Source organism: Tenrec ecaudatus, chromosome 18 (assembly GCF_050624435.1).
Source record: "Tenrec ecaudatus isolate mTenEca1 chromosome 18, mTenEca1.hap1, whole genome shotgun sequence".
Taxonomy (NCBI): domain Eukaryota; kingdom Metazoa; phylum Chordata; class Mammalia; order Afrosoricida; family Tenrecidae; genus Tenrec; species Tenrec ecaudatus.
In genome coordinates, this window is record NC_134547.1 from 15,209,699 (window position 1) to 15,274,541 (window position 64,843).

The 64,843-nt window shown below is 51.6% G+C and overlaps 2 protein-coding genes across 2 annotated transcripts; both read left to right on the forward strand.

The window, feature by feature from the left end:
- The first annotated feature begins 8,725 nt into the window (after positions 1-8,725).
- LYPD5 (LY6/PLAUR domain containing 5) lies at positions 8,726-13,550 on the forward strand. The gene is made up of 5 exons (XM_075537624.1): positions 8,726-8,783; positions 11,882-12,010; positions 12,635-12,811; positions 12,930-13,076; positions 13,297-13,550. The coding sequence occupies exons 1-5, from the start codon at positions 8,726-8,728 to the stop codon at positions 13,548-13,550; spliced, it is 765 nt and encodes a 254-aa protein (XP_075393739.1).
- An 18,418-nt stretch (positions 13,551-31,968) lies between these two features.
- KCNN4 (potassium calcium-activated channel subfamily N member 4) lies at positions 31,969-50,863 on the forward strand. The gene is made up of 9 exons (XM_075536354.1): positions 31,969-32,278; positions 35,717-35,812; positions 37,297-37,709; positions 40,175-40,310; positions 43,070-43,180; positions 43,281-43,399; positions 44,199-44,268; positions 49,721-49,888; positions 50,311-50,863. The coding sequence occupies exons 1-8, from the start codon at positions 32,120-32,122 to the stop codon at positions 49,883-49,885; spliced, it is 1,269 nt and encodes a 422-aa protein (XP_075392469.1). The 5' UTR covers positions 31,969-32,119; the 3' UTR covers positions 49,886-49,888; positions 50,311-50,863.
- Positions 50,864-64,843: the final 13,980 nt, after the last annotated feature.

Genomic DNA, 64,843 nt, shown 5'->3' on the forward strand with positions numbered 1-64,843 from the left:
CAGATGATTATATAACACTACACACTCCTTTACTCTACCAAGCATGATGTCCTTTCCCAAGGACTGGTCTCTCTTGACAAACATGTTCAAAGTATGTGAGATGAAGTCTCTCCAGCCTCGCTTCTAAGGATCATTCTGGCTGTACTTCTCCCAAGACAGTTCTGTTTGTTATTTCGGCAGTCCATGGTACATTCAATATTCTTCACCAGCATTTTAATTCAAATGTATCTATTCTTCTTTGGTCTTCCTATTCAATGGCCAACTTTTACAGCCATATGAGGCAATTGGAAATACCATGGCTTGGTTCAGTACACCTTAGTCCTCAAAGTACCAGCCTTTCTCTTCAGCACCATAAAGAGGCCTTGTGCAGCGGATTTACCCTCTGAAATGCATCATTTGATTGCTGGACTGCTGCTTCCATGAGCACGGGTTGTGGATCCAAGCGAGACGAAATCCTTGACAACTTCAATCTGTTCTTTGTTAATCATGTTACCTACGGGTCCAGTGGTGAGAATTTTGGTCTTCTCTACACTGAGTTGTCATCCACACTGAAGGCTGCAATCCTTGATCTTCATCAGCAAGTGCTTCCAGCCCTCCTCACTATCAGCAATCAAGGTTGTATCTTCATCCAATTATAGTATGTATGTCTGATTCAGGGCTCATTTGAATAAGGTAAGGACTCTTTGGGCCACAAAGCCTGACATCAGGAGAATCGTTAACTTTAGATGAGAGGATTTCCAGATCAGACCTATTTATTTATCTATTTATTTCTTTATCTATCTATTTATTTATTTATGTTGGGGGTGGTTTAGGCCTATTTCTTTCTCTTTTTTTGTTCTTTGTTTTTTATTTTTCATTCTTTTTTTTAAATTTTAACAATTTATTAGGGGCTCATACAATTCTTATCACAGTTCATACATATACATACATCAATTGTATAAAGCACATCTGTATAGTCCCTGCCCTAATCATTTTTTTCTCCTCTTTTCTTTTTTTACATTTTATTAGGGACCCATACAACTCTTATCACCATCCATACATATACATACATCAATTGTATAAAGCACATCCATACATTCCCTGCCCCAATCATTCTCAAAGCATTTGCTCTCCACTTAAGCCCTTGCATCAGGTCCTCTTTTTTTTTTCCCTCCCTCCCCTTTCCCCCCTCTCTCATGTGCCCTTGGTAATTTATACCTCGTTATTTTGTCATATCTTGCCCTATCCGGAGTCTCCCTTCCCCCCTTCTCTGCTGTCCCTCTCCCAGGGAAGAGGTCACATGTGGATCCTTGTAATCAGTTCCCCCCTTCCAACCCACTCACCCTCCACTCTCCCAGCATCGCCCCTCACACCCTTGGTCCTGAAGGTATCATCCACCCTGGATTCCCTGTACCTCCAGCCCTCATATGTACCAGTGTACAGCCTCTGCCCTATCCAGTCCTACAAGGTAGAATTCAGATCATGGTAGTTGGGGGGAGGAAGCATCCAGGATCTGGGGGAAAGCTGTGTTCTTCATCGGTACTACCTCGCACCCTAATTAACCCATCTCCTCTCCTAAACCCCTCTATGAGGGGATCTCCATTGGCCGACACTTGGGCCTTGGGTCTCCACTCTGCACTTCCCCCTTCATTTAATATGGTATATATATATACATATACATATACATATACACATATATACACACACTTATATCGTTGTTGGTTTTTTTGCATGATGCCTTATACCTGGTCCCTTGGTACCTCGTGATCGCACTGGCCGGTGTGCTTCTTCCATGTGGGCTTTTTTGCTTCTGAGCTAGATGGCCGCTTGTTCACCTTCAAGCCTTTAAGACCCCAGACACTATCTCTTTTGATAGCCGGGCACCATCAGCTTTCTTCACCACATTTGCTTATGCACCCATTTGTCTTCAGCGATCCTATCATGGAGGTGTGCAGTCAATGATATGATTTTTTTGTTCTTTGATGCCTGATAACTGATCCCTTTGGGACCACTCGATCACACAGGCTGGTGTGTTCTTCCATGTGGACTTTGTTGCTTCTGAGCTAGATGGCTGCTTGTTTATCTTCAAGCCTTTAAGACCCCAGTCACTATCTCTTTTGATAGCCGGGCACCATCAGCTTTCTTCACCACATTTACTTGTTCACCCACTTTGGCTCCAGCCATTGTGTCGGGAGAGTGAGCATCATAGAGTTCCAATTTAATAAAAGAAGGTATTCATGCATTGAGGGAGTGTTTGAGTAGAGGCCCAAGGTCCTTCCAGGTTTAGGCCTATTTCTATAGGCAAACACTTTGAGGGATTTTGTTCAGTAGAGAAGGGTCTATGATGATTTTTCTAAGGGGCTGGCCACCCTGACAGAATCCCTCATGGTGCTGTGGGTTAAGCGCTGGGCTGCTATTCAATGGGTCAGGGGTTTGAGCCCACTGGCTCCTTCATGGGAGAATGATGAGGTTGTCTGCCCCTGTGCAGATGGGCAGTCTCAGAACCCCTGAGGATCAGTTCTACTGTGTCCTACAGGATGGTCCAATAGGTGACATAACCCAGAGACAGACTGTACACACATATGGAAAAATGGATGAAAGCAATACTTTGGAGACCCAGGTGTCATTCATCTCCTAGAGCTGCCATCACAAAGTCCCAGGACCCAGGTGGTCTGAAAGGACAGGCATCAACCTTCTCATCATTCTGGAGGCTAGAAGTCTGAAATCAGGGTGTCAGCTGCGCCCCAGTGTCACTTTGAAAATTGCCAACTTTTAAGTAGTGCTAGGAGCTCTGGTGGTAAAGTGGCTTAGGCACAGGGCTGCCCATCACAAGATTGGCCTTTCAAAGCCACCAATAGCTCTGTGGGAGGAAGATGAGGCTTTCCAAGCAGAAAGAAAATATTTTTTTAATGATGATGGCAGCATATATACAAAAGTGCTTGACTCAATGGATGGATGGATGGATGGATGGATGGATGGATGGATGGATGGATCGATCGATCGATCGATTATGATAAGAGCTGTAAGAGCCCCCAAGAAAATTATTTTAAATGTACCGGGAGGGTAGAGGAGGGTGGGTTGGAAAGGGGGAACCTATTACAAGGATCTACATATAACCGTCTCCCTGGGGGATGGACAACAGAAAAGTGGGTCAGGGGAGACCTTGGACAGTGTAAGACATGACAAAATAATACTTTATAAATGATGAAGGGTTCATGAGGGAGGAGGGAGTGGGGAGGGAGAGGGGAAAATGAGGAGCTGATACCAGGGCGAGCAAATGTTTTGAGAATGAGGGAAATGAATGTACAACTATGCTTTACCCAACTGATGTATGCATGGATTGTAGTAAGCGTTGTATGAGCCCCTAATAAAATTATTAAAAAATTAAAATTTTTAAAAGATGAGGTTATCTACTCCGGTAAAGAGTGACAGCCTCAGAAGCCAACAGGGGCAGTTCTACCCTGTCCTATGGGGTCACTCTGAGTCAGAATCCACTGGATGGCAGTGAGCAAGTTCGTCTCATTAAATAGAATTTATATAGAGAATATTTTTAGAAAAATGGTGCAAGAACCAAATTCAAAATGTCTAATACTCTTACAGAGCCCTGGTGTCATAGCATAGCTAGATCATAGTGTCAGTGATTTAACATCTAGACAAAGATGTCACCAAGCCCCATGATGTGATCTGTGTCATCAGCCAATTCCTGGTAAGGAGATTAGGGTGGAATGTAAGACTCTTCCCCAGGCTGTTGCAAGGGGCCCGGGAGAGCCTGTCATGGCACTTCTAATTCACCAGTCACCAACAGAGAGCAGGTTGTTCTAAAACAACCTAAGAAAAACATATTCTGTTTGTTAGACAGTCCATCGCATCTGCTCAAATCAGTAGTAGCATTACTTTAAACTCCCATATCTGTGGCATTTTTCCCCTCTCATCCTTCTCCCTCCCTCCCTCCCTCCCTCCCTCCCTCCCTCCCTCCCTCCATAATTTCCTGCACCTCCCATCTCCCTGCCCCGCCTCTCATTCCTGGCCTCCTAGTAGTCTCCTGAGTCTTATCCTTTAATGTGAAAATGGCACCATCGTTACATAGAAAACAAAAAGTGCCAGTCCACAGAGAGAACAACATGGCTGGCCCCACTATGAGAAATGATGCCACTCAGTGACTAAGGGCGATACAGGGGACAGGACCGGAGACACAGTGTGGGAATTGCACCTGACCTGATCCCACCACACTGAGGCAAAGCACTGGGGGAGTGCAGCAGAACAGCAAGGGAATGGAGTGGCAAGGTCCCCAGGGAATGCTGAAAGTGGACTTTGGGGCCAGGACATGGTGCCTCAACAGACTGGACTGAAAAACGCTCCTAAGGGCCAGCAAATGATCCCTGAACTAACTATAAGCTTTTCTTTTGTGAAAAAAAAAAAGAAAGAAAACAAAAAAGTGATTTCCTTTATCTTCATAATATTAACGTTAGTCAATCTTTTTTTAAAAAAATCATTTTATTGGGGGCTCGTACAACTCTTATCACAATCCATCCATCCATCCATTGTGTCAAGCACGGTTGTACATTTATTGCCATCATCCTTTTCAAAATATTTTTTTCTACTTGAGCCCTTGGTGTTGGCTCCTCGGTTTTGCCCTCCCCCCTCCCCCCTCCCTCTATCATGAACCCTGGATAATTTATAAATGATTATTATTTTTTCATGTCTTACACTGACCAATATCTCCCTTCACCCACTTTCTATTGTCCATCCCCCAGGGAGGGGGTTATATGTAGATCACTGTGATCAGTTCCCCCTTTCTCTCCCCACCTTCCTCTTACCCTCCTGGTATCGCTACTCTCAATATTGGCCCTGAGGGGTTTATCTGTCCTGGATTCCCTGTGTTGTGAGCTCTTATCTGTACCCGTGTACATGCTCTGGTCCAGCCAGATTTGTAAGGTAGAATTGGGGTCAGTTAGTTACTCTTTTTTCAAAACAATAATTAAATCATTTTATTGGGGGCTCACACAACTCATCACAATCCACACATACATCCATTGTGTCAAGCACATTTGTACATTTGTTGCCCTCATCATTCTCAAGACATTTGCTTTCTACTTGAGCCCTTGGTATCAGCTCATTTTTATCCCTCCCTCCCCACTCCCCACCTCCCCCATGAACCCTTGATCATTTATAAATTATTAATCTTTTAACGAAGTTTGCCAAGCATCGTGCTCTCTAGCTTGATTCCTATCTTGCGGTTTTTGGCAAGCATCCTCCTTGTTTTTTATTGATGCAGAACATTCATGGTATGACTGGAGCAGCGATCGTTTATCCACGCCTCTCTGAGAGGGGTCTGTGTGGTTCCGTGGTTTTGCTGTGATGGAAGTGGCTGCAATAGACATAGTTGTGCCTATGTCTGTTTGTGTTGTGCTCTTGATTTCTTTAGGGTATATGAGACCTAGCAGAGAGATTCCTCTATCATGAGGTACTTGTATTTGAATTTGTTTAAGGCAGCGCCATGCTGATTTCCAAAATGGTTGGACAATTCTACAGTCCCCCCAGCAATGGATAAAAGATCTTGGCTCAGGGCTCGAGTAGAAAGAAAAATATTTTGAAAAGGGTGATGGCAACTTATGTACAAAAGTGCTTGACACAGTGGATGGATGATGGCTTGTAATAAGAGCTATAAGAGCCCCCAATAAAATGATTTTTTAAGTTCCTGGCTCTCCACATCCTCTCCAGCATTTATGATCTTCTGGGTTTTGTTCATGTAATTTTGCTAAGGTTGTCGGTGTGAAGGGATATCTCGTTGTTTTAATTTGTATTTCTTCTGTTGAGTCTGTCTATCATTGAGGAAGTCAACTGTCCCATCTTTCTCCCAGGGAGCGGCTGGTGGGTTAGAGATGCAGAGACCTTGTGGGTGTCCAAAGCTTAACCCACAGCACCACTAGGGTGCCTTCAAGGGGTTTGGCTACTGAAGTTTCATTTCTAAAGAGTAATTATTTATAAAGGAAAAAGAATCTCTGAGTTCATGGGAAGCTGTTAGCACAGACTACGTGTCCTGTGTCCCTGTGGGTTGGGGTCCCTGGCTGGTCCCCACTGGTGGTGCTGAGGTTGCCATCAGAAAGGTGAGTGGTTCAGATCCACTATGGGTGCCTTGAGATTTAGTTTGCTAAAAGTTACATCAGAGAGCTAATTTAGGGACAGGGGGTTGCCCCTCACATGCCTGCAAAGGCCTCCTTAAGGAGGTTGGGAAGGAAGTCAGGCAACCATTAGACACCTATGAAGACCACAAACTGAGCATGCTCCTACTCAAGCCCCTGAGCCAGGTGGGAGGTACACTTGGGTGAGCCAAACTAGGCCCAGGTGCATGACATCACACAGGTGGGCCTAACTCTGCCAATGGGGTCAACCAATCCCATCAAACTCGCCTTCCCCCAGCCCGGGGGTGGGCTAGAATACAGGCAGGGAGCACGCTCTGGGACATTCTCCCTCCCCCTCACGGGCACACATACACCCCCTCCAGGCCTAATTGGGGACCCACAGCCTCTTGGCTCACATGCTCTCAGCCTCTAGGGTTCTTGGGCTTCTGGACTCCCGGGATTCCCCACCCCCTCCCAAGATCCAAACGTTTGAGTGCTCTTTTCCACCTGGTTGATTGGGCCCCTTTGAGACTGTAAAACCTGAAGCTTGTCCTGTCCTTCATTGAAAACCAAAAGCCCAAACGGGCTTCAGCATGAATGCTTTCATCACGTGGAAGCCAAGAACCGAGGTATTAGGGCCTCCAGAAACCTAACCGTTACCCAGATTGTAACAACCTCCTCCCCTATAGTCAATTCCTTGTAAATCTGTTAGTTGTTCAAGGCCTGAGTCTGTTGAAAAATCTATTAATTATTCAGGATGCTCTAATTGAGGAACGGGGAAGCAGGGTCATTGAGATAAGCATGCGCACTGAAACCTTAGGGGTTACCAGTCTGACAGCCCCCCTGGAGTAATGAAGATTGATTTCTGGTAATCCCTTGGGGAAAGGTAGACCGTTTTCTGTGCCCCTGTTATCTTTTGTCCCTGTGCTTCATGGTCCTCTGATGATCCTCATAAAACTTGTTAACGATCCCGCCCTCCCCCAACCTACGGTGAAGTTTGGGATTTATAACTTGTTAGATTTTCACTAGAGGGTTGAAACAGCTCAGGCACAGAAACCTGGATGTTCCTTCCGCAAGCACTTGCAAGAACAAACTTAGAATTTCTCAGCTCCCCACCCCCTCCCTGTCGCATTTCTTGGCTATCCCAGGACCCCTTGCGACTGACAATAGGACAGTTAGCTCTACTCTACCCTGGAGGGTCGCCTTGAGTTGGAATTGATTTGGATTTGTTTTGGGGGGTTTGGTGGGGCCGTCCACCACATCCCCTCCTCTACTGAGGAGCCTCCAACCTGATATCTGACAGCCTCCAAAGCTAGAACCTAAAGATCAAACACACATTCACACACACTCACACTCATGCACACACACTCGCGCACACACACTCTCGCGCACACACACACTCATACTCACACATTCATACTTACACACTCACACTCTCTCACACACACTCGTGCACACACCCTCACATACACTCACACTCTCTCACACATACTCGTGCACACATTCACACTCTCACACTCGTGCGCACACTCACGCACACTCATACACACTCGCGCGCACACTCACTCTCGCACACCCATACTCACACATTCATACTCACACTTTCTCACACACACTTGCACACACACTCACACTCACATACACGAGCATACTCACACACACACACATGCCGATGCCCACTCACTTCTCACCTGTGTCTCCCACTCACACAGCCTCTTAGAATCGGTTATAGACACACTGACACGCTCCTCTTCAACACACACTCGACCTCAGTCCCTGAAACAATACAACCCACTGAACACCCCCAAGGGCCTCATCTTCCATGGAATGGTGGGATGGGTGCAGGGAGCTTCCGAAAACCCAGACTCCTACCTGGCCACATTCCACTTTCAGGAAATGACTTTTTTTTTTGCTCCACCTCACACGCTGGCCCTCCTCAGGGCTGGGGACAACAGAGAGAAGCCGGAAACGTAATTTGGATATAAAACAGGTTCTAGGAAGTGAGGCCTGATGGGAGGAGCAGCAACTGGCAAGATGAGAGAGAATGAGGCACTGCCTGGATGAGTTCCAGGCCATGAGGTGTGTCCACGATGGCAGTGGGCTTTCTAGCCACAGGGCCAGCAGTTCAAGACCGCAGTTCTACCCTGTCCTATAGGGTCGCTGTGAGTTGGCATTGCCTCAATGGCAGTGGGTTTGTTTTTTGTTTTTGATGAGCGTGGAAGATTCCATTCTCATGCTGGGAAAGAATGTAGTGTAGTGTGTGTGTGTGTGTGTGTGTGTGTGCAATGCAGAGTCAGAAGAGTCATCAGGGAACTGTGGGTGCTCACGCTTGCCCTGGGAAAAGGTGTCAAGACAGGAATACCCTAAAGCAAGGATTCCCAGCCTCCCTAGGGCGACAGGAATATGTATTATTCGTGCTGCCCCACCACCCCCATCCCCTGAGACTCATCCTAGCCCTAGCACAATTACCAGGGAGGAGACTTAAGCAACCGAGGGTGGGGGTGGAGGAATCCTGGCCAGGCAAGGTAGCCAGGATGCCAGGGGCGTGGTAGGCAGAAGGCAGCCTGGCAAGAAGGCCCGGTAGGAGCTGTCCGAGGTTCCTCTGCTTGGCCCTGTCTCAGAAGATGGGGATGCCCAGACCCATCCTGCTCTGCCTCTTAGGGGCCACGCTCTGCCTGACAGGTACCCGCATTTCTATATGTATGGAAAAGAGGGCATGGGGGGTCTTTGCTCCTGCATCTGGAGGAAGAGAAGGCTGGGAGTGTGGACTCCTGGGTTTGAGGGAGGAGGAGACTGGAGGCCTGGACTCCTGGGTCTGAGGAAGATGGGGACTGGGGCCTGAACTTCTGGGTCCGAGGGAGGGAGTGTGCTAGGGGCTGGATTCCGGGGTCTGAAGGAGGAGGGAGCTGGGAGTTCTGAGTCTAAGGGAGGATGAGGCTGAAGCCTGAGCTCCTGGGTCTGAAGGAGGAGGGAATTGGGGGGCTAGGCTGGATTCCGGGGTCTGAAGGAGGGGGGAGCTGGGAGTTCTGAGTCTGAGGGAGGATGGGGCTGGAGCCTGGGCTCCTGGGTCTGAAGGAGGAGGGGACTGGGGGGGGGGGGGGCTAGACTCCTGAGACTGGTGTCATTAGTTCTCATCCATTCCTCTGTCGCCCCCCACCATGGATCATCCTCTCTTGTGTTCCTCTCCCCGACTCAGCCCGTCTCATCCTTCTTGCCCTCCAAGGGTCTTTTGGGAGCCACAGGGATTTATCCAGAACTGTCACAAACCTTGGCCTCACCTTCAGGCACACACACCAGCCCCTGTCTCTGAGCTGGGACATGGGGGCATCCTTGGGCCAGAAATGAAGTGGCTAAAGATTTGGGGCAGGAGAGAGGTGGGGAGGAGGCCGGGCCTGCACACAAGCCAACCGGCATTTAATCTGGTGTGTACGTTCTTCTTGCACATCTCCAAAGAGATTTGGCTCAGGGATCCAGATTGCCCTTTTCCCAAATGAGATTACAACCAGCCATGGAGGTTAGAATTGACAGCTCCCGGTTGTGGGGGGAGAGAGGGTGAATGCAATGCGTTCAATACGTCATAGGTTGTGTCCTCCACACCACACAAGGGCGCTCGACTTCTGCACGTGCGTCAGCGCGTCCTGGGGACGGCCGTGCTTGTGGCTTGCTCTCTCTGCTCGGTGGTTCAGTGTCTGAGTCAGGTCATTTCTGAGCCTCGCTGCCGTCGGATGAGAAACCCGCGAGTAATGTTGCACACTTGTGTTACTCGGTGACCTTGACTTCGGTCTTTGTTTTCAGGCACTTCAGTGCGTCCTTGGCTCTGTCTTGAATCTGTCATCGTCCTTGCTGTTAGGCGCCGTCCAGTGGGTTTTCGACTCGAAGGGACCCCGTGTCCAACAGAAATGAAACACCGTCTAGTCGTGCGCCGTCCTGACCATGGTGGCAACGGCTGAATCATTGTGGCCCCTGTGTCCATCCACCTCGTTGAGGGTCTTTCCTGACACCCTACTGGGCCAAACATCCCAATCTTCTCCAGGACCTGGTCCCTCCTGATACCACATCCAAAGTAGAGGACACAGTCTTGCCATCCTTGCTTCTAAGGAGCGTTCTGGCTGTACTTCCGTGTTTGACTTTAAATAATAATAATTATATGTATATGAATTCCAATAATATTTTACTGTGTTTTCAAGTGAAAGTTTACACGGTACTCTAGGTTCCCAGTTCAGCAATCCCACACAAATGGCTCAGTGGCACCAGTTACATTCTTCATAACGCGTCCATGATCTGCTGCTTTGCGTGTTCAGTTTCCATTCATCTCGCCCCCTTCTTACACGCTCATCTTTGTCTGAAAGTCCTTGTTGACCATCTGGGCTCGTGGAGCCCATGAGTCAGAGGCTCGCAGCACCTACAGGTCATGGTCCTTATGTTTTAAGCCATTTGCTTAAAGCTGTCAATCCACCTCAGGGGTTCGTTTCAGTTCAAGGTTGGAAGACTATCTCAGGGGAGTCCTCCGGGTCTCCACCAGTCCAGTACTCTGGGCCTTTTGTTGTTTGTTTTGTGTTTTAGGAATTGGAGGCTCTGCCCCACATTTTTCTGCCATTCTCTCAGGGTCCGTCCACACTATAAACGCTAGGTTTTTGCAGGTCTCCTTTTTGTGCATCTCTAATTTTACATAATTGTGTGTCTCTCTAATGGAGCCCTGTGGCGTAGTGGTTACAGGTCGGGCTGCTAACCGCAAAGACAGCGGTTTGAAACCACCAGCCGCTCCTACTGTGTCCTGTAAGGTCCCTGTGAGTCCACCGCGAGTTGATGGCAGGGAATGAATGCTTCTCTTGCTCTTTGTGTCTCTGTGATTCGTGAGCCTCTGTTCAAATCTTGCTTTCTCTATCTCTGGGTATGACTTTATGTTTCTTGTGTCTGTCTGTGTTGTTACAGTTTCCATATGTGTGTGTGTGTGTGTGTGTGTGTGTGTGTGTGAGAGAGAGAGAGAGAGAGAGAGAGAGAGAGAGAGAGAGAGAGAGAGAGAGAGAGAGAGAGAGATTTTGCTCCACAGAGGCATAAAATCAAACAGAACCACCTCACTGTCATCATGATAGTGTGCCTTGATTTGGGGGGCTTGTCTAGGTGTGTAGTTGTTTCACGTGTGGATATAGAAATCTGCACAGAGGTTCACACCCTTTAGAACATTGGTTGCCTAATTTGCACAAATCTGTGTCAATTTTGTGTCCACCTGGGCGTGCTTTGTACAGCATCTCTAGGTCTGATTGTACATGTGCATTTGTAGGTTCAAGATTGAAGAGCGTTCTGTGTGTTGAAGTATTTGTTTCCAGGGATGATGATCTTTGAGTCCTGTCAATCCACATATCCACGTGGGTTTTTCACAGGCTACATTTATCATGAGTTTGGCTGGGCAAAGGATGGGTAGGGCCCTGGGCTTGAGTCACTTCCTCCTTTAGCTAAATCTTGGAGGACTCCCAGGAAGAGGGTGGAGATCTGGAACAACCTGGTGAGAATAAACTGGATTGTCAGGTGCAGCGCCTTGCGATGAAGTCAGAACCAGCCGTGGCCAACCAACACCTGGCCTTTCAAGGCAATCAGGCCTGGACCCCTTCAGAGCTCACTCATTCCCTCCCATCGAGTCAAGGGGGACTCACAGACTCATAGCGGCCCCATAGGACAGGATAGAACTGCCTATGTGAGCTTCTGAGACTTGCAGGGGGCGGCTCGAAGTTCCCGGGATGTGCTCCTTCCCGGCCATGCTAACCCATCATGTTCTTCCTCAGAGTCCCAGGCCTTGCAATGCTTCAACTTTGAACACACCTACTATGGGCCCTTTGATCTCAGTGGAAAGGCGCTCCCCACCGCTTCCTGTCCCAGCCACTGCTTTGAAGCTGTCAGCTCAGTCAGTACAGGTGAGCAAGGGGAGGGCAGGGGTGTTGCATGATAGGGGGAAGAGAGAAGGGCTCAGGGAGGAATCGTAGAAGACAATGATGAGAAGGATGAAGGCAGAGCTACGGAAGCTGAAAGGAGTGGAAAGCAAGTGGGTTGGGCTCAGCTGCTGACCTAAAGGCTGGCGGTTCGAACCCACCCGGCGGGCTCTGCAGAGACAAAACAAAACACAGCTACCTCACTGCCATCGAGGCGATATCCACTCCAAACAACCCTATAGGACAGGGTAGACCTGTCCCTTTGCATTTCCAAGACTGTAACTCCTTATGGGAGTAGAAAGCCTCATCGTTCCTGTACGGAGGGATATTGGTTTTGAACTCCTGACTTCCCGGTTAGCAGTCCAATGAGTTACCACTACATCACGAGGGTTCTAGGAAACAACAGTGGAAAAGAAGAGGCCGGTGGAGGGACCAGGAAAGGGAGGCTGGAGGAGGTGGAGGAGATGAGACAAAAGAGGGAGAGGAGGTGAGAGAAGAGGAGGAGGAGCAGGGGAGGGAGGGGCAGAGGTGAGAGGAAAGAGGGAGGGGGGAGGATGCAAATAGAGGCAACATCTGAGACGCCATTCCCCCACCCCACCCCCGCCCTAGGATATCGCTCCTCAGTGACGCTGGTTAAAAAGGGCTGCTGGTCGGGCGCACCGTCCGGCCAGATGGAGGTGAACCATAACTCGCTGCCACCGGACTTCTCCGTGGTGCGCGGCTGCTCCTCCGACCTGTGTAACGTCGACATCCTGAGCCACGACAGCCTCCCCAACCTGAGCCCAGGTAGGCCGCGGGGCGGGGCCATGGCGGGGCGGGGCGATGCGAGGTGGGCGGGGTCAGCTCGGGAAGGGGCGGGGCCTCCAAGGCCGGCGTCTTGAGGATGCTCTTGCGCTCTCGCCAGCCCCCAACCCCCCATTGCTCAGCGGCACCGAGTGCTACGCCTGCGTGGGGACCTCGCCGGAGGATTGCACCGCCAACAAGTCCCGGCGGGTCCAGTGTCACCTGGATGAGAGCGTGTGCTTCAGGGGCAATGGCCGAATGACCATCGGTGAGAGGCGGGGAGGGCCTCGGCTTGGAGGGTCACAACAGGAGACAGGGGTGGGGGTGGGGTGGGGGGGTAGGGGGGGAGGGAGCTGAGCTGGTCTGAGGGAGGAGACAAGGCCCTGCTCAAGTCTGAGGATGGTGCCCTGGCTCAGGGGGGTTTGGGGGGGGGGGCGATGACACACCTGCTGGGTTCCTTCCCCTCTGACCTCCCCGCCTTCTTCCAGCCAATACATCAGTCCCGGTGTACATCAGAACGTGCCACCGGCCCTCCTGCACCATCGCGGGCACCACCAGCCCCTGGACGGACATCGACCTCCAGGGCACCTGCTGCCAGGGCAACCTCTGCAATGGGGACTCCGTGATAGAGTCCTTAGAGGCTGCGGCCGCCTCTCCGCGGGCGCCCCCCTCTGTGGCCCAGCTTCTTCTGGCATCCCTGCTGGTGGGCGCGCTGGGAGGCTCCCTTGGACTCTCCTCCTAGGCGTTCACCCAGGAGGCTGGGGAAGGTTGGGGAGGCTGGTGGGGGGGGGATTCCCCGGGGGGGTGTTTCCCCCCTTCTTCTCCTAACCCCACTCCCTGTAACACGGTTCTTTTGAAAATGATGTCAAAACAAGCTCCTGTCTCTCTGGCGTGGCCCTCCACCTCTCTCTGCGCCTCCTGCTTCCCTCCCGCAGCGCTGGGAGTGGGGCGTCCGAACCCTGGTCAGCAGGCTTGGGAGAGCAAGTGGACATGGACACGGGAGGCCTAGGTTAAGAAGGGCCTGGCCCACAGGAAGGACAATTGTGGTAATAGCTGTTACTTACTCGTCCTGAGCACGCATCAAGTAGGCCCACAAGCTACACACACACACACACACACACACACACACACACACACACACACACACACGATCATGTCAGTCTTCCTCAGCAACCGCTCCAAGAGGCTACAGCCACGATGCCTTTACTTTTTACTTTGCTTTCGTGTCATGGAGAGTTAGGAGTTAGACTGCCAGAGTTCGAATCCCAGTTCTACCACTTAGCCTAGGAGGGACCTTGGGGAAGTCACTCAACTTCTCTGCACCTTAATTTTCCTACCCGGAGGGTAGATGATTCCCCAGGAGGCTCAAATAGTTAAGCGCTCCACTTCAAACCCCAAAGTTGGTGGTTTGACTCTACCTAGAGGTGCCTCAGAAGAAAGGCCTGGTGCTCTACTTCCAAAAAGGTAGGGGGAAAAACACTGCCATCAAGTCTAGAGTGACTCAAGGTAACCCTGGAGTAAGGTGACCAGATGTCCTGCTTTTGACGGGAAAGTCCCGATTTTTAACCATTTTTCCCCCATCCCGCAGCATTTTTTAAAAGTCCTGATTTTTTGAAAGAATGCACGACAAGCTAGGGTATGCGGTTTTCGGCTGCCATGTGGTTATTTCGCCAGGATATGAGTTTTATCAATGGTGTCCCGCTGGTGTCCGCTCTACCAATGCTAAAATCGGGTCACTTTACCCTAGAGGAAAAAGTTGAACTGCTCCTGGGGGCTCCCAAGTCTGTCAAGCTCCAGGGGAGCAGAGAGTCTCATCTTCCTTCTGCAGAGCGGCTGGTGGATTTGAACTGACAGCTAACACACACACAGGGTTGCCCTGAGTCAGAATCGGCTTGATGGCAGCTGGCTAGGGTTGAGATGATCATTAACCAAAAAAAAAATGTTTAAGTTCTAGAGAGGGTTTCCTACCAGATGCAATGATTATGTGGTGGGCAGCCAACAGGGGCTGTGTGAGAGAAAGAAGAGGCTTCCCATTCCTGTCAAGAGTGCCAGCCTTGGAAGGCCACAGGGGCCGTTGAACAGCATCCTGTGAGCTTGACCTTTCTTGGAGCGTTTCCTAGGCTATCCGTCTGTATGGGAGCAACAGCCTCATCTTTCTCCCACAGAGAGGCTGGTGGGTTTGAACCACCGTTCCTCTGATGAGCAGCCCAGCTTTCTCGAAGAGGGCTGGGGTGAGGATTTGAAGAGTTGAAGGTGTGGCATCAAGGGGCCGCTGTCACCACCTCCACGTGACACATGAGCAAGGTGAGGCTCAAGGGGAGTCGAACAGTCCTGAAAGGGGAAGTGAGGATTAAGGAAAAAAAGAGAGACAGAAAATATTGGGAGCACAACAGTCTGATGGACTGAAGCACCTGAGTTTATTCTGCACATCCATGCAGAAACAACCTAGGGTTAATTATCTCATTGTTAAGCAAGCACATTTGATACATATAGCAACTCCATCTTCTGCCAAGCCAGACATCCTTGAGAAAATTAAACCACCTGTTTTTCCCAGACCTTGCATACTTTCTTGTCCTTGACAGTCTGTTCAAAGCGTAAAGTCACAGAAGAAATCAGCAAACCACTTCTCAGTTGTTTCAAGGCTGAGTCTTTATGGCCTTCAACACAGCCCCACCTCCCAAACATGTGGACGGGGATTCATTCCACAGGAGAACACGGGAGGTAAAGCTGAGCTAGGCAAAACCGTCCAGACTGGAGATTAGAGAGGACTTCCTAGAAGTAAACTCGGAGAAAAATCCAGCATTTCCTGGCCTCTCCCTAGCAACAGCTCCAAGAGGGAGCAACCACGATGCCTGTACCTTTACTTTACCTTAGTGCCATCAAGAGTGAGGAGCTAGACTGCCGAGGTTCGAATCCCAGTTCTACCACATAGCCTGGGGACGTTCCTCAACTGCTCTGAACTTCTGCACTGCAGAGTTACATGCTCTGCTGTCACACGCGTTAGTGGTTTGACGTCACCTAGAGGTGCATCAGAAGAAAGGCCTGGTGATCTACTTCCAAAAAGTGGACAAATAAAACATTGCTATCAGGTTGATGGGACTCAAAGTGCCCCTAAAGAAATAAGAGTAAAACTCTTGTAGGGTGCATAGACCTAATCAGAGAGAAGCAGGAGGAAGGGCCTTCTCCGTAGAGGAGACATCCTGGACCATTGTGTGTGTAAGACACCTCTCTGATCTCTCTTCTCATGATTGGACCTAACTGAGCCAAAGGACATTCTGTTTTCTTTGGATTATCCACGTTTTAATCAAATGGGCTTACACGTGCCTGCCTTTCCTATCCCTTCACAGGCATCTTTCCATAATCCTGACCTGCGTTCCTCCGTTGGGATGTTTCCTTGACCCCCATGACTCCTTCAACAACTTATTCGGTCTCCTAATGGCAATGCTTTGATGGAAGGCAATAGAGAAAAAGGATGGGTTCTGTTGACCAAATTTTGGTTTCCAAACACCAAGACCAATCCCCCTAGGAATAGTCCCTCTGTAGAAGAATAAGGGCAAAGAAGAAGTGAGCGAAAGGGCATTAGGAGCTGGAGAGCAAGAAAGGGGAGGAAGAAGAGCAACAAGGAAGATGAGTAACAGCAAAGAGTCCATGGTTCTGTCATCAGTCGCAACGCCATTGGGGAAGCATGGATGTTTCTTCTCCCATTGTTCAACCTGTCTTCCCTTTGCCCTCCTCTGGCTGATGCTTTTCCCCAAGGCCAACCAACCCACCTTTTTCCCGAAGGGATCTGAATTCTGAGGGGTCCTGTCTTTGTTGTTGATGATGATGATGAGATGCTTTTGGTACAGATGCGGACGTTGTAAGAAGAATCCAGAGAAGGCCTTGATTTGCAGACGTCACCTTCCATGGCCCCACTTCATAACACTAGCCCCCAATCCCCTTGGCAGTTGAGATGATTAACCCCAGCAAACAGAGTGATCCTCTTCTTTGGCCCTTGGAAAGTGGCCAGGTGGCAGTCTCCACACCCATCTCCATGGACCCACGACCATGTCTTTTGATAGAAGCAACCTTCTTTTGGGAATCAAGTCTTCCAAACCAGCAGATGTCCATGGTGTGGGGATGGAAAGCAGAGAATGTAAGTGGGTGTTAGGTATGAGTATGGTCGTGAGAAGAAATCTCTCATCGCTTAGTACCCAAGCCCATGGATTCAGGCAATGAGGGAAGACATCAGTGCAGAGTGGTCATGGATGCCAACCATCTACTGCATCCTGTAAGACAGACATCCTTTTTAGGATGTAGAGTACCAACTGGCCCCCAGATGGAGTCATGCCAGTGTTTTACCCAGTGACCTGCTCCTAGGTGGTGGAGTGTGAGGTAAGGCCAATGGAAACCACTGGTACGGCCTCATTGCGATGGATTCACCATGTCATGGGCTCTCTGGCTGGATGCGGTGCTATGTGGAAAGCATGGGCCGGAAGGAGACACTTTGTAACCCTAAGGAAGGACTTCAGTGTGTGATAAGAGGACTGAGCAGAGCGTGTATATATACGGAGTATCGCTTCAAGCATATGAGTCTTAGATATGAAGCTGTCAGGTGCTAGGGAAGCAGTGATCAATTGGCCAAACTTGGGCTTGTGCATATCAATAGGGTGTCGTGGTGGGACTACTCACTACTAGGTCAGTTTAACGCTCATCGAGATAAAGATGAGGCTGTCTGCTCCCATAAAGACTGTCAGCCTGGAAACAGTTCTAGTCTCTCCTGCCTGGTTCTTATGACACAGAATCAACCAGACAACAATGGATAAATAAAATATTCACTCACTCATTGAAGACTCTCTTCCATTCCCGGCCTGGGCACTGAGCTCTGAGATCATGGAGGTGAGTCCTAGCCCCAGAGGGCTCCCTCCAAATCTGATGGAAGAGACAGGTGCACCCTCAGAGAAGCACAGGTCGAGGGGAGACAGGCAGAGACAGGAAGAGCCAGAAGTGGAGTAGGCAGCCATTGGAGCTGGTTCTATTTAGGGGAGCTTCCTGGTGGACCAAGAAGGGACAGGCATTCCAGGCAGAGATGCCGATGCAAAAGGAATATCAGCTATTTTTGACTTGTTCACCACCTATTTTTGACTTGTTCTTCTGAGTCATTCTGGAGACCCCTTTCTGAGGGTTTCCATTTAGGAGGGACACAAGGGAGTCCAGATGGCCACCCCTGGCAGTAACAGGAAACTATGGGACACAAGGGAGTCCAGATGGCCATCCCTGGCAGTAACAGGAAACTATGGGCTAGAGAAGCATGCCCAAGAGGTGGCGGAGAGACCTCTGATTGAGGGTGTGGTGCCAGGGGAACCTTCCAAGAGGATGTAGTTTGTGTCAGGTCATGGAGGATGCGGATGAGATAACCATCTTCCAGGCAGTGGGGACAGCTCATGCCAAGACCTTTAGGAAACATTTATTAAATGGCAAGGAGACATGGAATCCACATTTTCAGAAAGCAGGAAATGAAAAAAAGCAACCTATAATTAAATGACACAGTGTCTGGGATTTGCATAAAATAATACAGGCAGTAAGGAAATGGGTGTCGGCACAGATGAGACATCGTTGACCGTAGGTTGGTGCTTGGTCAGTTTAAATGATGGGTCCACAGAGGTTTATTATACTCTTCACGTCTCCAGGTGTGAAGTTTTCCATAGCTTTAGCTAGATAGGATGTTGTTGTTGAGTGTCATCCAGTCGGCCCTGTGAACCTTGCCTGGCCCTGCCCCGTCCTCACACACATCGAGGTGTTCGATTTCTGGACGGCGACTTCCACTGACATTGATTGTGGATCCAAGTAAACGAAACCCTTGACAACGTCTATCTGTTCTCCGTGTATGGTGAGGTTGCTCACCTGGGCTGGTTTCCGCAGAGAACCCTAACCTGCAGTATTTCAACTCGAAGTTTGGATCCGCCTTCAAGACTTTCTGCTTGTGGGTTTTCTAACTCCAGGGCTGTGAACATGTCACCATAACACTTAGCCACCCTTTGCAGTCTTCTCAGCAGCTCTTTTACTTTATCTTCCCCCCAGGCCTCACACACACACACCACCACCACCGCCACCGCCACCGCCACCACCACCACCACCGCCGCCGCCGCCGCCAGCCTTCACTTTAGCTACTCCATGTTCAAGAGCAGATTTCAGAGCCTCTTCTGCCATCCATGTATGTGTTTTCTTTCTTTCCTGTCTTTATCATGGCCTTATGCTTTCTTGACATATGGCATGGTAAGTGTTGAGGGTAAGAGGGGTTCCCTAACACTCGAACGGGTTCTCGGGAGCAGACTTGGCGATGGTGGAAAATATTAAAGACAGACAGACAGACAGCGGGGCGCAGGGGGCTTCTCATCCCATGACGGGACTGAGCAAGAATGTTGTTTTCCAATGGGTATGTATAGTGGGACTTCGAGACATGCACATCACACAGCCAACGTATACATAGTCAATGGGAAAGATCATAAGCCGGTAACTTAATAAGCAAACAATGACATCAGCCACCATCTTGACCTAGTGCTAGTTGACCTCACCCCACCCCACCCCTTGAGCCCTCCCCAGGGGGTTGCTACATTTTATGGTGGGTTGGCTATACAGCCTGATTGCTCTTATCTACACATAACCCGTAGCAATTGTGAAGTAGCCAGACACAGGAATGATTCATCTTATATGGTAGCTCCTTTATGACAGTTTCTTTATGGGGAGGTTATTAGAGAGACTGTGTCCAGTCATGAGAATGAATATTAATTTTTTTATCTCATACCCATGAGGGTCTTCCCCCAACCTCAGCCCCGCTCCCAAAGTTGGCTTTCCAGACCCATGCTTATGAGCACGGATAATTTAGCCGCATGACATTCTCATCCTGTCCCTCAGTTTACCACAGATCAGGCTTTTAAAAAGTGGGCGGGAAAGCTCCATTATCTTTTAATTCGGTTTTCCAAAAAAAAGTTTAAGCCCCTTCATATTCCGATATTATCCCACAACTCATCTGATCTTTAGTCGACAGTGTTCAATGTATCAAATCTATTCTTGAGATGGTCTCTAAATCCGGGTGAGATATACACCAGGTTCTATTTCAGCTCTTGTGGACTTGTTTGAAATGTTTTCAACTTCTGAGGGGGAAAAAAATGAGGACCTGATGCCAGGGGCTTAGGTGGAGAGCAAATGTTTTGAGAAAGATGAGGGCAATGAATGTACAAATGTGCTTGACACAATGGATGCATGGATGGATCGTGATCAGAGTTGTATGCACCCCTAATAAAATGATTTTTTTAATTTTTTAATTGAAAAACGTTTAAAAAATTTTTTTCCACTTCAACTTGTTGTTAAGTCCCATTGAGTCAATTCTGATTCATGGAGTCTCTACGTACAACGGTAGGAAGCACTGCCAATCTTGCTCCATATTCACCATTGTTCTTCCCTTGAGCCCATGGCTGCACCCACTGTGTCCATCCATCTTGTCTCCCTCCTTTCGCTGCCCCTCTACTTTACCAAGCATGATGTCCTTCTCCAAGGACCAGTCGTTACTGATAATGTGTCCAAAGTCTGTGAGAAGAAGCCTCCCCATCCTCTCCTCCCCCTGGTGCATTTTGGCTGTACTTCTTCCAAGACAGACATTTGTTCTTCTGACAGTCTGTGGTACAGTTTTTGTCAACACATCATTCAAATGCATCATTTCAACTTGCATCTGAGCAATTGATGGCTTGCTCCACAGTTAGTCACTGACTTTGTTCTGACGGATGATGTTGTTTCTCCTCTGTATCTTTCCTCAGATGTACTTGATTTGATTTCTGTATATTACATCTGGTAAGGTCCATGTGTCTAGTCCCCACTTCTGTTGTTCAAAGAGGATATTTACAATGACAAAGTTATTGATCTTGCAAGGTTCCGTCATGCATTGTTTCTGTCGCCAAGGTCACAGTCTCTCACCGGGATTCACATTCCAACCACCAGTAATTATCGATGCGGTTTGATCGTATGTTTGGTCCATTTCAGACTGCAGAAGTTGGTCAACATCTTCATTGTCTTCATGTTTTTTTATAAGTTCCAATGATCGTTACATTAACTGGTCTTCTTTGTAGGCACATGGATACTATGCTATCACAGACAGTGTTGTATTTAGAATAGATTTCCAAATGTTCCTTTTTCATTATATGTGTAAGGCCATTCTTCAATTTGTCATTCCTGGTGTAGACCTGGCATGTCGTAGACCTGGTGTCGTTGACCATTTTGTCTGATTCAAAATGTTCAAAGACAATCCATTGCAGTTCACGAATGCCTGTGAGACTGAGTTACATGTTTCACTTAATTTTTTGGTGACTTCCCATTGTTCCCAGATTTGTGCATTGTACACTCCACCTTCCAACTATCAACGGATGTTTGCAGCCGCCTCTTCTCCATTTCATTTGTGGCACGTCAGCAAGTGACGGTGCCTTCAGGGTTACTCCATCAACACCGTCATGAAGGGCAACTCTGCTTTGAGGAGCCAGCTCTTCCCTACTCGTATCTTCTAGCTGGAGGAGTTCCTCTTTCAATATTCCATCAGACAAAGTTCTATTATAACTTGTAAGGTTTTCACTAGCCAGGTTTTTGGGGTTTTTTTTAAAGGCTTTCAGCTCCTCCTTCCTAGTCTGCCTTGGTCTGACAGATGTACTGAAGCCTGTCCACCATGGGCCCCCCTATTTGTTTTTGAAATATGAGTTTTATAGCTTCTAGCAACATGCGAGCCAGTTCAGCGTGAGGGGTGGGAATAGGCAGAGCAAACACCCATTGAGCGCACAGGGACCCAGGAGCCTCCTTGCTTGGGGCCTCGCGTGTCTGTGATTTCTCTGATCCAGTTGATCCCGTGTCTGCATCTAACACAGGAAGTCACACCCTCTTCCCCATTCCCTTCTCAAGATCCCTCATCATCGGTTCTTCCTAGCTTAAGGAAAGTGGGGGCCCAGGTCAGCACCAAGGACAGGTCCATCACATTCTGTCTGGAAAACCAACAACAGCCATTCCTGGGGTCCAGTTAAAAAAAATAGACTACAAGTCATCGCTATGGAGTATATTCCGAGTCACAGAGATCCTGTACAGGACAGAGTGAAGCTACCCCATTGGGCTCCCAAGGCTGTCATTTTACAGAAGCAGACAGCCTCACCAGAGAAAGACGCGGCAGTTAGCGGGTTTGAACCGCTGATCTTGCAGTTAGCAGCTGAATGCTTTACCACCTGGCCAGTAGGGAAGCAAAAGTGGAAATGAGGGCATGCCATCGTTCCCATTTCCAGGACAAGATGTAAGCGTCCACTAAGAGCCAATCCATGTAACTGAACAAGGTCATTTCTTCAACACCGATTCACTGAGCATCTCCTGTGTGCTAAGAATGTTCTGAACAGAGAAAGGGGGAACCATTGCCAGCCACCTTGGGAATCGTCCATGTTGATCTTTTCTTTCATCCCTGTCGGGTTAATTAGATTCTGCTTTCTTCCTGTTTGCGGTCCTCCATGTGATCTCACAACTCACCTGGCCTTCAGTCATTAGTGTTCAATGCGTCAGACCTATTCTTGAGACGGTCTCTAAATTCAGGTGGGGGGTACTCAAGACAGTATTTGGCTCCTGTGCTTGTTTTTTCTTTTTCTTCAGCTTCAACTTGAACTTGCATCGGAGCAATTGATGGCTTGTTCCTAAGTCTGCCCCTGACCTTGCTCTGATGGATGACATTTAGCTTACCATTCTCTCTTTCCACAGATACCATCTATTTGAGCTTTGTGTATTCCCTCCACTGAGGTTCACGTGTCTAGCTTCCATTTATATGTTATTTTATATATGTATGTATATAAATATATATATATATAATTGCAATGCAGAAGTTGTTGGTCTTGAAAATTCTGTCATGCAAAGGCTGACATCATTTCTATCACAAGGCCATCTTTTCTGACTATGGATTCTTCTTCTTTAGGTTATGAGTTGGGCTGCTAACCTCAAGGTCAGCAGTTCTAAACCACCAGTCACTGTATGGGAAAAAGCTGAGGCCATCTGCTCCCGTAAAGATTTACAGACTCAGAAATCCACGGGGGCAGTTCTACCTGGCCCAACGGGGTCATTATGAGTCAGAATCAACCCGATGGCAGCGAGTTGATATGCTTCCTCTTTGTTTCCAACTTTCACCTTCCAGCCAGTAGTAACCATCCATGCATCTCGGCTGTGTGTTTGGACCTACTCCAGGCTGCAGGAGTTGGCAAACTTCTTTGCTTTCTTCATCTGTGGCAGTGGCAGTTAGTGCATGCGTTTGAATAATGGTTAGATTCGGCCCTGGTCTTCTTTGTGTGTGGACTAAAAAGACTTGAACAGAAGGTTGCACAGGGCAGATCAAGAAGACCGAGTGAAGGACCTGTGATGACGTGAATTACTTGGCCTGGGTTTCACTAGACATGGTTGTTGTGACACCCACCACGTGACTGGGCTGTAGTTGCGGTTGGGTGGTGCCACTGAGTCCGTCCCAGCTCGTCGTGACTCATAGGCCAACAGAAATAAACACTGCCTGGCCCTACGCCATCCAGGCAATGGTGTTTATGTTTGAGCTCTTTAATGCAGCTCCGGTCAGCACCATGAGGTGTCAGAAGTTCAAAAACAAGCAACCAATGAGAAGCTGATGCCAAGGGCTTAAGTGGAGAGCAAATGTTTTGAGAATGATGAGGGCAACGAATGTACAAACGTGCTTGACACAATGGAAGTATGTATGGATTGCGATAAGAGTTGTATGAGCCCCCAATAAAATGATTTTTAAAAAAACAACAAGCAACCAAATCGATGTGAAGGAGTATGGATGTAGTGGAGATGCAAAACCCACTAAGAAAATTGAATGGCCTCTCTCAGAAGGGCCACATGGGATGAAGGATAAATTCAGGGTGCGGTATGGCACTGATGAACCACATAATTATCCTCTAGTTCTTTAATATTTCCTCCCTCGACTGTTATGATTTTTGTTTTACCTCATAGATCATATAAGCTTTGTGTTTGTTCATTTGTATATTTACGATGGTTCTGTACAGGAAAGTCAAGATAGATAACCCTTGAGAAATAGTAACAAGAGCAATGGGTCCCTGAGGGTACAGGAAGAGGGGTAGAGGGAAGAGGGGAGAGTGGGGAGCTGATGGCACTGATAACTGTATAACCCCACTCTATGGGATCAGACAACAGAATTGTATGTGAATGCATACATTGGATTATGTAAGATATGAGGGGAAAATCCCCACTATTATAGAAAATAAATAAATAAGTGATCCTGGAGGGGGGATAGTGGGGGAAGAAGGGGATAAAGGGGAGCTGTTATCAAGGAGTTCAAGAAGAAAGAAAATGTTTTGAAACTGATTGTAGTAGCAATTGTACAATACTGCTTGATGTGATTGAACTATGGTATGTTAGGATATCTGTAAGTGCTCCCAATAAATGACTAAAAAAAAAAAAACCCAAAAGTTAATGTATTGTTTAGCTGGGAGAATTGCCCCACTTACCTATAAAATTTAATTTAGACATTTAGGGACTTGACAACTTTGGTGTGTAATATTCCTTGAGATTATTATAGTGTTATATCTGAAGCTTTTTAAAATTAAGGTTAATCATTCTAATTCAGTTTTTCTAACATTCTGTTTAATTTGACGTTGGCTTTGTATTACTTCTGTAACTAATTGCCATCAGATCTTTTACTTTTAAAAATGGTATTATGAGTTAACAAATGTGAATTATGAGTGGTCATGTTAAAAAAAACAAAACAGCTACGGGGTCAATCCATCTCGTCGAAGGCAGTCTTCCTCTTCTTGGTTGCCCTGACACTTTCCCAAGCATGATGGAGTAGGACCATGCAAATGTGAGGTGCCAGTGGCCCACTAAGGAGATTGGCTTGCCTGCTCATCGTGAATGTAAATAAGGTACATGGCACCCTGGTGGGTGCAGGACTGTACAACTAAGATGGCTAGAACCCTGATAAGGGTCCGTTGTGTCATTTGACTAAGCATCAATGAGCCATTCCAGAGACCGAAAAGGAGGTTCTCACCACTGTCGAGAAAGAAGAACCAGGGGTGAGGCACAACCTTCGGATCCAAGGTCTCTGCACTGAACGGCCTGGATCCAAGAGATGGAGGATGGTGACACCAGGGTCAGTTGGTGATGGCAGGAAGCCACAGCAGAGAAACAGAGAGAGCAGAACCAAGAGTATGAGGCAGAGCAGTAGGCTTCCCTGTCCCCCAAGCTAGAAAGCTGAGTGCCTTCAGGCAGGACTCTTACTTGCAGAGTGGGTTGCCTCTGCGAAATGAATTGGAAGGGGAGAGGGCAGTCTGGCTTGCTGGCCCACTGAAGTAGTTAGTTTATTGTGCCAACCTGGCCAATAAACATATGTGGGGTTAATTGAAGGGCGGAAGGATAAATGGTTCAGTGAGCCTTGCCTTTTGAGTTCTCAGGTCTCTTGCTTTCTGATGGTTGAACCAGGGTGCTGCTGCCTTAGCCAGTTCCTGCTTTAGCTGGCAAGGCTCACTTCCTGCAAGACATCCCTGAGGAGAAGCCACATGGACCTACCCTGATGCATCATTGCGTGTGTTTTGTGAGATGGAGGAGGACTTTGTAGATTGGTGTTGGACATATGAGTTAATGTTAGACTTATGGGCTTGGGCAGCACTGGGTTGGGATGCTTTCTTGATGCGCAATTAACCTTTATATAAACCACGAGTTTCTGTGGATTGGTTTCTCTAAAATACCCAGACTAACACACCCACAGAGTTAAGAGCTGAGATTCTGCAGGCCCAGACTTATGGGTAGAGTGAGATATTTTCAGCCACTTGTTACTAGTGCCCAAAGAGCTTTGTGACCCTTGCCCATGCAAGGTAGAGGCCAAAGGGAAAAGGGGCTGAGAGGCTGGATGCTTACGTGTGCCTGCAGGCACCGCTGAGAAGAATGCCTTTGTGGAAGAACTGTATCCCAAGCATTTCTGATCCTGAATTGTAACAGAGTCCTTTCTCACTTGCTCTGGATGCGTCATCAAGAGAAACCAATCGCTGGAAGAAAACATATGCTTAAGAGTTGTATGAGTAAAAAAAAAAAAGAGTTGTATGAGTCCCTAATAAAATGTAAAAGAAGAAAAGAGAAAAAAATGATTAGGGCAAAGACTGTACAGATGTGCTTTATACAATTGATGTATGTATATGTATGAACTGTGAAAAGAATTGTATCAGCCCCAATAAATTGTTAAAATAAATTTTTAAAAAAAAGAAAACATATGCTTGGTAAAGTAGGGAGGAGAGGCAACACAGGTGAAAGAGCCCCTTGGGGAGATGGATTGGCACAAAAGCTACCTTCCCTGATGCACGCACAGATCCTGGTGATTGAGGATGATGCCAGTCAGTGCAACATTTCTTTCTGTTGTACAGAAGGGCCATGAGATGATGTGACCTTCACAGAAGCAGGTCGTTTGTCATTTATTTATCATATACCATCTTGGGAGAAAAATTAGGCCTATAGGTTCACTATGATTTGGCATTGACATGATGCCGGTGATTTGGGTTTGGTATTTAATGTAATATCATCATAACAAGATATAAAAAATATAAAAATCATATAACAGTGGTCCTCAACCTTCCTAATGCCGCGACCCTTTCATACAGTTCCTTGTGTTGTGGTGACTCCCCCCTCCAATCATAACATTATTTTCGTTGCTACTTCATCAGTGTCAGTTTGCTACTGTGATGAATCGAGCGATCCCTGTGAAAGGGTCGTTCGACACCCCCCCAAAGGGGTCACGACCCACATGTTGAGAACCACCGCAATATCATATCAAATCAGAATTGAACCTATAGGGCAGGGTAATACTGCCCCTGTGAGTTTCCCGAGACTGTAAACCTTATGGGCGCGGAAGGCCTCAGCTCTCTCTCTTCCACTAAGTGACTGGTGATTGCCAGCTGCTGACCCTGACTTTAGCAAGCAGCCCCGTGTGAAACTCACTACCCATCATGGCTCAGTGCAATAATGCATTCTTTCTTTAATTGGTGAAGAACACGGATACAACAGATGAAGAGAACTTTTGAAAAATAAGGAAAATGGGGGCCAGAGAAGAGGAGACAAGAAGGTGACCTGACTGAGGGGTGAACAATGCTAACGGAATGTGAGATCGCCCTAGCCAATTGCTTGCAGTTCCTAAAAATACCGTTAGGTGGCAGTATCCCGACGCCGGCCTAAAGCCTCCCAAGGTCTTGCGGAACAGCGGGAGGTTTGCCTGCACAGGCTTCTGACTTTCAGGATATCTTGCGCCGGGCACAGCCTCACTTCCCCACCCCGCGGAAGCCCTAGGCGATGAGTGACCTTTCCGCCTGAGACACCCCCTTTTCGCCACCCTGCCCAGTTTAAACAAGCCTTTGTACTTGACCCCTTCCGGCTGAGCCCTGAGGCACCTGGGCCCTTTCCAGGCCCGGAGATGGGGCTGAGATGAAGGTGTGGCAGCCTGGGACTAGGCCAAGGAAAAGTTCTAGGGCCTTTGGAGTCAGTTTGTTCTGGCCTTCTGGGACCCTAAGGTCCAGTCCCCAAACCCCTCCTCCCTCAGACCCAAGACACCCAAACCCCCTTCCTTCTTTAGACCCAAGAATCCTCTCCGCAGCTCCTTCCTCCTTCAGACCTGGGACTCTGGATTCCCAGCCTCTTCCGTGCTCAGACTCACCAGTCCAGCCTCCATAGTCCACCCCCCACCCCCCAAGCCCTTCCTCCCCTCAAACCCCCTGCTATCCTGCTGGGCAGGCCTCCACCCTGAGGTCCTCTGATACATCCCCTCTGTCCCTTCTGCAGAGACCCCCCTCCCCCCTGCACCCTACACCTCCCCTTCAGCGTCCAGGCTGAGAGGAGGCTGAGTGACGGGCAGGGCGGGCAGCTCTGGGGCTCTGAGTCAAGCCTCCAGGCCACCCCAGCCCCTCCCTGGGAACTAGCCAGGAGCTGAACATCCTGCAAAGCGACCCCCGAGCGCAGAGCTTCCGGGCGGAGGCAGGTGTCCTTCCCAGGGTGATCTCAGCGAGCCTATTTCTGTGTTCCTGTGGTCATCCCTTCCTGCTCGAAGGGCCAAGTCTGGGTCTGCCTCCTGCTGCCTCTTCACCTCCCAGTCGCCCATCGCTGTGAATCGTCTCCCACCTCACCCCCTCTTCCCAGCAGCCGTGGTCTCTTCTCCTTTTCGGTCTCTTCCCTCCCTCCCCCGCCCTTCTCTCTCTCTCTCTTTCTCTCTCTCTCTCTCTCTCTCTCTCTCTCTCTCTCTCTCTCTCTCTCTCTCTCTCTCTCTCTCTCTCCCTACCTGTTTCTCTGTTACTTAAATCTTCTCAAGGAATGTGATCAGAGACCCAGAATGGAAGCATGTCAATCCGAACATGCTGTGCGTCTGCACAGGACACAGCAAAGTTAAGTGCATCATAAAATTTTCTGTCTCTCTGCGTGTCCGTCGGCCTTTCCAGCCCGTGCTCCCTCTCCGGCAGCCCTGCCCTGGGCAGTAGCAGCAAGCCTCGGCCACTCCCTCCGGGCGGCCCCAGGCTCACCGTTAGCTGGCTCTGCTCTCAGGCCCCAAGAAGAGCAGGGACCGCATGGGTAAGGAGGCCCCAAGGCAGAGGCCAGCCCAGAGAGGTCGAGAGACAGAGACCAAGAGGACCGCCGAGGAACACAGAGGCAGAGAAAGGCGATGGTAAACGGAGAGCCACGGAGGCAGAGGCAGAGAGAGAAGAGGACTGAGGAAATGCCAAGCTTCGTTCCCCCCCCACACACACACACCCCAGGCAGAGATGGAGAGGCACAGAGGTACTTTGAGACGGAGACAGGGAGGCACAAAGGCACAAGGAGAGAGAGACAGACAGGCAGACGTGAGGGTTTGGGGCGGGAAATAGTGGGAGAGGGGTCCGGGAGCCCCAAAGAGGAGAAGGAGGAAGAGGAGGAGGAGGAGAAGGGCATCCCGGTGTAAGGCGCCATCCCTCTCCTGCCGCGCCGCCGGCTCTCGCCCCAGTGGAGTGGAAACCATGTGTGTGAGTTGGAGCAGCCCCCTAGGCACGGGTTGTGTTTCTGTCACCAGGCGTGTCTCTGTGTGTGGTTTGGTGTTTCCGGGTGTGGCCATGTGGTGTGTCGCCAGACATGCCTGTTCCTGAGTGTCTCATCTCCCTGTGGCCGGCAGGTCCACGTCCCTGCATGACGCGGAGCCCAGCGGGGCGGGACAGAGATGGGTTTGCATCTGCTTCACAAGACAGCCACTCGCTGAGCTAAGGGGTGGGATGGTGGTGTCAGTGTGTCCCTATGACCGCTTTGCCTTCCTAAAACTCCTACTCAACTCACTGCCTCTCATAGCAACCCTACAGCACAGGGTAGAACTGCCCCTGTGAGTTTCTGAGACTGTAACTCTTTATGGGAGTAGAAAGCCCCGTCTTTCTCCCTTGGCGCAACTTGTGGGTTCGAACCACTGACCTTGTGGTTGGTAGCCCAATAGGTAACCACTATGCCGCCAGGACTCCTGCTGCATTGCGAACCCCGCCCCCCCCAGGTCCAAACTCACTGCCATTGAGTCCATCCTGACTCACAGCGACCCTATAGGACAGGGTAGACTGTAACTTATGGGAGTAGAAAGCCCTTTCTCCCTCGGAGCAGCTGGTGGTTTTGAACCGCTGACTTTGTGGTTAGGAGCCCATCATGTAACCGCTACACCACCCAGGCTCCTGCTGTCGAGCTCAAGGAGGGTTTTAATCGGCCCCCAAGCCCCAGTGCCCAGATCTTTGTGCCAGTTTCGTGCTGCTGCTCCGTTCTGCAGTGGGGGTCCCTCAGGAGTGGCTGGGCACTGCTTTGCATCTCTCTCGGCGTTGTGCTGCGTTGACTGTGGGCCTGGCTGGTGTGGCTTTGCGTCTCCCTCAGTGATGTGACCCTGTGTCTGGTGTTGGGGGTCTTACCTGGCCCACCTCTCAGAAGGTGGCGTGTTACGGCTGCCGGTCGTGTTGTGCGGGAGCGTGTCTCTCTGTGTTGTCTGTGGGGCTGTTGGTGCGGGATGGGCACCAGAGGAGCCAGCGGGTCCCAGCTGCTGTCTGTGAGGAAGGAGGAGTTTGTGGGAGAGGCTGGTGGGAAGTGTCATGCCCATGTGTTTTGTGTCACTGTGAGTATGGTTTTGTGTCATTGTGTGTGTGGCTTGTGTCACTATGTGTGTGGTTTTGTGTCACTGTGAGTTTGATTTTCTGTCACTGTGTGTGATTTTCTGTCACTGTGTGAGTGTGGTCTTGTGTCACTGTGTATGTGGTCTTGTGTCACTGTGAGTGTGGCCTTGTGTCACTGTGTGTGAGGTTTTGTGTCACTGTGAGTGTGGTCCTGTGTCACTGTGAATGTGGTCTTGTGTCACTTTGAGTGTGGTCCTGTGTCAGTGTGAGTGTGGTCTTGTGTCACTGTGAGTGTGGTCCTGTGTCAGTGTGTGTGGTCTTGTGTCACTGTGAGTGTGGTTTTGTGTCAGTGTGTGTGGTCTTGTGTCACTGTGAGTGTGGTCTTGTGTCACTGAGTGTGGTGGTCTTGTGTCACTGTGAGTGTGGTCTTGTGTCACTGTGTGTGTGGTCTTGTGTCACTGTGTGTGTGGTCTTGTGTCACTGTGAGTGTGGTTTTGTGTCACTGTGAGTGTGGTCTTGTGTCACTGTGTGTGTGGTCTTGTGACACTGTGTGTGTGGTCTTGTGTCACTGTGAATGTGGCCTTGTGTCATTGTGTGTGTGGTCTTGTGTCAGTGTGAGTGTGGTCTTGTGTCAGTGTGTGTCATTTTGTGTCACTGTGTGTGAGGTTTTGTGTCACTGTGAGTGTGGTCTTGTGTCACAGTGTGTGATTTTGTGTCGCTGTAAGTGTGTGGCTTTGTTGTGTCCCGGTGTGTAGGTGTGTACGTGATTCTGTGTCACCTCTGTCTCTCCACATATTGTTGTTCTGTGTCGCCACTCGTGGGTTTCCCTGTGCTCGTGCACTTTTCTGGCGCCACCTACTAGTGCATCCCTCCCCCGTGGGCATCAGCCTGTGTGCACACAGCCTGCCCTGCCATGTCTGACTTCTCTGCGGGGTACTCGGGTGTGGTTTGTGGGAAAATGTGGCTTCGGTTTCCCTCTGCGGGCCACCTCAGGGTGTGCATGCCCGTGTCGCCTGTGGTCCCGGACATCAAGCTGGGATGTGTCCCACCTGGAGAGCCTGTGTGCACCCAGGTGCCACGCCCTGGGCATGTGAGGCTAGGCTTTCTCTGTGTCGTCGTCTGCCCTGGATCTCCGAGTGTGCCCAATCGATGGTCTGACTCGACATTTGTCTTGCAGTCACCAGGATGTGGCATGTGTGCATGTGTGTGTAGGTGAATCAGTGTGTGCACTGAATCACCCTGTGGGCACATCTGCCTGGGCTGCTGGGTGGCTGGGGTGCGGGGTAGGGGGTGGCCCTCAGTCCTGTGTGTGCGGCCACCCGCCCAGGGTCATTCCCCATCGTGTAATGTTTGGGGTGCCCTGAACGCATTGTGGTACGAGTGTGTCACCTGGGGCATTTGGCTAGCACTGTGCTAGTGCATGGTATGTGTGTGTGTCCGGGGGGAGGAGGTGTTGACGGAGGGGGGGGATGTCTGTTGTGTTTGTGGCACGTCTGGGGGTGGCTGCTGGTGCCAGTGTTGGGTGTCAGATCCGTGTCTGTGTGTAGACAATGTTTGGGTGGCCGGGGACACTGCCCACCTTGGCGTGGGCCACGCCGTGTGTGTGTGTGTGTGTGTGTGTCTGGGTGTGGCTGTGGGTTTCAGTGCCCATAGGCAGCTGTGAGTCACCGAGTGGCAATGGTGTGGAGTACCCGTTTGTGAGTTCAGTTCTGCCTCCTGCCGGCAGTGTGTGTGCTCCAGGTTTATCACCCCGGGGCGGTGTGTCATGTGGTGTCTGGGTGTGGTGGGGGCGGGGAGTGGGGGGTAGGTGTGTATCACACTCCGTGTAGACCGTTGTGTGTGGCAAAGCCTGTTGTGTGTCCTTGTGTGTCTGTCCACGTGGATGGACGCCTCTTCCTTGCTGTGCCCCAAGGACACACCCTGGATCTGAGAAGGAGGGTTAGGGAGCCTCCCCCCACTGCCCGGGGGCGTCCCAGGCCCCTCCCCGCCCTGCCCAGCCGTCACCACCCCCAGAGGGCACCGGGCTCCTCCGCCGCGCCTCTCCTCCAGCCCCAGAGGGAGCGCAGCGGACACGGAGGACCTGCGGCCAGCCACAGTGGCTGCCCTTTGCGTGCTGCGAGGTGGGGGACCCTGGGCGGGAAGCTGGCTGAGCCCCAAGGCCCTGGGGGCCATGGGCGGGGAGCTGGTGCCGGGCCTGGGGGCCCTGCGGCGGCGCAAGCGGCTGCTGGAGCAGGAGAAGTGGTTGGCGGGCTGGGCGCTGGCGCTGGCGGGAGTTGGCATTGGGCTCATGGTGCTGCACGCGGAGATGCTGTGGTTCGGGAGCTGCCCGGTGAGTGGAACCACGGGGGGCGCACAGGACGATGGGGCGGAGCCCAGAGGGACCACGGGGGGCGCACAGGACGAGGGGGCGGGGCCAGAGGGAGGCATAGGTGGGGAACCACCGCAGGAGTTCGAGGCAAAGGAAGTACTGGGGCGCAGGCAGGGAAGTGGGGCACCGGGACTCCCAGCCCGAGGGAGGAGTGGGCTGGGGAGGCGGTACTCCTGGGTTTGAGGGATGAGCGGGCTCGGGGACCAGACTCCTGCGTCTGTGGGGAGTGGGAACTGGAAGCCAGAACCCCTGGACCGTCTGGAGGAGGAGGGCCAAGATTCAAGACTGAGGGAGGAGGGGGCGGGGGCGGGGACTCCCCAGTGTGAGGCTGGAAGGGACTGGGGAAATGCGGCCCAGCGTGAGATGCTGGGGACCGCTTTGCAAGAGGAAGGGACCAGGATGTCGATCTGAGTGTCCTCTCAGCCTTTGGACGTGTTGACCTGCAAAGCTTGAATGTCCCGGAGACCTAGCTGTCCGGAGCCCCTGAGAATGGCTTAGGGGAGTGGGGGCCCAGGTTTCGGTGGATGGCAGGGAGTGTGGTGGGGGCTGCTAGCGGCCTGGGTTTGGGGAAGGGAGGGCGGGAAGAAGGACTAACTTCTTCCAGTAGGCGGAGGCTCCTTCTCGGCTCTTATCTACCCCTAGCATTTACCCACCACCTGTCTGAGAAGGGCAGAGTCCAGAGAGATTGGCTGGGGTGGAGGTGGGAAACGGGAAATACGCTCCCCTCCCTCCATCAAGGGATCCTTAGAATTGGTATGACCTCTAGAGTCTAGACTGGAAATAGTGGCGAGGTGGCTTTATAGTCACCTCCACTCCTGGGTCTGAGGGAGGAGGGGGCTGGGAGCCCAGCTCCTGGGTGTGAGAGGGTGGCCCCGCGGGTCTAAGGGGCAGAGAGAGAGCGAACTTTGAGGATGGTGGAGAGAAAAGGGGCAGGTGGCGCCAGGGAGGGTCGGAGCAGGTCCCAGCATGTTCCAGCCCTGGTCAGGGTTGCCTCTGGGCAGGCTGTGGACAGAGATGGGAATCAGAAGTTGAGGGGTCAGCAGAATTGCCCCCTGGGAGAGGAGAGACAGGAGACCTGGCTGTGCGTTGAGAACTGGGGTCTAGGTTCTAGAGGCTCGGGCTGGCTTTGTGGATGGGGCAGCCAGGCGGCTCTAAAGTGCCACATGGGGGTCAGGGCAGGCTGGCTTCCTCTGACCAGGCCAGCCAAGGCGAGGGCAGCAAGTGCTGGAGGAGGTGGGGCTGCAGAAGTTCGTGCCAACAGGAAGCAAGGCCGGGGCCTGCCTGCCGCTCCCACGCTCAGCGCCTGCCCAACAGAGGGGGGTGGGGGCATGGTGCCTGGCACAGCCTGGGTCCTTCAAGGGTCCCCTGGCGTTTCTTCCTTCCCCCCAGCACAAGGACCTTGGGTGGCGCTGCTGCAGCTCTCTGGGCTTCAGTTTCCCCCAAAACAAGGACAAAGGTGAAAAGGCATGGCCCTGCCCGGGGCCTCCTAGGAGTCCTGGTGGTGCAGTGAACTAAGTCTTGGGCCGTTAACCCAAAGCTCCTTGGTTCAAACCCACCAGCTGCTTTGAGGCTGAAAAATGAGGCTGTGTGCTCCCATAAAGATTGACTCTTGGACCCTAAGGAGCAGTTCTGGGATTCCAACTAACGGCAGGGCAGGGGGCGAGGAGACACATACCCGGGAGCACACAGAGATAATGGCCCTGGTGGGCGGAGGAGAGGGAGGAAGAGACAGATGCTGAGAGAGAGACAGATGAAAGGAGATGGGGAGAAAGAGAAGAGAGGAGAAGGAAAAAGACCAAAGAGAGAAAGAAGTAGAAACACCCCATCAAACTCCAAACTCGCTGCTACTGAGTCAATTCTGACTCACAGAGACCCTCTGGGACAGAAACCCGGTGGGCTTCTGAGACTGTCCATCTTTACCGGAACAGACAGTGTCACCTTTCTCCCTCAGAGCAACTGATGTGTTTGAACTGCGGGCCCTGAGGTTAGCAGGCCAACGGGTAACCCACCAGGCCAGCAGAGCTCCTTGGAAAGCGCCCTTGGAGGACAGGAGCTTCCAAGGGGCCACAGTGCAGGCAGGTCAGGGATTGGGGGACAGAGATCCTGGAAAAACAGAGAGGATCAACGAGAGCTGAACTGCATGGGGATAGTGCTTGTGCATGGGGTGGAGGTTGGGAAGAATAAAGAAAGAGACAAGGGCATGGGGAGCTGGAGAAGGAAGAAGGGGGTGGGAGAGAGCTGGGGACAAAGGCCTCTTTGTTCAGGGTGGGGGGCAGGAGGACAGCACCCCTCCCTTCCAGCAGGAAACTGGCCCTCTTCCCCTGCTCAGAGGCAGGCCCTGGCCAAGCCAAGAGAATTGATATAAGTCTTAGGAGAAACAGGTGCTGGGCCTCGGCATGGGAGGCCACGTGGCCCCCAACCCTGACCACACCCTCAGGTAGGGACCCTCCCCCAACACACAGACACACTCTTTCCTAGAGAATCTAGGTATCTCCTTTACTCTGAATTCCTCCCTCCCTAATTCTAGAGTCTTCCAAGGTAGTGCCACACAAAGAGAGTGTGGCGGGGGGCTGGGGGGTCTTCTCCATGGTTTCCGGAAGTCCCCTGCTTCTGGCCAGCTCTGCCCTGGGTTGAGAGCCAAGGGGGAGGGCAGGAGGGAGGGGAAGAGATGCAGCAGTAGGGGGAGGGGGCGGCTAGACCTAGACTCAGACACCTGAATGGACAGAGCAGAGTGCCCTTTCTTTGGGGATGGAATGAGAGTTTCTAGGCTCCTCTAGAACTGGGCACAGGGGAGTTGAAGTGGGGTTGGCTGGCAAGACCAGCTGCACAGGGAAGGGGGCATTCTCTAGAAACTAGATGTCTGTTTCTAGATACCCCTGAGCAATGGCGGGAAAGGGGGCTGGGGGTGTTGGGGTGATGAAGGAATGGGAGTTTCAAGGATCCCCAGCAGAGGTAGTCTGTGTTGGGAAAAGAGAGAGGGAGCGGGACCGTGGCATTTGGGATGAGGAGGAAGAGGTCACTCTCCCTGCATGAAGGTTCTGAGACTCCCTGGGGACAAGAGTGATGATGGTGGGGGTGGGGGTGGGGGTGGTGATGGCGGTGGTAGAGTGGTTATGCATTGGGTTGCACTAAGCCAGCAGTTTGAAACCACCAGCGAGAGCTCTGCTTTCTGCTCTCCTGTAAAGAGTTGCAGTCTCAGAAGCCCACAGGGGCAGCTCTACCCTGTCCTACAGGGGTGGTAAGAGTCAGCATTGACTCAATGGCAGTCAGTTTGGTTTGGTTTTGAGTTGGAATGGAGGTCCCGGGAGAAGCTGGTAGCTGGTGCAAGGAATGAGAGAGAGAGAGGCCACCAGGTGGAGACCTGAGGCCTCACTGCCTTTCCTTGTCCCTTTCCCACAGTGGGCCATCTACCTGTTCCTGGTTAAATGCGTGATCAGCATTTCCACCTTCCTGCTTCTTTGCTTTATCGTGGCTTTCCATGCCAAGGAGGTCCAGGTAGGACAAGACCCTTCCTTCTCGGAAGCCCCTTCCTCACTTTCTCCAGCCCAGCGCCTACGCCTCTTCAGCTCACACTCTCCACTCTCCTCCTTCTCCCTCTTCGCCCCCCCCCCCTGCCCGGACTCCCCCTGGACAATGTAATGAGGCCCCTCTGCTCTGAGTGGGGCCTATACTTGTCACCACAGGATGGGGTGAACCACAGACAGAGCCACCTGCAGCACCCCCATCTCCCTTGATCTCGCCTCCCTCCCATGGAGCCCCACCTCCCAGACCCCTAGCCCTCCATCTAGCTGACTTGCTTGCCCAGACCCAAGCTCCCTAAGATCCCCAGCAGTGTGGGCGGTGTAGCTGTGACCCTTCTCCACCCCTGGTCCATCTCTCTGCTAGCCCCCCACCCCAAACCTAATAAGCTTCCTCTTCTATAGCTCCCTCTACCCTCACAGGTTCCCTATTACTCCCTTCCCAGAAAAAAAACGGGGGGGGGGAGGGGAATTCTACTCAGCGACCCTCTGGCCCATTAAAAACCATTGTACTCTATGCCCTAATCCAGGGTCAAGGGTAGGTGTCTGCGTTTGCTCTCCCCCTGGATGGTTGCAGCCCCCCCTCCCCTGGGGCAGGTTCACCCATTTGGGAAAACATGCCAAGCCAAATGTTCAACTCTCCATTTTCCCTATCCTGTCCCAACCCATCCCCCATCTTCCCAGATCTAGTTGCCCTACACCCCTCTTTCCCCTTCCCCATTCCCCAAGGGCCTTCCCAGATGGTTAATGTGGGGAAGCCCTGCGGCATTGCCTAAGCCCCGTAAGATGTGTCCCCGGGAAAGGTGCCTGTCCCCATGTTCATGAGTAACACTGTCACTAACCCACCATCAGAGCCGTTAAGACACGGGGCACGGTGGGTGGCCCGAACACAAAGCCCTTACCCTCTCTGGGGCCTCAGTTTCCTTTTCTGTCAAATCAGGGCAAGAACCGGGTGGTCCCATCGTGTTGTGCCCGACGCGAATAGGGCACAGGTGAGCCTGGCACACGGCCCGGTGCCCGCTAAATGCCTGCTATTGTGATTGCTAATAGCGTATTGTTATTGTTGCAATGACAGGCACTGGACAGGGCTGGGGTCCGGGAATGTGAGCCCCACCCAAGGCGGTGTGTGTGTGTGTGTGTGTGTGTGTATGTGTGTGTGTGTGTGTGTCTGTCTGTCTAATGTGTTCCCTTCACACAAAGAATAGGGGGCCCCCGGGGACCCCAGGGGGAGCTCAGTAAGAAGTTCTGCAAGGGGACTGAGGCTGGAGGGGGGAGGGGCAGGGAGCAGGGCGTGAAGTCGTCCTGGCCCCTCCCGGACTGCAGCCTCCCCAGCTCCGGGTTGCCCCCCAACTATCTCTTCTCCAGGCCGGGGCCCCGGCGGGCTCGCCCCCCTTATCTCGCGGCGCAGCCCCGTCGCCTGGCCTCGGCCTGACCCGCGCTCCCTGTGCCTCCTCCCCGCAGCTGTTCATGACGGACAACGGGCTCCGGGACTGGCGCGTGGCGCTGACCCGGCGGCAGGCGGCGCAGATCGTGCTGGAGCTGGCGGTGTGCGGGCTGCACCCGGCGCCCGTGCGGGGCCCGCCGTGCATGCCGCGCGGGGCGGCGTCCACCTGGCCGGGCTTCCTGGGTCAGGAGGAGGCGCTGCTGTCGCTGGCCATGCTGCTGCGCCTCTACCTGGTGCCCCGCGCCGTGCTCCTGCGCAGCGGCGTCCTGCTCAACGCGTCCTACCGCAGCATCGGCGCCCTCAACCAGGTCCGCTTCCGCCACTGGTTCGTGGCCAAGCTGTACATGAACACGCACCCGGGCCGCCTGCTGCTCGGCCTCACGCTCGGCCTGTGGCTCACCACCGCCTGGGTGCTGTCGGTGGCCGAGAGGTGAGCGCGCGCCGGGGGAGGCTGTGCCCGGGATGGGACGGGACGTGGAGCCGGTTGGGAACGGAGCCGCGGAGAAAGCTCATATTTTCCACTGTCTCCTGGCGGAGGTCTACCCACACCCTCATCCGCCTTCACCACCGCCGTGAGGAACCAGCGGGCCAGTCCCAGCCCTTCCTCCACTCGCAGCCTGCCCAGGCTCTTTCCTTCCCGGTCGCCCCAGTCTCAGGGCCCCCAGATCGGATCCATTTCCAAACCCAGCGGCTGGCTGGCACCAGGCCACAGGTTTCACTCATCCTCTTGAGGGGAAGGGACTTGGAGATAACTGTTGGCACTACACGTTGCACTGGGACGGCTCTGGGGAAGAATAAAGGCCCAGGGGGGTACAAAAGGAGGGCCCCCCCCCACACACACCCGTGTTGTCGCTGTCCAAGCGCTGAGCTGCTTGGCCACAAGGTCAGCATCTCGAATCCAGTGACAGTCTCGGGGAACCCACAAGGACAATTCCACCCTGTCCTGTAGGGTCACTATGAATCACAATCGACTTGGCAGCGAGTGAGTGTGAGTGTGTGTGTGACACAACAGTTTGGCCATGTCTACTCACCTGAAGATCGGCAGTTCAAAGTCAACCATCGGTGCCACCTTGTGATCCACTTCCATGCGGACTCCCCACTGCGGTTCTAACTCATAGTAACCCTATTCTATAGGCTTTCCCAGACGGTCAGTCTTCACAGGACTTCCTTCTCCTGGGGACCAGCTGGTGGGCCTGCACCTTTCGGATAGCAAGCAGTCCAGTGCTTAATCCACCAGGGCATCGGGGCTTCTCCATCAAAACAGGGACGCCATAGCCATTGGGTTTGGTCTTTGGAGCTACAGCAGCGCCCCCCCCCTCCCCGCAGTAGTCAGGATTAGGGTGGGATTTGAGGCTGCCCACTAGGTCTTGTACAAAGGGGCTTTAAAAAGTTGACGGGGAAATTCTGTTATCAGTTCATTCCATTTTTCCATGAAATCTGAAGTCCCCTCATAGGACCGGATCCTGGCTGAATCTGTATGCTGTCGGTCAGAGAAGGAACGTGGGGAACATCGTTTTAGCCCATGGTGGAGCCCGGGTAGTGCAGGGGATTACACGTTGGGCTGCTAACCACAGGGTTGTCAGTTTGAATCTACTAGCCTCTCCGACAGAGAAAGAAGAGGCTGTCTTTTTCTGTAACAATTAACGACCTCAAAGACCCTCCAACGGAGCTCCCCTCTGTCCCCTAGGGCCACCAGGAGTTAGAACCCGCTCCATGACAGTTGTTGGTTCGCATTGGGTTTGGGGATTAGTCAGTGGCTTTCCAAGTGAGGGTCTGAGGCCGGAGCATCCCCAGGGGGATTTATGAATGTGACTTCCTAGGTGGCCCCACCCAGCTCTACTGAATCTGAAATGTGAAACTCTGGAGAGGCCTTTGGTGGGACCCTGCTGTGGGTTTCAGCAAACACTCCGGCTTCTGATGTCTGTTCCTGATGGAGGGGAGCTTTTGGTTTCCTGCAGCTGGTTCTCTGGGTTCAAATCTTGCCTCCAGCTTTCTGTGTGATGGCTCACTTCTGAGCCTCAGTTTCCTCATCTGCAAAGTGGGTGTCAAACCCCGTAGCCTGTAAAGTCTCCCTGGTTGTTTATTCTTCTGTGGTTTTTAACTCTTTTATCTCCCAGCTTCTCTGTTTTCCCCAAGTGGGAGATTGGGCAGTATCTGGACCAATGAATGAATCCCTCCTCCCCCTTCAAGGGAGATTCAGGCCCCACCCCTTACTACCATTGAGTAAGGGGTTCTGGTTCTTAGCAAGCTGCCCCTGTGCAAGTCTGAGGCAATACATCTCTACAGGAGCAGAAAGCCTCATCTATCTCCCTCAGAGCAGCTGGTGGTTTCAAACTTCCGATCTAACAATAACCATTATGCCACCAGGCTTCCCTAATTCAGAGGGTCTGAAATGGGGCTACTCTGTGAGCACTGGTGAGAGGGGACACAAGTGGGCTTGTGGGCCCAAGGTCCCATCTACCCAAGGATGGGGAAACCTTTTTGTCTAATTTCCACAAAGATGCTGAGTGGGCGAGAGGTGGCCTAATCAAACCGGAAAGGGTGGGACTCCCGAAAGATTTGATGTTGTTCCGTTGTCTGTTCTGCTCACCGTGGACTCTGAATGCAGCAGCCCGAGAGAGGCTTTGGAACTGGCCAGGTCCCGGTTCAAATCCCACAGTCCAGGGAGTCTGAGCATCTAGTCTAAGTTGACCTGCAAAGGGAAGAGACCCAAAGCTCAGACCTTTTTGTGTCTGTGTGTGTGTGTTGGGGGGGGGGGGGGTGTGCTTCTTCTGACCGTGGCAGGGGAGGAGGAATCAGGGAGTAGGAGAGGCATAATCGGGTGGGGGTGGGGAGTGCCTAGCATTTGGAAAAGCCCAGGGCAAGGTATCAGAACTAACCCACCTCTCCCCATAGACAGGCCGTTAATGCCACCGGCCACCTTCTGGACACGCTGTGGCTGATCCCCATCACCTTTCTGACCATTGGCTATGGGGATGTGGTGCCGGGGACCATGTGGGGCAAGATTGTCTGTCTCTGCACTGGGGTCATGGTGAGTACAGCCCCCTTGGGGATCCTACACCTGCTCATGCCCCCCTTACAGCCAGCCCAGGTGTCCCGGGACACCCCACCTCCACTGCCCAGCACTTTCCTAAGACCAAGACATCACCCCATTCCTGTGCCAGATTCAGAAAGCCAGCGCCCCCCCCCCCACCTTGCTCTCTGCAGCCCTCACCCTCTATCCTTCAGCATCCTCAAGGACCCAGACGACTAACTCCCCAGCCCCCTTTCCTTCTGCAATGCAGGAAACCAGGCCCCCAGCCCCAGGAGACTTGGGGGTCCTGTTCCCCATCCTGGAACATGTGTAGGGCGCAGGCACCTGCTTTCTTCCACCCACAACCACGCAGTTGTTGCAAATCTGAGTCCCACACGTGGCACCCCCCACAGGCGTCAGAGTGGAACCGGCCTGCATAAGGGCTCCCAAGTCCTTGGATGGCCTCTCTTCCAAGACACTTCTGGGGGGACTGGAAACCATTAATCCATCTGTTGGCAGCTGAATGAATGAACTGCGCATGCACACACACACAAGGATTTGTAGGCCCCACTAGGACCCAGGAATCCTGTCTCCCAGCTTCCTTCCATAAGGCCATCCAGAGTGATCATCAAGAGCATTCCAGAGGGGCCAGGATACTTGGGTTCAAAGGCTGCTGCTGCCACTTCCTAGTGGGGGTGGGGGTGAGAGTAGGGCAGGGAAACTTAGGCAAGCCACATGACCTCTCTGTGCCTAAGTTTCTTCATCTTTCGAATGGGAGTGACTTGCTAGGCTGAGTTTGATTGGGCCTGGTGGTAGGGTTGTCCTGGGTTGCTGAGATCCAATGAGTTAAGCCACGTTCAGAGCCACCAGCAGTGCCCAGTTCAGGAAAACTCAGAAAAGTCCAACACCCATTGCCATTGAGTCAACGCTGACTCAGAAACCCTCTAGGACAGGGTAGAACTGCTCCTGTGGGTTTCTGATACTGTAACTCTTTTACAGGAGTAGAAAGCCTCTTCTTGCTCCTGTGAAGCGGCTAGTGGTTTTGAACTGCTGACCTTGCGGTTAGCAGTCTGACCCGTAACCAGTATGCCACCTGGGTTCCTAGCCGATACACAGGAAGGGCTCTGTAAATGGAAAAGGGGACAGCTCTGACATGATTGGCCCAGATATCTAGCAGCCCCCACTCACACCTCTGTCTTCAGGGGCTGAAGCAAAGGCTTCTCTGTTCCCCAGACTCTGCCCCTTAGTCATCCCACCCCCTTTCTTCTGTAGGCCCCCTCCCCAGTCCCTGCCCCCCTACAGCAACCAATGCCCTGGCCTTCACTTCCCCTTCCCCTCAGAGACTCAAGCCCCCAGACCTGGCATTCCAAAAAGGTCATATTGGAATCCCCATGTCCTGTCTTTGAGTGACAGATGGGATGGCGGGGAAGTGTGTCCTCCACAGTGATGTGTCTGGGACTGGGGAGATGGAGCAAAGATCTAGCCTGGGAGATACTCTCAAAGGGTCAGGGGCCCTCCAGGCTGGCCAGAGCCTCTTCCTCTGCCTAGTCACAGGAGACTCTGAGACTCAGACAGAAAGAACTCAATGTGCACTAGGTCAGTGGTTCTCAACCTTCCTAATGCCCCGACCCTTTCATACATTTCCCCATGTGGTGGTGACCCCCCAACCATAAAATTATTTTTGTTGCTACTTTATCAACGTCATTTTGCTACTGTGATGAATCGGGCAGCCCCTGTGAAAGGGTCATTTGACCCCCAAAGGGGTCGTGACCCACAGGTTTAGAACCACTGCCCTAGAGGGTCTAGCCAGCTCCTGGTGCAGAGGTTTCCAGTGTGATGGAGCGAACTCTCGCCCTTTTATGGAGAACAGACTCTGTGGCAGGCTGGATTTGTACCACTTTCCAGGGGCTTCATTCATGGATTCATGGGATTCCCAGCGTAGCACTGTGAGAGTCGGCCTACTTTACAGACAAGACACTGAGGCACAGAGCTGTGGAGTAGCTTGTTCAGAGCAGAGATTGGGAGCCAGGGCGGTCCCAGAGCTGAGGCCTCTCGGAATCCTGTGTGTGGCCCAGCACAGGCCACCCGGTTTCAGCAGACAGGTCATTCCAGCTCCAGGAGAAATGAACAGGGATCATGGGGTCCTTGGGAACCAAAAGTTAGCAGCCCAGTGGCGTAGCAGTTATGCATTGGGCTGCCAAACACAAAGTCAGCAGTTCAAAACCACCAGCCGCTCCGTGGGAGAGAGATGAGGCTCTCTGGTCCTGCAAAGAGTTACAGTCTTGGAAACCCATAGGCGCTAGCTACCCTGTCCTACAGGGTCACTGGAAGTTGGAATTGACTTGATGGCAGAGGCGGGGCAAAGAGATGGGAGAGGACAGGGGCCCCCCAAATCCTAGGCTTAGAAGTTTGGAGGCATGAGATCCTTGGAGATTGGAGTGAGCACTGCCCGGTCACAGCTGGGTGCTAGGCCAAAGCTGGGGTGGAGGCTGTGAAGGGAGAGGAGGGGAAGGGTCTGAAGGGGTCAGATGTGAGAGCAAGAGTCCAGTCTCCTCTCCCCACCCCCCCCCCACCCCCGCCTTAACAAGAGCAGAATTCCCATAGTGTGACCAGGACACACGTGATTTGTTCCCAAAGGTGGGACCTTGGTACCCTCTCCGAGCCTCAGTGGACTTGTCTGCCAGCTGGGACGGCCCTGCCTGTGGGGAGGGTTCCAGGGGAGAGAGGGTGAGCACATGGTCCGCCGAGCCCCCCAGCACCTGCCGCTGTGCCCACAGGGCGTCTGCTGCACAGCCTTGCTGGTGGCCGTGGTGGCCCGGAAGCTGGAGTTTAACAAAGCGGAGAAACACGTGCACAACTTCATGTTGGACATCCAGTACGCCAAGGAGGTGAGCGCGGCCACGGGCCAAGAACACCCAGGCCCCTCCTCCCTTGTCCTGCCTTGTCCCCAGCCCTGTCCCCACTGACGCTGCCCTGCTTGTGCCCCAGATGAAGGAGTCAGCTGCCCGGGTGCTGCAGGAGGCCTGGATGTTCTACAAACACACGCGCAGGAAGGACTCGGGAGCCGCCCGCCGGCACCAGCGCAGGCTGCTGGCCGCCATCAGCACGTGAGGACCCCGTGTGTGCGTCCGCGTGCGCGCCCACCGTGCTCACGTCCCCTCCTCTCTGCACTGCGTGTGTGCGCGCGTGCATGTGTGCGTGTGTGCACGTGCGTGTGTGCGTGCGCGCAGTCAGAACTCCCCACGCCAACTGGGTCTGAACACATGCCCGTGAACCTGGCAGTGACCGTCGTCCTGCTTTTTAAATAGTCTCAGATCTATTGTTACGAAGCCAACGGCCTCCGGAGTTCGCAGCTCTGAGCACCTGGTGGCGGAGTGGCTGAGCGTCCAAGGTCAGCGGTTCGAAAACCACCAGCCGCTCCGTGGGAGATCCAGGGGGCTCTCTACGCCCCCTCAAGAGTTACAGCCCCAGAAGCGCACAGGGGCAGTGCTGCCCTGCGCTGCCGGGTTGCCGTGGCTCAGAATCGACTTGATGGCAGCGAGTGTAGCTTGGTTTGGAGAAACAGCACACATTCCTGATTCCATTTCTGAGGGTCCTGAGCCCAGGAGCAGCTAGCTGACCTCAGTGGTCCTTGCTTAGCGCCCTGCATGAGTCTGCAGTCCAGACTCTGGTGTCTTTGATGGCGTGTCCCAGCGTGTAGATGGACCTGGACCCTCCATCCGAGACACTCTGTCTGGGTCTATACCTGAGTGGGTCCAGGGGTGCAACTATTAACTCCCCCTCCCAAGTCCTCAACCTGTACGGTGTCCAAGTGGGTCTCTCCTTCCCCAGTCCTGCCCCTGAGCTCGGGCCACGTCTGCGGACCAGGCTTGTCAGAGAGCTGACCCTCTCTCGCTCCTCCCACAGGTTCCGCCACGTGCGGCTGAAACACCGGAAGCTCCGGGAACAGGTGAACGCCATGGTGGACATCTCCAAGGTACCGAGGTCCTGCAGGAGGGAGGGGCTCTGGAAGGAGCGGGGAGGGGTGGCCGGCTGAGCGATCTGGCCCAGGAGCTGGGGCCTGGCCCACTCCAGAGTTCAGTAAACATCTGCGACCGCATCGATGAATGAATGAGCGATGTAAAACAGAGCCACGTGGGCTCATTTAAGACACCGGAATCCAAACCACGTTCATGGTGGGCGGGTAGCATATGCGTCAGAGAACCGTGCCCCACAGGATCTTCAGTGGCTGATGCTTTGGAAGGAGGTGATCAGGCCTTTCATACAAGGCATCGAGAAGGGGTTCCAACCTCCCGACTTTGGGTTGAGCTAGTTAGTCACCACTTAGCACCACCCAAGGGCCCGCATAATGGTTAAGCTCTGTGTTGAGCTTCTAACAGCAAGGTCAGCAGTTCAAAACCACAAGCCACTCCTAGGGTGACAGATGGGGCTTTCTTCTCATGAAAGAGTTACGGTTTGGGAAACCCACAGGGGAAGCCCTACCCTGTCCTGGAGGCTCACGCTCTGTTGGAACTGACTTGGCGGCAGTGTTTGGTTGCGGGTTTGGTTTAGCGAATGGTTTTCATAGTGAGTGTCCGTGGAGCCCGAGCATCATGTGGGAACTTGTGAATGCAGCTTCCCAGGCCCCCACCCAGACCCACTGAATCCCAAATTTGGTTGTGTGTGGGTTGCGGGGGGAGGGGAGGGGCAGTGGAGCCCAGCTATTGGTTCTACCCCATCTCAGGGTCACTGTGAGTTGGAATCCACTTGGTGGCAGTGAGTTTTGACAAGTCAAGTACTCTGCTCCAGCAACCCTATAAGGCAGAGGCGAACTGCTCTTCGGGATCTGAGACTGTCACTCTTCGCAGGAGCCTCATCTTCTCTTAAGGAGTGGCTGGTGGGGTTGAATCACCAACCTTGTGGTTAGCAGCCTGATGCCTCACCCACAGCACCACCATAGATTGTTATTTAAGACACCCAGCCCACAGCCACCGAGTTGATCCCAACTCCGTGACCCTAAGCAGGCTCTGCCGTAGCTGGAAACCTTTACGGGAGCAGTTAACCTCATTTTCCTCCCAAGGAGAAGCTGGTGGGTTTGAACCGCCGACCTTGAGGTGAGCAGCCCAATCCATAACCCATCACACCAACAGGGCATCTATTTAAGGTACAGATGCCTTTTAAATTAAAGAAAGGAAAGAAATTGCACAGAAAACCTCAATATTTTATTTGAAATTCTTTTTATTTATTTTATTTTTTAATCATTTTATTAGGGGCTCTTACAATTCTCATTGCAATGCATACATACATCAATTTTGTAAAGCACATTTGTACATTCATTGCCCTCATCATTCTCAAAATATTTGCTTTCCACCTAAGCCCCGGTATCATTTTAACCCTCCCTCCCCGCTCTTTCATGAACCCTTGATAATTTATAAATCATTATTTTGTCATATCTTGCCCTGTCCAACATCTCCCTTTACCCACTTATTCTGTTGTCTGTCCCCCAGGGAGGAGGTCACATGTAGATCCTTGTAATCAGTTCCCCCTTTCCAACCTAGCCTCCCTCAACCTTCCCAGTATCGCCACTCACACCACTGGTCCTGAAGCGATCATCCACCCTGGATTCCCTGTGTTTCCAGTCCCTATCTGTGCCAGTGTACATCCTCTGGTCTAGCCAAATTTGCAAGGTAGAATTGGGATTATGATAGTGGGGGAGGAGGAAGCATTTAGGAACTAGAGGAAAGTTGTATGTTTCATCATTGCTACATCGCACCCTGACTGGCTCCTCTCCTCCCAGAGACCCTTTTATAAGGGGATCTCCAGTACCCTACAAATGGTCCTTGGGTCTCCACTCCACACTCTCTCCCTCATTCACTATGATAAGAATTTTTGTTCTGATGATGCCTGATACCTGATCCCTTCAACACCTCGTGATCGCACAGGCTGGTATGCTTCTTCCATGTGGGCTTTGTTGCTTCTGAGCTAGATGGCCACTTGTTTACCTTCAAGCCTTTAAGACCCCAGACACTATATCTTTTGATAGCCGGGCACCATCAGCTTTCTTCACCACATGTGCTTATTCACACGCTTGGTCTTCAGCGGTTGTGTTGGGAAGTGAGCATCATAGAATGCCAATTTAACAGAAGAAAGTATTCTTGCATTGGGGGAGTACTTGAGTGGAGGCCCAAAGTCCTTCTGCTATAAAATTCTTTTTATTGTCAGGTGACCAAAATCAAACCCACTGCTAAAGAGGTGATTTTAACTCATGGGTACCCTTTAGGGCAGAGTAGAACTGTCCCATAATGGTAGGTCTTTTCACCACAAAGAAGCCTGGTGGTGTAGTGGGTTACACTACACATTGGACTGCTAACCACAGAGTCAGTAGTTTGAAACCATCAGTTGCTCCAGGGGAGAAAGTTGAGGTTTTCTATTCCTGAAAAGAGTTACCAAACCAAACCTAATTCACTGCCATCGAGTCAATTCCAACTCACAGCGACCCTATAAACCAGCGGTTCTCAACCTGTGGGTCTCGACCCCATTGGGGGGGGTCAAATGACCCTTTCACTGGGGTCCCCTAAGACCATCAGAAACCATGCATTTCCGATGGTCTTAGGAACCGAGACACCACTCCTCTCTCCACCCACATGCAGATACCCCCACATATGAGTACCTGGCATGAAGACTGTTACACATGCTACACCATGCTTCAAGACAAAATTTCATTTATTTGTCATTAGAAATAAATATCTCACCATATATGATTTCATATTGTCTTTGTGATTCAGCATGTTGTTTTCATGATGTTCAAATTGAAACCATGGAAATACAACCTGCATATCAGATAGTTACACGATGATTCATCACAGTAGCAAAATGACAGTGATGAAGTAGCAACGAAAATAATTTTATGGTTGGGGGTCACCACAGCATGAGGAACTGGATGCAAGGGTCTCGGCATGAGGAAGGTTGAGAACCACTGAAGAACTGTCTCCAGGGGTTTCTGAGACTGTAACTCTTTACTCGAGTAGGAAACCGAGTCTTTCTGAGACTAATTCTTTACAGCACTAGAAAGCCAAGACTTTCTCCCTTGGGTCACCGTGGATCGGCTGGGGCTTTCAACGGTTGACCTAAAACTGATGTTAGTGGTGATTACAACTCTTTCTAATCTGAGCCATTAAATTGTACGATATGTGAATTATATGTCAATAAAACCTTTTTTTTAAAGATTTACCGTCTCAGAAACCCACAGGGACAGTTCTACTCTGTCCTACAGGGTCTCCATGATTCAGAATCAACTCAGTGGGGTTGAATTGGGTTATCAATGGAAGTAGCCTGTCACAGCTTTCTGCTGCAGAACAGTGAGAAGGTTCTGGTGGGTTTGAACCGACAACCTCTATGCGTGAGAACAAGTGCTCATGCACTGCACGCCCAGAGCTCCTTAAATTACTTCCCTGTGGATGAATGTAGACAACTCCTTCCAGCTCTGCCGCTTGTAAAACAATAAAGCCAAAAGCAAATTTACAAACCAAAGTTCCCACACACAGGCAAAGCCAATAAAATCCCAATTAACGACCTTGGCATGAACACAGCTAGCCTTGTTTAATCAAACGGTATTTGCTGCTGTCTCGGAGGAGGTGCTGGGGCCCCAGGTGTTTGAGGAGTGCTGGTCTGGAGTGACTCTGCTTGCAGCTGTGTCTTCTGTTGAGCCGTGCCCCACCAGCAACTGAAGGCCCCGCAAGCTTCACGTGGTCCATGTCCTTAAAGCCAATCCTATTTGAGGAGGCAGCTCATCCTCGGGTCGTAGTTTGAATGCCTTCATCCTGAGGGACTCAGTGCCCAGCGCCCGTGCTCATAAGGTTGTCCGTGGCTGATCTCTTAGAAAGGGACAGCCAGCCTGTGGGCTCTGTGGGTCCGCCATGGGTGACCCAGCTGGCATTTGAAATCCTGGTGGCACCACTTCCACCATCTCAGCGACACAAGAGCCACCACAGTAGGACAGGCTGCGGGCAAGGTGATTATGAAGGTCATCGAGCCTGAAACACAGAACGCAGGAACTTCTGCTGACGGGGGAAACACGTAAGGAAAAACTGCCTGGAATATTCACCGAGCACCCTGGGATGACGATGGCAATACCGTAAAAGGGTCAGGTGGCCTGTGACGTCTGATCTTCATCAATTCCACAGTGTTTCATGAATACTTTTTCCGTGGGCACCCTGGTGGCACTGCCTGTGAAGCATTGGACTGGTAACTGCAGGGCTGGTGGTTCAGACCCCCTCCCCCCCCAGCTGCTACGAGTGCGGGACAAAGCTGAGGCTGTCTGCTCCTATAGAGATTGACAGCCCCAGAAACCCTACATACTTGATGGCAGGAGGAGCCCCCGGTGGCATAGTGGTTACATGTCGGGCTGCCAACCGGAAAGTCAGAAGTTCAAAACCACCAGCTGCTTCTTGGGAGAAAGACAAGGCTTTCTACTCCTGTAAAGAGTTACGTCCTCCCAAAACCTACGGGGGCAGTTCTACTCTGTCCTGTAGGGTCACTATGAATGAGACTTGACTAGCGGGCAGTGGGTGAGACTTGATGGAGCAGTGGGTTAGATGTTTTTTGGTGGTTGTTATTGTTTACGACGTAGGAGGCTCAGGTTGGATTCCCCACGAACCTCAGGGGCAGCAGCTACCACTTATGGGAGGCGTGAGTGTTGCTATGGTACCGAACAGGTTCCAGCCGAGCTTCCAGACTAAGGCGGGACTAGGAAGAAAGGCCTGGTGAGCCACGTCCGAAGTCACCTAATGAAAACCGATGGAACGCAAGGGTCTGACCCATGACCAACCACGGGCATGGTGCAGGGCCGGGCAGTGTTTTGTTCCATGGTGCGTGGGTCGCAGTGAATTGAAGGTGGACTCTGTCACAGCTAGCAACAATGTTCCAGGCTCAGTCTTCGGGGCTGCCTTGGGCATGCCATTGTATCGCTCTGGGCCTCAGTCTCCTCCCCTGCCTGATGAAAACAGGACGGTCTACTCCCCAGGGCTTTGGGCGGGGGGGGGGGCACTAATAGCAAGGTCCGAAGTTCGAAACCACCAGCTGCCCCTGGGGAGAAAGACAGGCCTTTCTACTCCCATGAAGAGTTACCGCCTCAGAACCCCACAGGGGCATTTCTACCCTGTCCTGTAGGGTCACCGTGAGTCCAAATTGCCTCGGTGGCGGTGGGGTTTGGTTTTCTGGTGATCGTTGCTAAGTGCGTGTGGAGGTTGTGTGTGGCCGAGTCGAGCGGCCCCCTTGGGTTTTCCAGGCTGGGACCCCTAGGAAGCTGTCCGCCTAGAACCCCCTGAGTGGGCTCACTGGGCCCTCCTTTCGGCAAGTCCTTGAGTGCTTAACTTTCTGTGCACCCAAGACCTCCTTAGGGGCCGCTGCCCTCACAGCCTGCTGATCCCGGATCCTCTCTGCCCACCCAGATGCACATGATCCTGTGCGACCTGCAGTCGGGCCTGAGCAGCTCTCACCAGGCCCTGGAGAAACGCATCGAGGCGCTGGCGGGAAAGCTGGACACGCTGACCGAGCTGCTCAGGACCGCTCTGGGCCCTCGGCCACTGCCAGAATCCATCCAGGAGGCCACGTAGCTGGTGAGAGGGCTGGGGCTCCTGAGCAGGAAGGTGTCCTGGAGGAAGTGCCAGTGACCCAGCACCTGGGTGGCCAAGGGGGTGGGAGGTGGCCCGGAGACCAGGTGGCAAGGTCACCTTTGTTTTTCCAGCTGAAGGAAGGAGGCTTGAGTCGGGAGCAGGGCAGGCCGGAAGGAAGAAGGTGCTGGCTTCTCTCCTGCACTGACCTTCAATGCCCTTCTCTCCCTTCCTTCTCTGGGCCTTGGCTGCTGTCTGCCATTCGCTGGACTCTGTCCATCTGATACCCTTATGCAGGTGCACCCTGCACCCTGGTCTCTTGCTATCTGGAGATGTTGACCCTGCCCCCTACCCCCATCTTGGCGGGCCCCCACTTCTCCTTGTCTGCTTGTTTATTCACCAGCCTCTCTGTTTGTCTGTCCCACCAGGACACGTGGAGGAGGAACCAGGCTACTCATCCAGGATGAGGCCAAGGGTATCCACCCTGGCCTGCTCCTGACCCAGCCCCTCCCATGGACAGAGCACCTCAAGTGCTGGGGATTGAAGGGACCCCACCTCTGGGGGTGGGTGGACTCCCTGGTGGCCGCTGGAAGGACCACTGGTTGAAGAAGGGAAGCCTTGGCCCACTCCTGCAGCCCCTAATGGGCAATTGGGCACTGCCCCCACTACACACATGCCCCCCCTTCAAAATCATGATCACTATGCTGCTGCTATAAATGAAGGTAGGAGTGGAGGTGTCCAAGGGGGAGGGTCGTTAGGACTCCTGGTTATTGGGGCAGGTGGGGCCTGGGGCCTGGAGTCTTGGGTCCTGTGAGTCTCCGTTACTGCTTTTGGGCAGAGCTCAAGACCTGGGCCTGGGTTGGGCTGGGCTGAGGAGGCAGGAAGGGCACCCCCCACCCACTAGCAGGAGAGCCAGGAAGACACCATTTTTCCACAGCTGTCTCCCAGACTCCGCTCTTGTACTTTGTAATAAATATCCAACCAAATCGGAAGCTGTGGCTGTGTCGTTTATAGCACACACATATACACACACTCCGGCCGGGCAGGCCACCCAGGGGACACGACTGGCCCCATCTGAGCCTCAGTTTCTCCACCAGTGCAGCAGAGGCTCTCCCCCCTCTGTTCTACTGCCCTGGTGGCATACTGATGAGCTGCTCACCGCAGGGTCCGCAGTTCAAACCCACCAGCTACTCTGAGGAGGGAGCACAAGCCTGCTCTGTTAGCGATCGGCAGCGTCGGAAGGAGTTGCAGTCTCCTAAACCCATGGGGCAGTTCTGCCCTGTCCTGTGGGGTCGCCGTGAGTCGGCACTCACTGTGTGGCAGCGAGCGTGGACCACCCAGCCCCCCCAAGAAAGAGAGATGAGACCACCAGTCTCCAGCAAGATCGGCATCCTAGGAACCCCACAAAGATAGTTCCTCTCAGTCCCACGGGTTGCTGTGAGTCAGAATTGACTCTGGGGGTGGGTTTCGTTGGGGGTGGGAGTGGGGCTGCTTATTCGTCCCACCCCCGAACCTACAGGACAACTTCCTTTCAGGAGTCTAACAGGAGACTCAAGCCATCGCCCCCACCCACCCCACCCCAACTTGGATTTCACCTCCATCCATGCCTGGGGGGTAGAATCTGCTAGAATTCTTAAACGAGGCGGGGACAGGGCTTAAGAGGTCCTGAATGTACCCAGATCCCTAATAAATCACCTGCCCTGCTCACCCCTGGCACAGATATCAAAATCGGAAGCTTCAGTCTCCAAATTCATCTCCAGCCCTCCCCTGCTGCCACGCCCAAGGTGAGTCAGAGAGGACCAGAGGCCTTGGGCCTCGAACCTAGGCCTGACTTCCCGAAACGGCTTCTTCCAAACTGCAGGGGCTGATTCATCCCCAGCTGCGGGGTGGAGGAGTCCAGCTGGTGTGTCATCCTTCCTCCCACCAAACTATCTTTGGATTTCCATGAAAGCCAATGGCCCGTTTCGTTCTTCAGTCCGGGCCTCTAAATCTGGGCCAGCAGTTTCGGAAGCTGCGGGGAACTTGGTCCAGCCCTCCCCAGGACACCAGCTTGCCCATGAGTTTAAAGATGGGGCGGGGAGGCTTAAAATAAGAGCAAGATTCCTGAAAACTGCCCCATCCCACCGCCCAAGGAAATTGTCATGGATTGGATTGAAGGTACCGATTGTTACCCGTCACAGATACCAACAACATTCCCATGAGGCAGGGGAGGAGACAGAGGCCCAGGGCAATCCAATGGCATGCTCAAGGCAGCCCCCGAAAGACTGAGCCTGGATCATTGAATTAAGGAGCCCCCTCCCTCCCTTCCCCATGTGCCCGCCAACAGATGTCCACTTGACTGGCCCTTGACTCTCAGAGGGTTGGCAGTGATGGATGAAGTCGCCTCGCAGGTTGGCATTGCTATTCTCATGGCTCAAGGAGGCAGCAGCCAAGCGATCAGAGGGCGCGTGGCAGCAGGGTAAATCTGCTGCCCAAGACTTCTTGAGGGTGTTGCAGAGCAAGGCTGTGACTTCAAAGACTCAGGCGTGCCTGACCCAAGTCACGGTAGCTTCGATCGTCCCCTCTGCCTGTGGGACGTTGAATAAGGTAGATCGAAGAAGCATCGCTGCATTTTAATGTCGGTGCTGGCGGAGACTGTGGAGACGGCCCCAAGAACGCACTGATCTGTCTTGGAAGGAGTACAGTCAGAACACTCCTCAGAGGCAAGGATGGTGAGACCGCATCTCATATACTCCAGAGGTGTTGTCAGGAGAGACCGGTCCCTGGAGAAGGGCGTCATGCTTGGCAAAGGAGCTGGGCAGCGGAAGAAAGCAAGAGCCTCCACCAGAAGCATTGGCACAGTGGCTGCCCTGATAAGCTCACACCGAAGAACGAGTGAGGGGCTGCAGGACTGGGCGGTGCGTCGTTCCTACGGTCGCTATGAGTCGGAACCTAGCAACAATCGGGGGTCTGATGTAATTCTCCTCCATGGGGGACGTGTTGTCAATCCCACCCTCTCTTCTTTGGAAGAGCCCTAGTCAGCAGTTCAGATCCACCAGCTGCTCCAAGGGAGAAAGATGAGGCTGTCTATTCTCGGAGAGAGTTATAATCGTTGAAACTGTAGTTTCCAAAGGGTTCGCCATGAGTCAGCACTGACTGAATGGCAGTGAGTTTGTTTGTTTGTTTGTTTATCCTCTGCGTAAGGCAGTTTGAACCCACCAACCAATCTGAGGGGGAAAGAGGAGACTTCCCACTCCTGTAAAGATTTCTCATGCCCACTGAGCACATTGCTGGCTCATGTCTGACCCTACCGGGAAGGGTTGAACAACCCGTGGGGTTTCAAGGCTGTACATCTCGATAGGAGAAGAAAGTCTCTCCTTTCTCCCACGGGTAATATTGGTGATATTGAACTGCTGACGTGGTGGCTGGCAGGCCAATGCCTAAAGGGAAACATACAGGGGCAGCCATACACTGCCCTACGACCAAACCAAACCAACCAGAATCAAGGGGATTCCGACTCACAGTGACTGTTGGCTGCTAATCAGCACGACCAGCAGGTCAAACTCACCAACTGCTCCGTGGGAGAAAGAGGAGGCTCTCTATTCCCACAGAGTTACAGCCTCAGAAGCCCCCAGGGCCAGTGCCTACCTGTCCTACAGTGCTACTGTGAGTGTGTCCAGAGGACTTGGTGGCCGTGGCGGTGAGTGAGAGGAGCGGATGGGATAGGATTAGGTGATGTATGACGCACTAAGAGGCAGGAGTCTGGGTGGGACGCCATGGACTTACAGGTCGCAGTCTTGATCCAATGGAAAGGGGGTTTCCCTGGGGGACGGCCCTACAGCATCATCTTCGAAAAGCAAACAAACTCACTGCCATCGAGACGATTCCAGCAACCCTACAGGAGAGAGTAGGCGTGCCCTGTGGACTGACTTCTGAGACTGTCACTCTTTCTTAGAAAGCCTTGTCTTGCTGCCCTGGAGTGCTGCTGCCCATGTGGGGGTTAGCAGCCCAACGACGCGTGTACCCACAACGCCACCTGTCATTTTCCACGAGATAAGAGGGAGGAGAACCAAACAGGGAAAGAGACCTGGCAACCCCAGAAAAGAGGGCCAGGAGCAGATGGGTTCTCTGGACCTGGGGCCCCTGCACTGAGAACCTCCTAGACCCAGGGGGGAATGGATGCCAAGACACGTGGAGATCCCCAAGGAATGTCGAGCCCACAGACGCCGAAAGGAGACAAGGACCACTGCCCAGATCCAACAGAGAGAGACCAGATTCTGCCAGAGCCGACAGCCTGCGTCCAGGTTTCTAGCTCCTGAACTGTGAGAGAAGATATTGCTGCTGGCTTAAAGCATCTTGTGAAGACCACCTGTGATGTTATTTCCATGAGAGCAGGTCTGGAGAACAAAGCGACAATTTTCACCAAGTTGTATTGCTGAAGTCCCCACCATTTCTCACACCTTGGGAGCAGCTCTGACTTCTTGGTCCTTCGACTGACAAGCTCCTTCCCCCTGGGCTTTTAGGCTCCGGTGGCATGTCCTCTAGGAAACTCTCTCTGAAGCCTGTAGAGGAGCCAAGAACCTCTCCCGGGTTCTCCCAGACCCAAGAGCTTATACCCATCACAGTAATAACAGCAAGCTCCAGGCCTTGCTAAGTCTCTGACATAAACAATATTACAAGATTCCCACATAAGGAGGCCACGAGGGCACAGTTCATCTCATTTTACCTTTTAATTTAATCATGTCATTGGGGGTTCATACAACTCATATCACGATCCATCCATCCATTGTGTCAAGCACATTGGTACATTTGTTGCCAGCATCATTTTCAAAACCTTTTCTCTCTACTTGAGCCCTTGGTATCAGCTCCTCATTTTCTTTCCCTCCCTCCCTCATGAACCATATACATTGTTACTATTATTTCATGTCTTGCACTGACCGGTGTCCCCCCTCACCCACTTCTCTGTTGTCCATGCCCCTAGGAGGGGGCATCTCGTGTTACAGATGAGGAACAGACAACATGGATGAAGAAACCTGCCCAAGGCCATAGCAGAGAGGCAGGAGAGCTGGGATCCGACTCTTGAGTTTCTCTAACACAGAGGTTCTCAACCTTCCTAATGCCGCGACCCTTTCATACAGTTCCTCAAGTGGTGGTGACCCCCCCCCCAAATTACTTTCGTTGCTACTTCATCACTGTCATTTTGCTACTGTGATGAATCGGGCGACCCCTGTGAAAGATCGTACAACCCCTAAAGGGGTTGTGACCACAGGTTGAGAACCGCTGCCCTACATGAACCTCCATTGAATTTCCTAGGCCCATTGACCAAGGGTATGAATAGTCTTGCCCCAGACAGAGTGCATCAGAATGTGGATTACTGTAGATGTACCGAAAATCCAAACTCACTGCCAGCTTGTCGATGCTGACTCATAGCAACCTATGCCAAATGCAGGAAGATCACAGGCCAGTGGGTGGGAAGTCTTGCAGGCCCAGTGGCAGTGGAGGCATCTCAGTGCTGGTAGGGGTCTCCACGTGGCTCCTCCAGCTCCAGTGCTCTAGCTAACTCCATGTGTCTTGCCAGGTGCAATGCCTAGCAGGGACTGAACGTGTGTCCCACCTCCAGCAAGCTGTTTATCTCCTTAGCACCTCCCAATGAGGTCATCAAGCTGCCACCTGATTGACAGGCTGAACTCCGCCCCTTCACTCATAGTTCTCAAATTGACAACAGATGACTTAATACCTGGGATGTGGGAGAGGCGGGTAGGACAGCTCACAGATTGTCTCCCAGGTTGTATTTGCATCAGCAGAAACAGGCCAAGCCGTTTGCCACTGAGTGGATCCCAACTCACAGCGACCCTGTGTGCATCCGAGCAGAACTGGGCCTTTTAATTGTTCCTTCCTTTTCCCTCCTCAATGTTTTTTATTTTATTATTTTTTTTAAGTTTTCTTTTTTTACATTTTATTAGGGACTCATACAACTCTTATCACAATCCATACGTACACATACATCAATTGCATAAAGCACATCCGCACATCCGCACATTCCCTGCCCCAATCATTCTCAAAGCATTTGCTCTCCACTTAAGCCCTTTGCATCAGGTCCTCCTTTTTTTCCCCTCCCTCCCCTTTCCCCCCTCCCTCATGTGCCCTTGGTAATTTATACATCGTTATTTTGTCATATCTTGCCCTATCCGGAGTCTCCCTTCCCCCCTTCTCTGCCGTCCCTCTCCCAGGGAAGAGGTCACATGTGGATCCTTGTAATCAGTTCCCCCTTTCCAACCCACTCACCCTCCACTCTCCCAGCATCGCCCCTCACACCCTTGGTCCTGAAGGTATCATCCACCCTGGATTCCCTGTGTCTCCAGCCCTCATATGCACCAGTGTACAGCCTCTGTCCTATCCAGCCCTGCAAGGTAGACTTCGGATCATGGTAGTTGGGGGGAGGAAGCATCCAGGATCTGGGTGAAAGCTGTGCTCTTCTTTTATTTTATTTTTTTATAAATCATTTTACTGGGGGGCTCTACACCCATGACTGTTCCAGAGGGGGTTATCTGTCCTGGATTCCATGTGTTGAGAGCTCTTATTGATACCAATGTGTGTGTACTCTGGTCAAGCTGGATCTGTAAGATAGAACTGGGTCATGGTAGTGGGGGGAGGAAGCACTAAAGAACTAGAGAAGTGATGTGTATGTGTATACTTCACACTGGTTGAATCGCCCCTTCCTTGCGACCCTTCTGTGGGGAGATGTTCAATTGTCTACAGATGGGCTTTGGGTCTTCACTCCGACCCCCCCTCATTCACATCCATAGAATTGGACATAATTGTTTGTTTGGGATCTTTTGATACCTGATTCCGTCGACACCTCATGATCACACAGGCTGATGTGCCTCTTCCATGGGGGTTTTGTTGCTTCCCTGCTAGGTGGCCTCAATGGTTGATTTTTCAGAAGTAGCTTGTCACCAAAGTCTTTGTTCTAAGGTGCCACGGGGTAGCTTTGAATCACCAACTTTCCTGCTAGCAGCCATGGGGTGCTAACCATATCGGTCCCCCTTAGGGCCTCTGAGACAAGGTGAGATGGGACTTGGTGCTAAGAGACGAAGTGAAGACAGGAGTTCTCTAAACAAACAAACAAGAGCCCACTCTCACCAAGGGAAGGAGCCCTGATGGCGGACTTGGTTACAGGTTGGGCTGTTAACCACAAGGTCAGCAGTTCTAGCCTGTCCCTAGGCTGCTATGTGTCGGAATCAACTCTGTGGCAGAGCATTTGGTTTTGGTTTGGCCGTTGAGTTGATTCTGGCTCATAGCAACCCCATAGGACTGAGTAGGCTTGCCCCCTGTGGATATACACAGCCGTGTCATCAGTCTTTAGAGAAACCCATTGCCTCCTCTTTCTCCTGGGGAGTGGCTGATGTGTTCAAACCACTGACCTTTTGGTTCTCTGTCTAATGCTTAATTCACTCTGCACTGAAGTGGAGCCTTCTATCTTGGATTACACAGCCCAACAACAAAGTTTTTTCTCGGTGTCTTGGTTTTCAGACCTCTTCCTGGGGTTATTTGGGACACTGATTGAGGTAGTTAGTTTATTGTGCCAATCTGGCCAATAAACACATGTGGCGTTAATTGAAGGGTGGAGAGATAAATTGTTCCATGAGCCTTGCCTTTCTTGTCTCTTGCTCTTTGATCATCGGACCAGTGTGTGAATGCCTTGCTTGTTCTTTGCCTCAATTTGCAAGCTACACTACCTGTGGGACACCTAACCTGTGGACTGTGTCACTGTAATCTGAGGTTCCTTCAAGACCTGCTTCACCACACCATTGGAATTTACATCTCCTGAGCTGGGGACTGTCGGACCCTGTCATCTGGCTGACTGTTGGTGACCTGCCTTGCTGTTTGCTGCCTGTGCCCAGATAGTCTGAATTTCTCTACAGAGGACTACCTGGTGGCCCTCAAGACTTGAAGGACTGCCAGTGTCTCATAACTGTCTCACAGGAGTGAGTTGAACTGGGCCATTTGTACTGCTTTATAGTTTAATTAACTGTTTATTTCTATGTATGTATATATATATATATATATATATATATATATATAATTATTAGCATTCTGGCTTTGTTTTTCTAGAGAACCCTGTCTAACACACTGATTCAGAAGATTGTACTGGATAGACCACATTAGCTCTAGTTTCTTAGGTAAAGTGTCTCATTATATTTTAAGCTATTGTAACACTAATTTATAAATTTATCATCCTAAATTAAAATATGGAAATAATTCAGCTCCACCAATTATAGGATAAGATAAAAGTGGTCAGAAATATTTGGGAAAAAAAACATAGTGATGTATTTAGGGACTTCCAAGGGAATTGTTGTGGCAGTTACATTATCTCCTGTCATCTTGCAAAGGGGAGGAGTCTAGCCTGTCAATCAGGTCGTGGTCTGATGACCTCATTTGGAGGCGCAAAGGAGATAAATAGCTCACTGGAGACCAGGTATACTCACTCCCTGTGAGACATTCCTGTCGACAAGACACATGGAGCTATGCTGATGGCGGCCAGAGCCTAGGAGCTGGAGGAGCTACATGGAGACCCACGCCAGTTTCCACAGCCACTGGATCTACAAGACTTTCCACCCACTGGCCTGTGTTCTTCCTGCACTCCATGGGATTGCATGTACTGTGTAAGTGTAAGGAAGAATTTACAGACAGGTATCGGACATATGGGATAATCCGATTTACGGACTTGATCTGAACTGGGCTGGGATGTTTTCTTAATATACAATTACTCTTTTCTAGAAAGCTCTTTCTTATACGCATATGAGTCTCTATGAATTTGTTTCTCTAGTCAACCCAGACTAACTCACCTGTAGGTGGGTCCATGGTGGCTAGTTGGTTACACATAAGGTCAGTGGTTAGAACCCACCAGTCACTCTGTAGCCTTTAAAACAGCAGTTCTCAACCTGTGGGTCATGACCCCTTTGGGGGTCAAATAATCCTTTCACAGGGGTCACCTAAGGCCATCGGAAAACACATATTTCTGATGGTCTTAGGAACTGAGACACCGCTCCTTTATCCGTCTCCAGGTGAGTGTGCCCACGTGTAGATATGCCCACCTATGCGTGCCCAGTGTGAAGACTGTTACCCATGCTACACCCTGCTTCCAGACAACATTTCATTGATTTGTCATTAGAAATAAATAGTTCACAATATATAATGACATATTATATATTGATTCATCTGATTCCTCCCTCTGCTTTTATTATGTTCAATTTGTAACAATGAAAATACATCCTAAAAAAAAAGAAAAAAATACATCCTGCCTATCAGCTATTGACATGACGGTTCATCACAGTCGCAAAATGACAGTGATGAAGTAGCAACGAAAATAATGTGATGGTTGGGGGTCACCACCGCATAAGTGCTGCAGCATTAGGAAGGTTGAGAACCTCGGCTTTCAAAGATTCACAGGTTTGCAAGCCCTTGGGGGCATTTCTTCTCCCCCTATATATTGTCACAATGAGTTAGAATCAGTTGGATGGCAGAGGGTTTTTCTCTTTGGTATGGGAGGCTGCACTATCTCCAGAGACTACACGCTGGGACACAGCTTGAGACTAATGCAAAAAGAAAATTGCAAAGGCAGATATACGGAAGGTGTGGTAGCTACATAATCTGTTATCAATTTGAGACTTATGAGTGAAGGGGTGGAGTTCAGCCTGTCAATCAGGTCCCAGATTGATGACCTCATTTGGAGGCGCTAAGGAGATAAATATCTCACTGGAGATGGAACACATACTCAGTCCCTACTAGACATTGCAGTTGGCAAGACACATGGAGCTAAGCTAGAGCCCAGGGGCTGAATGAGCCACATGGAGGCCCCTAGCAGCCCTGAGATGCTTACAATGCCACTGGATCCACAGACTGCCTATCCACTGGCCTGTGATCTTCCTGCATTCAGCATCATTGCATGTGTTTTGTGAGTCTGAAGAGGATGTTATAAATCGGTATAGGACATATGGGTTAATATCAGACTTAGGGACTTGGCTGGGATGTTTTCTCAATATTCGATTGTTGTGTATAAAGTTCTTTCTTCTACACATAGGAGTGTCTATGAATTTGTTTCTCTAGTCTACCGTCTATGAATTTGTTTCTCTAGTCTACCCAGACTCACACAGAAAATGCGAGGGAAATTTAGAGTGTTGGAAATGTAAGACTTCATAGCGATTTTCCTAAGTGCTTTTGAACAGCTTACTGACATTTTTCGCCTTCAAATTCTGTGGTTACACATTTCAGAACACGTTTCAACAGATAGAAGCCAATGGATAATTCATGTTAAGTGTTTCGGAGGTGAGGTTGACCCCAAGCTTCTTTATACGAAAAAAAATGAGAACTTTGAAGAAATGGAGACGTCGGGTCATCTGACAGCAAGACTGGAACATTCCACTTTGCATAAAGACGCTTGAACTCTGACAGACCCAGTTTGGTTTCGTAACATTCTTGGTGCCAAACTCACTACCAGTCAGTTGATGATGACTCATGGCTACCCTATAGGACGGAGTGCAAGTTCTCTTGTGGGTTTCAGAGGCTATCAATCTCCGGGCAAGCAGAGAGCCTCCTCTTTCTCTTGAAGAGCAGCTAGCGCGCTCGAATACTTGACTTCTAGTTGGCAGTGAAGCCCATAACGCTCAACGCCACCAGGGATCAGTATCTCTTATTTATGGCTCCCTTTTTAAAAGATAACAAAATTGGAACTGCCTGCTCGTCAGTTCCTAATAAAGGAGAAGTGATCCTTGAGGGAAATGCCCGGTTCGTGGAACTTGCACCCCTTACACAGATCTTTGGATCAAAGGACGCCATGTGACGTATGACGTGACCTAGATACCTAGTGCAATGCAAACGGCTTCCAATCAAGCCAGGGTGCAGCTCGCCTATCTCAGGCTGGCTCACACTACACTGATCCTTTTTCAGGGCTGAGCAGAGGAAAGAGTGGGATGCGGACGACGTTCTGTATCTCAAAATGCTGGAGCCCAGGAAGGGAAATTGGTGCCGTTTTTTGGAAGCAGCAGGTCCAATGGACCCAGAAGCTCTAATGTTGGGTTAGGCACCGGTCGGACCAGGGGCCCACAAATCAATGAGCCATCTGTCTCTGTGCCACACGGAACTAGCAAAGCCCCGCCCTGCCTTGGAATTTTTATGGATGGAGACCCATTCAGAGCCCCAGAAGCTGAGAATCCTCTCCCCTTTATTTGCCCTCCTGCGGTTTCTACTCACTCCCTTATTGCTTTACCACCACCCCACCCCCCAACCAGCTTAAAACTCACTCTCCACCACATATAAGTATGATTTCTCCGGTCCCCCCAATAGGACTCTATGGAGTTAGCCCGGGAGTCCAGGGCTCCCAGCTCCATTCTCTCCCTTTCCCTTCTCTCTTCTCCCTCCCTGACCCCTGCTGGAGTCCATGAATCCCTCCTGAGAAGTGCAGAATAAACCTCTCCTCTGTCTTCTCTCTGGCCTGGCTTCGGTTAAACAAATTTAACAATTGAGGCGCCAAAAGGTGTGTAGGCCAGGTAGTCTCTCTCCCATCAGCTGGCCCTCATCTCCCGGTGCCAGCCGGGGCCCATCACCCAGTCATTTCAGCCTCCTTCCCTGCTGAATCCATACTTCCTGGAGCCCCTTGCCAGGGGTGGTCCCCTCAAGTCTGAGTCAGGGACCTGCATCCTAGAGGGCTCCTTCTGGACAGACTTGGGTGCCTTCCCTCTCTCTCGCCTCTTGTTTACTCCCACGGGAGGATTGGGAGTGGGTTTGGGTGCCCAGGTAAGGCTGGGGGCTTGCCGGAGTGGGGGTGAGGTGGGGTGGGGTGGGGCGACCTGCCAGTAAGGGACTGAGTTAGAAGTCAGTTCCAGCCTTTCCTGTCCCACACATCCCCCACATGGCCTCCTGAAGACCTTTCGAACACCCGGTCCTGACTAGACTTCCCCCTCGCTCCAGACTCACCCTTGGTTCCCACCTGCCCTCTTGTCAAGACCTACCTACCTCAGCCAAACTCTTTTGTTTCCTTGAGATGTAATCTATGTACCATTAAGCCCATAAATCTTTCTTGGGAGCTGTGCAATTAATTCCTGAGAAATGAGGGACGTGAGACTGTGGCTCATGTCCTTTGGGCCATGTTATCAGGAGACACCAACCTACCGCTATCAGGACTTGAGCCAGAGTCGAATTACCCCCTGTGGATTTCCGTGACTCATTCATTTTTTTAAATACTTTTATTGGGGGCTCTCACATCTCTTATCACAAGCCATACATGCATCCAGTGTGTCAAGCACATTTGCACATATGCCGCCATCATCATTTTCAAGGCATTCTCTTCCCACTTGAGCCCCTGATATCAGCTCCCCATTTCTTTCCCCTCCTTCCCCTGAACACCCTCCCTCATGAACCCTTGATAAGTTATAGATTAATCTTTTCCATAGCTTACATCATCCTCCGTCGCCCCTCACCCACTTTTCCGTTATTCATCCCCCTGGGAGGGGGTTATAGATTGATCCTTGTGATGGATTCCCCCTTTCTCTCCCCCTCTCCCCCAATCCTACTGTATCTCTCTGCTCCTTGTTGGCCCTGAGGGATTTATCTATCCTGGATTTCCTGTGTTTGGGGCTCTTATCTGTAGCAGTGTGCATGCTCTGGTCTAATCCAACTTGTAAGCACCAAAGAACCAGAAGAAAGTTGTGTGTTTCATCGGTGCTATACTGCACCCTGACTGGCTCATCTCTTCTTGTGACCCCTCTGGGAGGGGATGTCCAATTGTCTACAGATGGGCATTGAGTCTGCTCTCCATGCCCCCCTCCCCATTCACATTGGGTATGGTTTTGTTCTGGGTCTTGGATGCCTGACACCTGATCCCGCCGACACCTCATGATCACACGGGCTGGTGCGCTTCTTCCATGTGGGCTTTGGAGGCTGTTATTCTTTGTGGACATGGACAGCCTCCTCTTTCTCCCAAGGAGCCGCTGGGAGGGGTCTCGAACTTCTGACCTTGTACTTCACAGCCCAGTGCATGACCCACTCTGCCACCAGAGCTCCTCTAGGAGAGTCCAGTCCCTGGAGAAGGACATCACACTCGGGAAAGTGGAGAGGCAGCAAAGGAGTGGGAGAAGCTGGACAAGATGGAGGGCCACAGTGGCTGTCACCGTGAGGCTCCCACAGGACACCATCCATGAGGGTGGCCAGGGCCGGGCGATGTTCCGTTCTGCTAGGCAGAGGAACTGATGTGACGGCACCTAACAAGAGTCCGTACATCTTAAAGAGGGCTTTGCTTCCTCGGTATAAATGCCAGAGCACCGCCAGCATCCTGAAAGCTCTCAAGCATGCCCTCCTCCGTCCAAGGTCACAGCCATGGCCACCCCGTGCCCTCCTCCGCCCAGGGTCATGGCCATGGCCACCAACTCATTCTGTCTGTCTTTGAACTTCAGGTGGCAGGAATCCTGGGCTAGCTGCCGCCATGCATTTGTTTCTTGGGCTCCCCACATGGGCTGGGAGGTCTTTCCGGGTTGCTTCTCAAGGTTTTCAGCTAGCAGGGGGTGGGGTGGGGCGGGCTCCCCTTGGGGGCTTTCCAGCATCCGGGCCCTCCCTGCTCACTGCCTCCCCCCTCCTTTGTGAGACCTGCTCTCAGCTCTCCCTTCCCCCTGGCCCCCTCCACTTTGAGCAAACACCACCTGTATTTGCCCAGAGCTTGTTTGACGGCCCCTTTTAAAGATAACAGAGTTGGCAGAAAGCCGTTATCATCAACGTCAAAACCAGACAGGCAGGTCAAGGACCTGCCTTGAGCTTTTAGGTTGCCTGGGACAGCTGCCAATTTGAAGAAAAATCAAGGAAGTGGCTTTGACTACTTGGAAGCAGGGGTGGGGCTCAGGACCCCCAGAGTTTCTGGAGGCACTCAATATTATCCTTTCTTGGACCTGACCCCAGTTTCCAGTGCAGGTCTGAGCTTTCTTCCCACCGCTGTCTTACTCACCCCCTGTCTCACCACCTGCCCCCTAAAAAACAAACCAAAGCGGGGTGCTGGACGCCCTTGACCCTCTTTTCGCTGCCAAATCTCCTCCGCTGTACGAACATGCCGTGTCTGCCTTCCACTTCAAAGAAAGAAAAACAAAATCCCCTCTAGTACCCGAAGAAACACTTTAGATTCTCCGTCATCCTTAACAGCTCAATATTCTGGAACAAAGATCGAGCACATTTCTTTCAGAAAGGATAAGAAAAGAGAGACCCGTACGTGGAAATCCTTGAAAGGCAAGTCCTGAGGGAGCAAACCCTCGCTGTGCACAAGGGAAGACAGGCACTAAGATGTCACATGCATCAAGTTCACCAGCAGGCACCACCAACTTGGTGACGGGCATCCAGTCAGTGGAGGAATTGGCCGGGGAATGACTTGAGGGAACTCTCTAGACTGTTGGAAACGTTCTCTGCCTTGTGCTGCCTGGGGGTTCCAGTCACATGATTGAGTTATTATGACTCAGAGTGGTCCTCGAGGGCAGGGTAATACTGTCCCCTTGGGGTAACTCTTCACAGGGGCAGAAAGCCTCATCTTTCTCTTACAGAGCAGCCGGTGGGTTTGAACTGCTGACCTGGCAGGGCGCAGCCCAACCCATAACCCATTATGCCCTGAGAGCTCCTTAGAGCAAACAAACAAACAAAAAAAACCATGTTAATTCCGTGCCACCGAGTACATTCTCCCTCACAGTGACCCCATAGGACAGGGTGAAATTTTTTCCTAGGGAGGCTGAAGCCTTCTGTCTTTAGGGGAGCAGAAATCATCAGCTTCCTCCCACAGAGGGACTGGGGGCGTCCAACCCCATGACCCTGCAGTTAGCAGCGCGATGCATAACCCACTGACTCCGGAGCTCCCTGCATGGTGGTTAGATGGGTCATGACCACTTCGGAACGGCGTCCCTGTGTAGTTTACTCTGTCTCTGTTTCATGCTGCCTGGAGAAAGCTAGAGAAGA

Coding starts and splice junctions, on each gene's coding strand:
- KCNN4 (XM_075536354.1), top strand. CDS start 32,120: ATGGGCGGGGAGCTGGTGCCGGGCCTGGGGGCCCTGCGGCGGCGCAAG. Junction 37,710..40,174: donor GTGCTGTCGGTGGCCGAGAG/GTGAGCGCGCGC, acceptor CTCTCCCCATAG/ACAGGCCGTTAATGCCACCG. Junction 43,400..44,198: donor CTGCTGGCCGCCATCAGCAC/GTGAGGACCCCG, acceptor CTCCTCCCACAG/GTTCCGCCACGTGCGGCTGA.
- LYPD5 (XM_075537624.1), top strand. CDS start 8,726: ATGGGGATGCCCAGACCCATCCTGCTCTGCCTCTTAGGGGCCACGCTC. Junction 12,812..12,929: donor CCTCCCCAACCTGAGCCCAG/GTAGGCCGCGGG, acceptor CGCTCTCGCCAG/CCCCCAACCCCCCATTGCTC. Junction 13,077..13,296: donor CAATGGCCGAATGACCATCG/GTGAGAGGCGGG, acceptor GCCTTCTTCCAG/CCAATACATCAGTCCCGGTG.